Consider the following 60,948-nt stretch of genomic DNA (forward strand, 5'->3'; position numbering starts at 1 on the left):
TGCCACATTCATTTGTGGTTTTAAATAACATTTCCCCCCTCTGTATTGCACTAGCATGCATTGAATTGCAGCCAGCACTATCCACTTAAGTTTTCCATCTCTAATTTCCAAAACATTCAGGAAAAGCTTCAGCCTCAGACTTTATGAATATGCTCCAGAACAGAGCTTCTGAAGCAAAAATCACCATTCAGTCAAGAGAGAGTCTCCAGTCCCTGTTTATAACAAAACCAACTAGGTATATTCACTTTTGTCCTCTCTGCTAGAGCACAATGCTGGGTCTGTTTGGGTTCTCTTTCCAAAGTCTATCCTTTCATCTTAAGAGCTTTTAGAAATTGATTGACTCAGGAAAGGCAATATCTAAATATGATGGAGATGCTCTCTGAATAATTTCTTACTAGCCAGATTCTGGAAGAATATTGCTTCCCCTGTGGCAGCTATAATATAAAGTCCAACTGTCTTCTCCACAGTTATGTCCTCACCACTTCCATAACCCTCTTAGCAAATCTGCCTAGACCCTCTCCTTTCCATCTCCACAGCCCTGCTGAGAGGGAGTGTACCATGTGATTCCACACACTTGCCTACAACATAAGGGATTACAGTGGATAACTGGCTCAAACTCATCTAACCAGATGATTTTCCCAGGACAACAGGATAGGACTAAAAGATAGTAGTTAAAATGGCCTGAGCCAGGCACAGCAAACCTCTCAACAGCAGCAGAGCACAAAGCAGATGCTGAGAGATATGATATGGATGCAAACCATTTGGCTTCCCGAACTACAGAAAGAAATCTCGTTCCCCAGAACCATCTAGTTCCTGCTTCTAGGCCTTGGGTACATCTGACTCTTGTTCTTGCCCATGGGTTGGCTGAGATGTTGCCAAAATGAAACCATAAACTTACCTTAGTGCTTCAACCACTTTATAATCAAATGAACAGATTATTCTACATAGAATATGAGGAAGAAAATAGAATGATATTTTTATTTTCATTAATTCACTTACTGTCTTCTGGGCATATATATGTTAGCAGTAGTGAAGAATTATAAATCTAGGAGTTTCAAGAAAGTGTGATTGATGTTCCTCTTTGGCATTCTAGGATATTTAAAAGGATAAGACACACGTTAATACTGAATGAAATTCCTTGTGAATTTATCCCAGGTAATCAAAGAAATTTCTCAAAAACTGGTAGCTGAAGTACCTACTGGAGTAGCTCTAGGTTATTTTGCATGAAATAACCCTTAGATACTGAACTGTATTTGAAGGGACCCCATAGCAGGGCTTTGCAAGATGCTAAAGAATATGCTACCTGACAATTTTCTCAAGAAATCTCTATCACTTCCTTAGGGTGAGCGTCACAGCAAAAACAAACAAGCAAACAAAAACAAACTTGTAAAGCATTTCTGAGAAATGTGTGCCCATTTGAAGAAATGAGGTCAAATGCATTAGTAGATTAAGAAATATAATGGATCTGAGGGAAAGCTAAGTCACAATTAAATAAGGCTTTAGACTCTTTATGAAGCTGCATGTGTAATTCTTTATGTATGGAATTTTTCCCACTGACTGACAATGGACCACGTAATGTACAAACAGGACATGGTTCAGAGGAAAGGAAGTGGGTGGTACACTCACTAACTGCTAAGCAAGCTACTTAGCTCGTTGAGCCTGTTTCCTCATTTGTAACCCGAGGATAACAGTATTATTTACTTCAATGGGATACTTGAGGGTTTAACAATATAGTACACATAAAGCACTTGGCACATGCATTGATGTGATCAGGAAATTTCATAATACTTGTATAGTAGTTGTTATCTTCCTTATTACAACTCTATCTGGAAATTCTCCTGCAGTTTTCTTGGTATACAGACTGCCGCCCAATAGGCTGGCTAGAGACTAGCAAGCCACTTGCCTCTGTTCACCCAGACCACTCTGGTTTCTGGCTTGTACGTGTGTGTGTTTGCACACATGCTACATTGATCTTTGCTTAATCCGATAGTTTCTGCCATCAGGCTTCAGTTTCTTTGGCTTTCTTTACCTTGCTTTATTCATGGGCAAAACAGAGAAGCTGTTTTAATATTTTGCTGTCTAACCTTTAAAATTATGGTGGAGGGTTCTGACAAAACGTGATCCACTGGAAAAGGGATGGCAAACCACTTCAGTATTCTTGCCTTGAGAACCCCATGAACAGTATGAAAAGGCAAAAAGATAGGACACTGAAAGATGAACTCCCCAGGACAGTAGGTGCCCAATATGCTACTGGAGATCAGTGGAGAATTAATTCCAGAAAGAATGAAGAGATGGACCCAAAGCAAAAACAACACCCAGTTGTGGGTGTGACTGGTGATGGAAGTAAAGTCTGATGTGTAAAGAGCAATATTGCATAGGAACCTGGAATGTCAGGTCCACGAATCAAGGCAAATTGGAAATACTCAAACAGGAGATGGCAAAAGTGAACATTGATATTTTAGGAATCAGAAAACTAAAATGGACTGGAATGGGTGAATTTGACTCAGATGACCATTATATCTACTATTGTAGGCAAGAATCCCTTAGAAGAAATGGAGTAGCCATCATGGTCAACAAAAGAATCTGAAATGCAGTACTTGGATGAAGTCTCTCGACAGAATGATCTCTGTTTGTTTTGAAGGCAAATCATTGAACATCACAGTAATCCAAGTCTGTGCCCCAACAAGTAATGCTGAAGAAGCTGAAGTTGAATGGTTCTAGGAAGACCTACAAGATCTTCTAGAAATAACATCCAAAAAAGATGTTCTTTTCATTATAGGGGACTGGAATGCAAAAGTAGGAAGTCAAGAGATACCTGGAGTAACAGGCAAATTTGGCCTTGGAGTACAGAATGAAGCAGGGCAAAGGCTAACAGAGTTTTGCCAAGAGAACACACTGGTCATAGCAAACACCCTCTTCTAAGAACACAAGAGACGACTCTACACATGGACATCACCAGATGGTCAACACTGAAATCAGATTGACTATATTCTTTGCAGCCAAAGATGGAGAAGTTCTATACAGTCAGCAAAAACAAGACTGGGAGCTGACTGTGGCTCAGACCTTGAATTCCTTATTGCCAAATTCAGATTGAAATTGAATAAAGTAGGGAAAACCACTAGACCATTCAGGTATGACCTAAATCAAATCCCTTATACAGTGGAAGTGACAAATAGATTTAAGGGATAAGATCTGATAGAGTGACTGAAGAACTATGGACAGAAGTTTGTGACATTGAGCAGGAGGCAGAGATCAAGACCATCCCCGAGAAAAAGAAATGCAAAAAGGCAAAATAGTGTCTGAAGAGACCTTACAAATAGCTGAGAAAAGAAGAGAAACTAAAGGCAAAGGAGAAAAGGAAAGACACACCCATCTGAATGCAGAGTTCCAAAGAATAGCAAGGAAAGATAAGATAGCCTTCCTCAGCGATCAATACAAAGAAATAATGGAAAACAATAGAATGGGAAAGTCTAGAGATATCTTCAAGAAAATTAGAGATACCAAGGAAACATTTCATGCAAAGATGGACTCAATAAAGGACAGAAATAGTAGGGACATAACAGAAGCAGAAGATATTAAGAAGAGGTGGCAAGAATATACAGAAGATCTATACAAAAAAGATCTTCATGACCCAGATAACCACAACGGTGTGATCACTCACCTAGAGCTGCACAGCCTGGAATGCGAAGTCAAGTGGGCCTTAGGAAGCATCACTATGGACAAAGCTAGCGGAGGTGACGGAAATCCCGTTGAGCTATTTCAAATCCTGAAAGATGCTGCTGTGAAAGTGCTGCACTCAATATGCCAGCAAATTTGGAAAACTCAGCTGTGGCCACAAGACTGGAAAAGGTCAATTTTCATTCCAACCCCAAAGAAAGGCAATGCCAAAGAATGTTCATACTACTGCACAACTGCACTCATCTCACACGCTAGCATAGTAATTCTCAAAATTCTTCAAGCCAGACTTCAACAGTATGTGAACCGTGAACTTCCAGATGTTCAAGCTGGATTTAGAAAAGGCATAGGAACCACAGATCAAAGTGCCAACATCTGCTGGATCATCGAAAAAGCAAGAGAGTTCCAGAAAAGCATCTGTTTCTGCTTTATTGACTATGCCAAAGCCTTTGACTGTGTGGATCACAACAAGCTGTGTAAAATTCTTGAAGAGATTGGAATACCAGACCACCTGACTTGCCTCCTGAGAAATCTGTATGCAGGTAAAGAAGCAACAGTTAGAACCGGACATGGAACAACAGACTGGTTCCAAATAGGGAAAGGAATACGTCAAGGCTGTATATTGTCACCCTGCTTATTTAACTTATATGCAGAGTACATCATGTGAAATGCCAGGCTGGATGAAGCACAAGCTGGAATCAAGATTGCCAGGAGAAATATCAATAACCTCAGATATGCAGATAACACCACCCTTATGACAGAAAGAGAAGAAGAACTAAAGAGCCTCTTGATGAAAGTGAAAGAGGAGAATGAAAAAGTTGACTTAAAACTCAACATTCAGAAAACTAAGATCATGGCATCGGGTCCCATCCCTTCATGGCAAATAGATGGGGAAACAATGGAAACAGTGACAGACTTTATTTTCTTGGGCTCCGAAATCACTGCAGATGGTGATTGCAGCCATGAAATTAAAAGATGCTTGCTCCTTGGAAGGAAAGTTATGACCAACCTAGATAGCATATTAAAAAGCAGAGATATTACTTTGCCAACAAAGGTCCATCTAGTCAAAGCTATAGTTTGTCCAGTAGTCATGTATGGATGTGAGAGTTGGACTATAAAGAAAGCTGAGCATAGAAGAATTGATGCTTTTGAACTGTGGTGTTGGAGAAGACTCTTGAGAGTCTCTTGGACTAAGAAGATCCAACCAGTCAATCCTAAAGGAGATCAGTCCTGAGTGTTCATTGAAAGGACTGATATTGAAGCTGAAACTCCACTACTTTAGCCACCTAATGTTAAAAACTGACACATTGGAAAAGACCCTGATGCTGGGAAGGATTGAAGGTGGGAGGAGAAGGAATGAAATGGTTGGATGGCATCACCGGCTCTATGGACATGAATTTGAGTAAGGTCCAGGAGTTGCTGATGGACAGGGAAGCCTGGTGTACTTCAGTCCGTGGGTTTGCAAAGAGTCGGACATGAATGAGCGACTGAAGTGAACTGAACTGACCCTTTAAAGTTCCCAGCAAAGTAATCATATTTCTGGACCTCCCTTAATTTGTCTCAGTCATCAAACTATTTCATGTCAGACATTACACAGGGAATCAGGTGTCAGTTGGACTAGATGGAAAAAAGTGACCCAACCAGATGGCAGAATATTTTTGGAGACTTGCCATACTTTAACTATGCCCCTGAAAGTTTTGGAACTTTGACAGTCTTAAAATCACACAGCTTGCCCTCAGTATGTTTACTTTTTCTTTTTTTAGATTAGTCAGAGCAATACAATCAGCATTTGAACTTAAAAACTGAGCCCAAAACATTTTTTGTTGCTAAATACCACTAACATACGTATCTCGGTTAACATGCAACTATAGTGAAGCATCGTTGCATTTACTCCCGAGTGTCCCCACCTCTCTTACATTTCTACTGTCCCCTTTAAAGAGAAATGTGTGTGTTGACATGATATAGTATACAATTCAAATTGTACAACAGGTCATAAAATTAAAAGTGGGCTGCCCACCTCCCTCTCAGAGATAATCAGTTAGTTTCTTGTGTAAAATATACACTTAAACACACAAGATAGCATACATAAATATTCTCAGCCAAATTTCCTGGAGAGAATTAACCTCTCTAAGGCATCAGCTGTGTGTAATAAATTAACTTTTCTCCTAGGCATCAGGAAGGGTATTATGTACCATCCTTGGGAGAATTGAAGAAATAATTACAAATAATTTCTGTGTGCTGTATTTCAGATAAGGAACTCTAGCTGAGAAATGCTTTAACAATCTAGTTTGCAGATTATATACATGGATACAATAGAGCTGCTGTCTTCCTCCTACCCATTCTCATCCATTTCCACACTCTTCCTCTTGTACTTTCTTCATTTTGTACTGAGTTATAAGCTGTATACAGTGCACCTATCTTAAGTATACAGCATGAAGAGTCTTGTATTTGTGTATACCAGGTAACCACCATTCAGAGGATGATATAGAGCATTTTTATCATCTTCACACCCTCAGAGTCAGCCTCTGGCTCTGTCACTACAATTCATCCTGCCTGTTTTGAAACTTTATATAAACAAGACCATATTTATATTTTCCTTCTTTCCCTCAACATATCAGGGAGATTTTCCATGTTGCTGAGCATATCAGTGATTGTTTTTATTGCTGAGTATTATTTCATTATGTTAATGGATTCACCTGTTGATGGACATTTGGATTGTTTCCAATGTGCAGCTATTTCGAATAAAGCTGCTAGGAACAGATTTCCACGTGTCTTTTGATGGTTATGGGGGAAACACCTGGGAGCAGACTGGATCATAAATAGGCCTGTGTCTAGCATTAGTGAACTTTACCCAACAGTTTTCCTAAATGGTTGTTCCAACTTTGTTTATTCTTTTTAACAGAAGAATAGTTCTTGCCTGGAGAATCCCATGGACGGAGAAGCCTGGTAGGCTGCACTCCATGGGGTCGCACAGAGTGGGACACAAATGAAGTGACTTAGCAGCAGCAGTATTATATGATTTTTCCATGATTTCTTTAAACTACCCCACTTTTAGTAGAAATATAAGTTGTTTCCAAACATTTGCTATTACAGCATGTTTCAGATATTGTCCTTTTACATAAATCATTTTCACATATACAAGTTTAACTATAGGAAAAATTATAAGAAGAATATTTGCTGGATCCAAGGATATATGCATTTTTAATTTTAGTAAATATGAACTAATTGTCCCTAAAGTGTTTCAACTAGTCAACTGGCAATATTGCACATTGTCTCACCTCACACTCACAGATATAGTATATTATAAACTGTTTTGAACTTCTCTGTCCAATGCGTATAAATTATAAATTATTTGTGCCTTTCATTTTAGTGTTCCTTATGATAAGTGGTATTGAGTGCACTTGTATAAGTTTAGAAAGCATTAGTAGTTCCTTTTCTGTGACTTCTTTTAAAATATACTAATTATTCTTTTGAGTTGCTGGTCTTTTATTGATTTAGGGGAACTCTTTTTATACATTAAAGAGTCTTTTCTCTGTGATGTGCATTACAAACATCTCCCCTCAGGTTGTTGCTTGTCTGCCATCACGGTTAATAACTGAAAGAGCATTTGAAATAGCCTTTATATCAGTTTCCAAAGCATATTACAAAACTTAAGCCTACCCTTTCTTTCACCTCCCACAAGACGGGTCTTGATATTATTAGTGAATAAAAAGTTTATTCTCATCTATGCTTTCAGTGCATTCTATGGATTTTTAAAAATAATCATTCCCTAATGCATACTCCAGAGAACTGAAAGGAAGCCTGTATACAAAAAAGCAATTAGCAGACACATAGAACATGAGCATGGCTGCTATCTTAACAATTTTAGGACAAGTTGCAATCTAGAAAGATTCTGTGTTAGGGTTACTTGTTCAGCTTTGAAAACTGTTTATATGTGGCAATCAGATGCCTTATGCTTCCTTTGCTATGCTATGCTAAGTCGCTTCAGTCGTGTCCAACTCTGTGTGACCCCATAGACGGCAGCCCACCAGGCTCTACCGTCCCTGGGATTCTCCAGGCAAAAATACTGGAGTGGGTTGCCATTTCCTTCTCCAATGCATGAAAGAGAAAAGTGAAAGTGAAGTCGCTCAGTCGTGTCCGACTTAGCGACCCCATGGACTGCAGCCCACCAGGCTCCTCTGTCCATGGATTTTCCAGGCAAGAGTACTGGAGTGGGGTGCCATTGCCTTCTCCGTATGCTTCCTTTAGAGCAGCCCAAAGTAAGAGAGAAACTGATGGTCACAGCACACTGCTCCCAAATCCTTGGTCAATTTAGAGTATCTCATAAAATGCCCTCAAAATAAGGCATTATTCTCAATAGTTGTATCAGTGAGATGCTTCAGAACGATTAGTCTCATTCCTCAGGATGATTTCTCATCCCCCACTGACCTCTTCCATTAAAATCAAAGCATCGTAAGCTTACAGTGCACTCACTTTCTTCTCCATTAGCTTCTTTGTGGCCAAGTACCATTTATTATTTGTATCAGTTTCCTATTGCTGCCATAACAAATTGCCACAGATTTAGCAGTTAAAAAAATACCCATTTTTAAAAAAAAATCCTATAGTCCTGCAGGCTAAAAGTCCAGGTCACCATAGTTTGGCTGATTTCTCTGCTTTAAGTATTGTAAGAGAGAAATCAGGGTGCAGCAGGGCTATGATTTTTCTGGAGCCTTTGGAGGTGAATCAGTTTCCAAGCTCATTCAGGTGGCTGGCAGAATTCAGTTCCTAGAGAGTGCAGAGGTTGCTGTTTCCTCTCTGGCTATCAGTGAGGAGCTCCTCGCAATTCCTTCAGGCCACCTGCTTTCCTGTTTGATTGCCACCCCCCATCTTCAGACCCACAGCAGGGACTGACTCCTCATATTTTGAATCTCTCTGAGTTTCCCCTTCTGTGATACCTTGTTGCAGCTAAAAGAGGTTCTCTGCTTTTAAAGGCCTATGTGATTAGGTGGACACAACTGGATAATATAAAATCATCTTCCCTTTTAAAGTCTGTAACTCTAATTATGCCTGCAAAATCCCTTTTGCCATGTAAGGTCACATATTCAGAGGTTGTAGGGAGAGGACACAGACATCTTTGAGGGACCATTAATATGCTTACCTTACATATTGTGCTTTTTCCTCCTCTCTCCCTCCTCCCCTTTATTTCTCTCTTTCCTTCTCTTTATTTTCTATTCACAGCATCTAGCACAATGCTGGGTTCATAATGTAAGAAAGTGAATATTGACTAGTTGACTGATCTTTTTAGAATTCTTCATCTTGAGGCTTTAGTCTAAATTCTCAGAATATATATTGAATCCAGAATTTGTCAGCTGGTTTATAAACTGCAAGAATATCAGAGTAGAAAAAACACAAGGGGCTTCTCATTATCTTTCTCCTGCAACCAGGGATGGAGGCCTGCCTGATCCAGGAGGGTGGCTTTGTGTTTCTTGATCTAAGCAAACACTTAGGGTTGTCTGTGCTATGTGGGGTTCTGGGGACAGAATAGATAGAACTCTGCAATAACACAAGCCAAATTTGGACTCACCAGGGTTTTTAGAAAAACAGAGAAGAATATTAGGCACTCGATAGAAAGCACTTTATTTTGGAACAAAGAAATACAGTGGCAGAGGGAAAACTTTAGGTCATTGTTACCTTATCTTTGGTTATGGGGTCTTCTTGGCAGAGAGCAGAGATATCTTTGCATGAGAATTTGATCACAATCTACTCAGAGGCAACTGAGAAAGACAAATTCTCACCGTTCCCCAGCAAATTTCAGTAAAGATAAATCCTTATGGTTAAATATTCTCAGTGAAATAAATAAGCATCTCCAAATTTCTTGAGCAAAGTGATTTTGACTAATACTTTAGCTCCCACTTCTTGGTTGGTATAAAGTAAAAGCATTATATCATTATTGCTTTTTTTTTTTTTTCAATGGTAAAAGACTAATTTCAGTTCAGTTCAGTTCAGTTGCTCAGTCGTGTCCAACTCTTTGCAACCCTGTGGACTGCAGCATGCCAGGCTTCCCTGCCCATCACCGACTCCCGGAGCTTACTCAGACTCATATCCATTGAATCAGTGATGCCATCCAACCATCTCATCCTCTGTCGTCCCCTTCTCCTTCTGTCTTCAATCTTTCCCAGCAACAGGGTCTTTTCCAATGAGTCAGTTCTTCACATCAGGTAGCCAAGGTATTGGAGCTTCAGCTTCAGCATCAGTCCTTCCAATGAATATTCAGGACTGGATTGACTTGTTTGATCTCCTTGTAGCCCTTTAGTTACCTTAAAATACTATTTATATTTATTTTAGAGAATTAGATATTTACTAGAGTTTTTATGTATGTTTACAACACAGTCTTCCCCTGGGCTGCACCTTCCTTGAGCAAAGGATTCATCTTTAACCCAAGAATATAGTACAGTATTGGGCATATAATAGTTTCTTTTTTTTTTTTAAATAAAGGCTCAGAGAGTCAACTGAAAGTTATTTGCGCTGTAACTTGCACACACTACTGTCTGTTGGGTCCCATAACCAGAGACATATGGATGATGTATAAACATAAATGATAGTTGAAAGAAAATGTGCTTCTGTGTGGTAAAATTCTGGAATTATCAACACTATGTTGACTTTAGTTGAATACAGATAAACATGGAACCTAAAACAGATCATCTGAATATCATTTCTCTGCTATTGATGAGAAAATAAGCAGCAGTAACCATTAGTAACAAGGTAACATTACCTAATCCAAAACTGCTATGTAATGAAACTCAACATCATTGTGTCCTACCTCGATGATTAATATCAGGAAATGGCAACCGACTCCAGTATTCTTGCCTAGAGAATCCCAGGGATGGGGGCCTGGTGGGCTTCCGTCTGTGGGGTCGCACAGAGTCGGACACGACTGAAGCAACTTGGCAGCAGTAGCAGCAGCAAGAAAGATTCATGAAAAGGGACATTTTAGGAAAGTAACATCTTTCAAGTTCTGAGTCAAAAGTTATTCCAGTTAGGGTCTTCTTGGGAATCATAGCAACCCCCTGCTCAGAGGGTGTGATTATAATTTCCATTAAGAACCAGGGGCATCCATGTCAGTGTTTAGTGAGAAACTGTATGAGGTGACTTGGTTTTGCAGCTCTCTGTGTGGGACCAGACTAAGTATGCTCACCAAGTACATAAAGAAGTTCTCCCAAACCGAATGATGATTTGCTTATGGCCGCTGAACTTCCAGACTTTCAGAACTAAGAATATTTCTTAAGCAGAGATTGTCCTTTTAAATAAAGCTTTGCATATTAATGATGGGGCATCTCAGAATCATTTCTAAAATTCAGTGAAACAAGCACTGACAAAAATGACAAAGGAATAGTATTTGAAACTACTGAAAAATTAAAAAATAAAAAACCCTCCATCCTGTTATCTCTGGTTGCTTATCAGGAGTGCAGAAGTGAGGAAATGACCAAATAGTGTGATTGAGATAATAATTTTACAAATCATCACAGTTAGAAGGCAAAAAAAGTATTTCATTTAAACAGAAGACTCCACTTATAGATTTTCTTGTAATAATTACAGTCTAAGCTTTAAAGCCCAAGGACCTTAGAGTGTTGGAACTAGAAGGGATTTGGAGTACTTTCCAGTCCAAATCCCTTGTGTTATAGGTCATGGAATTCCTGAAGTGAAGTGAAAGTTGCTCAGTCTTCTCTGACTCTTTGTGACCCCATGGAATTCTCCAGGCCAGAATACTGGAGTGGGCAGCCTATCCCTTCTCCAGGGAATCTTCCTGACCCAGGAATCGAACCAGGGTCTCCTGCATTGCAGGCAGATTCTTTACCAACTGAGCTGTCAGGCCTCTAAAACTTTTTATAATGACAGTATTTTATAGTGGCATTTATAACAACATATAAATTAAACTATTTTAACAGCTGATAATTTATTTTTAAATTATTCTGTAATCATGATTCTTTTGCTTTAATTTTTTAGCTAAAACTGGTCATGAAGAATGTTTTTAGATATTTTGACATAATTTTGATTCATATAAGAAGGATAGGGAAATACTAAATATTGATGGCACAGTAAAATCCTGCCTCTAACATGTCCAACTGCTTTAAATATGTATGTATTACATATACACGTAAAAGAGTATGAAGCCTCCAGTCAGACAGTCCTGCTTTCAAATGCTGTCATGTAGTAACTGTGTGATCCCAGCAAATTATTTACTCAGTAATCCCACATCTGTTAAAATGAGTTAAAAATGCCTGACTCAAAGAATTTTGTGAAGTTTAAGGGGAATTATGCAGGAGAATGGACCTAGCACAGTACCTCTCAAAACACATAGCTGAATAGCTGCTTCTTTCATTCCTTCCCTCCACAATCATTTATCTGTCTTTACCTACTATTTAAGTACATTCTGCATCATTTTGTGATTTCTAAATGGATTAGTCCTATTCTCCTAATAGCTATGCCTTCTAACAGTCATGTCTGACTCTTTGCAACCCCATGGACTGTAGCCTTCCAGGCGCCTCTGTCCGTGGAATTCTCCAGGCCAGAATACTGGAGTGGGTAGCCATTCCCTTCTCCAGGGGATCTTCCCAACCCAGGGATCAAACCCAGGTATTCTGCATTGCAGGTGGATTCTTTACCATCTGAGCTGCAAGGGAAGTTCCCTAATAGCTATAGGAAACACATTTTTTTTTTTAACATTTGTCAGACTTTATTTTTTTGGGCTCCAAAATCACTGCAGATGGTGACTGCAGCCATGAAATTAAAAGACGCTTACTCCTTGGAAGGAAAGTTATGACCAACCTAGATAGCATATTCAAAAGCAGAGACATTACTTTGCCAACAAAGGTCCGTCTAGTCAAGGCTATGGCTTTTCCTGTGGTCATGTATGGATGTGAGTGTTGGACTGTGAAGAAAGCTGAGCACCAAATTGATGCTTTTGAACTGTGGTGTTGGAGAAGACTCTTGAGAGTCCCTTGGACTGCAAAGAGATCCTACCAGTCCATTCTGAAGGAGATCAGCCCTGGGATTTCTTTGGAAGGAATGATGCTAAAGCTGAAACTCCAGTACTTTGTCCACCTCATGCGAAGAGTTGACTCATTGGAAAAGACTCTGATGCTGGGAGGGATTGGGGGCAGGAGGAGAAGGGGACGACAGAGGATGAGATGGCTGGATGGCATCACTGACTCGATGGACGTGAGTCTGAGTGAACTCCAGGAGTTGGTGATGGACAGGGAGGCCTGACGTGCTGCGATTCATGGGGTCGCAAAGAGTCGGACACGACTGAGCGACTGAACTGAATTGAACTGGATAAGAAAAATAAATTTAAATACTTTTGTTCTTTAGGTGAAAACAGATTTTTCTATATTAAATATTTCTTTCCTGGCAGAAGAAAAAGTTGCCATGTATGAGTTTTGGAGAATACTTTGAAAGTAGTCATTCAAGTCACGTTATAGGACTTTTTTCTGTTGCTTTCCCAGGGAGAGGGGATAATTGCGAATAATTCATTATTTTTCCTTCCTGAAGTCTAGGCAAATTAACATCAACTTCATTTCAACTTTGGCACTAAATCAAACTTGAGCTTGCTATGGTTAAGGAGTAAGAAAAATAATTTTAACACCTCAAATGAATTATAAAGCTAACAGCTGCCTTTAGAGCCTAAAGAAAGAAACTAGTTTGCGTTTATAACTCTCCACAGGTTCTGTGCATATTTGAAGTTGAATATTGGTAATTTATTAAACATTTAGTAAAACTTCATTCTCTTGAACCAGTTGACCACTTAAAACTCTATTTTTGAAGAAAACGTGTGCTATTTTGTATTTATACATTAAGCAGATATTTTACCTTCTTTTTATGGTTTTATGTCAGACATCAGGGATCCAAAAATCAAAAGTAATAACCCTCAGTCTGGTGATAAGACAAGCAGACATGGTGGTCTTACAATACAACATAGCATGTACTAAATTAGAACAATCCTGCCGTTCTGGTCTCATCTTTATTACTCTTTCCTCTACCTCACTACCCTCTAGTTATCTCAATCACACTTTTCCTCTCCTTGAACACACCCACTGATCTATGCCTCAGTACTTTTGCACTTGCCTCCCACCCCCCATAGGGATGTGTATTCTCCATGTCTTTCACTTGCTGGCTCTATTTCATTATTCAGGTCTTAGCTCAAGTGTCAACTTTGTCCCCAATCTTTACCACATCGTTTTTTAAGTCTTTATCTAAAAATGCCTTGCTTACTAATTTTTTATTTATATCTTGAATATGTCATTGTAATTGTAGAATTAAATTCCATAAGACAGTTCCTGGTCTATCTTGTTCATGGCTCTATCTCCAGTGCCTAGCCCTCTGCCTTGCTCATAGTAAGCAGATACTCAATAAATATTTATTGAATCAAATGAAGGGTGCCATGAGGAGTAACTGGGGCCATCAGGCAAACTTCACAGAGAGGGTAATGCTTGAGGCTTGAAAGACCATATTTAAAATATGGGATTAACACCAAAATTGGGGATTGTTTAGAAGAGGGATTTCTGGAAGTGTGACCATTTGCATAAACAGAACAGAAGATGGTCCCATACTTCCAAGATAATAACTTCAGTTTTGGATAAGGTGAGTTTATGATGCCTATGAGTCATTCAGGTAGGGATGTGCCGTGGACACTTAGACAAAGGAGAAAAGATCTGTCTTGGAGACAGAGGTTTCTGCTACTTTTTTACCTTGTAAAGCTACTCAGGACAGTTGCCAGTGAACTACTCCTAAGCATAAATCTTTCAGGGACTGCTTTAATAATTTTTCTATAATTAGCAGCACATTTTGTGAAAATTACTGAAAATAGGGTGAAGCCAAACTGAAATATAAAGCTAGAGTTTTAAAAGCTTAGCTTTTGTTTATCTCATTAACTTGTCTTATAAGAATATATTCATATATTTTTAGCCTAACTAAAGTTTATTAGTATATTTTCATTTATTTTGTATTCATATATTTTAAGCCTAACTCAGGTTGAAGCATCAAAATTCCTGACTGCATTCCATTTAAACATAATCAATTTAGACTTTGTTCACGTGTGTCCTTGAATCCCTGGGGGTAGGGGAGAAGTTTAAAGTATATTGAAACTTATGAAAATTTGACAAAAAGAATTCAGGACATTTTAAACTACAAAACTATAAAAAGTAAATTTGTTGACAGAAGGAACAAAGAAGTTTCTGAACTTAGCAACCAATGAAGAATTACCATTTGTATGATTTGTGACAGAAAGAAATTTTCTTCCCTTGTCCAGCTCTTTGAAGGAAAAAGCCCTTCCCCACCCATTTTCTGGACCTTCAGCTCTTCTCTCCCACCCGGAAGGACGCCTGACTCCTTGGAGGAGAAGTCAGTAGACTGCTCATCTGAACTTGAGGTTGTGAAGAGGGAGCACCAGAACTCCAAGGGGGATGAGAGGAGGAGGAGCAAGAGAGGCCAAGAGTTTAGAGTGCCTCCTAGACGAGGGAAGCAGGGGAGACCCAAGCAGAGAGGCTTTCAGATGTCCGTCGAGGTGGATTCGTGTGTAGGAGGCAACTGAAGATACACAGCAGAGAACCACCTTGCGCAACCCTCTGCACTTGTGATCTTGATTATCTAAACCTAAGAATTCTCTCTCTGAAATTGAAAGTGAAGTCGCTCAGTTGTGTTCGACTCTTTGCGACCCCATGGGCAGTAGCCTGCACCAGGATCCTCCGTCCATGGGATTTTCTAGGCAAGAGTACTGGAGTGGGTTGCCATTTCCTTCTCCAGGGAATCTTCTCGACCCAGGAATCGAGCTGAGGTCTCCCGCATTGTAGACAGACGCTTTACCATCTGAGCCACCAGGGAAGTCCCTGGTGAGTGTTTAATTGAGTGTTTAACACTTTCAGCCCTTCAGGGCATAGTTAAGGGATTACAGCTGGATGCTTTAAGGCTCTGATCTTTTGGTGCAAAATGAGGCAAGGATGCAAATGAAGACCTGGCAGTTTTTCTTGAACTCTTCATATTTCAGCTTCCTAATATGCACATGCTCAGAAGTCTCAGGAAAGTCTCACAGGACTTCCCAATCACATAGTCAAATTTTCACTGTTTTATTATGATGCCTTCCAGAATCAGCAAAAATAAAACTTTACACTTTTAAAAAATGATTAGAACATATTTTTAAACTCTAACAAGGTGTTTAATTTAGAATGAAAGAACAAAAACACATACTGCCAAAACCAAGATGAACCCGAGGTTATGAAATCTGTGTACTTTTACAACAATAGGCATGTAAATGAGTATATGTGTGTGGTATGGGTGGAGAGCTGGGGAAGAGAACCTTAGTTTTTCAGTTCTGTTTTCTGACAATATGTTATTACCAGTATTTGGTGGAGTAACTGGTACATGATGTCATTCAAAACCATTTGCAAAATAAGTTAATCATTTCAGAGAATCTCACACTGTTTTAGGGCCAGTTTACATGTCTTTTTTACAAGTTGTTCTGCCTGTAGAACCATGTCATTTCTGTAAATTGCCAGAATTTACAGGATAGAAGAAAGAAGATGAGTTGGTGTAAAGATCAAAAGAAGCCAGAAAGTTGGGCTAAGAAATTAAGGGGAGTCAAGAAGTGAAGGACTAACCGGTGTCTGTTGAGTCTGGAAATTTCTAGGCCTCTGTGCCCAGCAGAGGAAGTACAAGAGCATGATGATTAAGAGACAGAACTCTAGAGTCAGACTTCTTGAGTTCAAATCCCAGCTCTACTCTTTACAGTACGTTAAGTAGTTGGCTGACTTTCTCTCCACCTCAGGTTTTCATCTGTGAAGTGAGGATACTGTTGCTCCAGCACTCACACAAGGTCTCTGTAAGCTGACTCCCTGCCCGTGGGGAATGCTTGCTTCCAAGTGCTGGTCTCTGAGTAATGGAGGGTTTTTGGTGAAAAGTAACGCAGTCCAGTCATGATTTAGATAGTCCAGTGCTACTAAGGGACTTCTTTCAATATTTTTGCCTTCTTTCTCATGTTAAATAGGAATAACACAATCTGTTTCTTGAACCTTATAGGATATATTTTGGAAGATTTTCACAAGATGATAAAGAACAGCAAAACATGTGACAGTGTTATTTTTAAGTTCAAACACTTTCATCATGCTCTGCCTGTGTATTCCCATGTATTCCAGGGCACCACAGCATCTGATGCCTGAAAATTGTGGCAAGAGTTTACCTTCTTGAGTATCTCCACAAGGAGAGGAAGTAAATCACTCCAATTTTTTAAAAAGAAGAACCTCATACTAAAGACAAAAAGCCTTTGGGCTTCCAGTCAGCTGTTTCTCTCTTTGGTCAGCCTCGTCCTTCCATCTCCACTCTCCGTGACTGGTCAGGTGAGAAGGGCGATGAGGCGAGGAAGGTGCCCCAAACTACAACCCTGGGCATCTCAGGTGCGGTTGAATCCTGAGGTCTGAGGGTGACCACCCACCATGAGATGACAGAGCTTGGTTTAGCTATCAAGGCATTTAATTTCAAAACTAGATTTAGTATGTATGGAATTTGGTTTTAACCATGGCACAATAGCAAGGGATATTTAAGTCTGGAGACCTTTTCTTGTTACTCCATGTCTTAAATAAGGTGAGTGCTACCTTCATATGGTAGTATATGTTCTGTCAGCTTTTTAGAGCAGATTTCTGCATTTTCCCAGTGTTAGAGAGAGTATCCATTGATAAATCAATGTTAAAATTCACAATTTCCCATGGGAAAAAAAAAAACAAAAACCATTCTTCTTTGTTAAGGTTAATTAGCTAACATACACACATGCTCACTGGGATCTTTAAAATAAATTCCCTATACTTGTTTTGGAACAGCATTTACCACTCATATTATTTTTAAGGTTTTACACCACCATTCAGATAAGTTTGAAGGCAAGCAGAAGGCTAATTTTAAAATATGTTTTATATGGGTCTGTTTTGCATAGCAGGATAATCTGAATAAATCTTCCTTTGAGACATTCCTTCCATTTATCTCTCTTGTTTCTACAACAGCCAGCTTGTTCTTCACCTACAGGAGGGATAACAGCATTTCCAGATGTTGGACAAAATACAAGATTGAGAGAACCATGGTCTTCAAAAGTTATTCATCTCTTACATTTGTCTTTTCTCTCTCAAATGCTATGTTCATCATTATGTTTGATAGAGTGATGTAAATTAGAAGTTATCCTATATCCACTTTACATTCAGATTTCACATCTTCCTAAATGTAAATCTATTTTTCTTCCTTTCATTGCCAATGTCCCCAACATCGATCGCTCGGTTCTTATCTTGTGTTCCGTCCTGAGACTTACTGAGTTCTCAAATGTGAAGGCACTTTTCTGAGCTTACTTTCAGTGTAGGTTTGTCGGTGGTGGAGTGAAGGATCCTCATCTGTGCTGCCTTCAGCAGCTGTGTAAATACAGCTGGAAACTTGCAAGTGGACAGTGTTGATTGTAAGTTGGCTTCCTTATGTGTTTTGAAATGCTGTTCTGAGAACCACGAACCCTCGATTTCAGATGAGCCTTCACGGCTGCAACTTTCATATACATATTTAGTGTAACTTTCTGAGTTTGGACAAACCCTTGCCCTTAGTAGACATGTTATTCATTAGGCCTAGGCTTCTTCTTGGATTTTCTATTGATATTTTACAATATCCTGAAACTGATAACAAATAGAAATCTTACAAATCCTTTACTATCCTGGATGCTTAGTATCATGTGGGTGTATTAATCTGTTAGGGCTGCAATAACAAAATACCACAGACGGGGTGGCTTAAACAACAGCAGTTTATTTTCTCACAAATCTGGCGATCAAGGTGTCAGCAGAGTTGGTTTCTTTCAAGATGATCTCCTTGACTCATAGATGGAGCACCTTCTCCCAGCATCTGTACACGGTCTTTATTTTGTGTGTGCACCTGGGTCTGAGGGCTTCCCTGGTGGCTCAGACAGTAAAGCATCCGCCTGTAATGCGGGAAACCTAGGTTCAATCCCTGGGTCGGGAAGATCCCCAGGAGAAGAAAATGGCAACCCATTCTAGTACTCTTGCCTGGGAAATTCCATGGACGGAAGAGCCTGATAGGCCACAGTCCATGGGGTCGCAAAGAGTCGGACATGACTGAGCTAGTTCACTGGTTCACTGGTTCACAGGTCTTAATTTCCTTCTTATAAGGACGCAAGTCACACTGGATTAGGGCCTACTCTTGTGAGAGGTATTTTATCATACATGCTCAGGCACTAAGTCATGACCGACTTTTTGCAACCCCATGGACTGTAGTCCACCAGGATCCTCTGTCCATGGGATTTCCCAGGCAAGAATACTGGAGTGGGTTGCCATTTCCTTTTCCAGGGGATCTTCCTGATCCAGGAATTGAAGCCATATCTCCTGTGTCTCATGCATTGGCAGGCAGATTCTATACCAGTGAGCCACCAGGGAAGCCCCATTTCACCTTAATCATCTCTTTAAAGACCCTGTCACCAAATATAGTACCATTATGAGACACCAGGGGTCAGGACTTCAATATCTGAATTTTGGAGGGGACACAATCATAGGACATAGCACATCATAGGAGGGATGCATGAGGGAAAGGGAGGTTGTGGTAGGAAAATTATTCAAAGCTTGCTGTTGGGCTACTGAATGTATGAGTTCTATGCTCAACAGGTACAAAGATGAGCTCATTTCACTTCCTTCTCTTCCCAGATCCACTTTTCTTGTATTTCCTATTTCAGGAGGAACCATCATCATCTAAGCAGTCATAGAGCTAGAAACCTGGAATCATCTTGGATTCTTTTCTCCAGCTAATCCCCATTACTCTGTTAAACCCCTCATGAATTGTGTGATTCTGCCTTGGAGAAGGCAATGGCACCCCACTCCAGTACTCTTGCCTGGAAAATCCCATGGATGGAGGAGCCTGGTAGGCTACAGTCCATGGGGTCGATAAGAGTCAGACACGACTGAGCGACTTCACTTTCACTTTTCACTTTCATGCATTGGAGAAGGAAATGGCAACCCACTCCAGTGTTCTTGCCTGGAGAATCCCAGGGATGGGGGAGCCTGGTGGGCTGCCGTCTAATAGGGTCGCACAGAGTCGGACACGACTGAAGTGACTTAGCAGCAGCAGCAGCCTTGGAATGTAATTTGACTTCCACCCTCAACTCCTTTCCCATGGTCTCTATCTTAATTGGGGATATTTATAATTAGTCACCTGGAATACTAAATCCCCTCATTTATCTTATTTCCCCAATCCTGCCCTTTCTCCCTACTAAAATTTATCCTCCAAACTGCTCTAATACTTTAACCAACAAAGGTCCATATAGTCAAAGCTATGGATGTGAGAGTTGGCCCATAAAGAAAGCTGAGCACTGAAAAATTGATGCTTTTGAACTGTGGAAAAGACTCTTGAGAGTCCATTGGACTACAAGGAGATCCAAGCCTAAAGGAAATCAGTCCTGAATATTCATTGGAAGGCTGATGCTGAAGCTGAAGCTCCAATACTTTGGCCACCATATGCAAGAACTGACTTATTGGAAGAGACCTTGGTGCTGGAAAAGATTGAAGACAGGAGGAGAAGGGGACAACAGAGGATGAGATGGTTGGATGGCATCACCAACTCGATGGACATGAGTCTGAGCAAACTCTGGGAGTTGGTAATGGACAGGGAAGACAGGTGTGCTGCAGTCCATGGGGTCACAAAGAGTTGGACACTTCTGAACTGAATTGAACTAAGGGAAAAAATCTGGTCATGTCAATTTTAGATTAAATTTCATCAATAGTTCTATATTGCCTTAAGCATGGAATTCAAATTTCTTAGTTCTAACATGCAATATAATTACTTCCCTTCAGTCTGTTGGTCACATGCTCACATCTGGGTGAGCATTATTATATCCAGGCAATTCAATACACCGATTGGCTAAAATAATTAGTATCTACTCTTTAGGGTCACCTTCCCTGGAATCTGAGCGACTGAACTCCCTGGAATCATGGGCTGTATGGGAGAAGAATGGGGACCATGACAAAATCAGGGTTTCATTAAGAATGTGGAAAAGGAAAGAGACAATGGTGTCAGGCAGGTAATCAAAAATGTCTTTAGTCTGTCCCTTCATAGAATTTGCAGCCTAGTGGTGAAGACAGAAAAATAAAGTAAAAGTTACAGGGCAGTATGATAAGAACATTTATAGAGTTTTGTACAGGGTGCATATTGAGCAGGAAGGTTCCTTTCTAAATTAAACCAGGGCTTCAGAGAAGATTTCCTAAAGGAGGAGATACACAACCCAAATTTGTGAAAAATGAGCAGGAGTTAACACACTAAAGAAGAGGGAAGAGGCACTGTGGCAGCAGGAGCCACAAATGAAAAGACTAGAGTCATGCAGGACTCACTGGGGAGCACCATTTGGGTGACCAGAGAGGAACTAGAGATGAGGCCAGAAGCAAAGGTGGGACAAGCCACCATATGTCATGTAAGTTTTACTCTATAAAGTTCCCTGGAGTACTTCTATTATAGCCTATGAAGCTACTGTGTATGTAATGCTAACTAAATGCTAAACATGGTATGCAGTTCTACCTAATACAGCACACTGGGTTTAGAATGTAAACCCTAACTTAAAGATGAAGAAACTCAGACTAAAGGGTTAAACAATTTATCCAGGATCATATATGCTTGGCTGGAACTGCGTTTATACACAACTTTTCACTTAGAATTCAAACTCACCTAACTTATTACATAAAGCAATGAGGGGCTTAAAAATAGTTTTCTTGCAGGAATATATATTTGAATATATGAAGATACATTCAATAACTATATATCTAAGAGAGATTGAAGGAAAACCTATATATAAAGCACATCTTCTCCTTTGACCAAGTCCTCTGATGGGCTCTTCTTTTGCATACATGTTAGAAATACAATACAGCGATCAGGTTCTTATGCACGATTCTTCTGTCAGTGACTGTCAACAGTCATTGATCAAATATTGTAGAGAGCAATATTGAACAGGAACCCGGAATGTTATGTCCATGAATCAAGGCAAACTGGAAGTGGTCAAACAGGAGGTGGCAAGTGTGAATACTGACATTTTAGGAATCAGTGAACTAAAATGGACTGGAATGGGTGAATTTAACTCAGATGACCATTATATCTACTACTGTGGGCAAGAATCCCTTAGAAGACACGGAGTAGCCATCATGGTCAACAATAGAGTCTGAAATGCAGTACTTGGATGCAATCTCAAAAACGACAGAATGATCTCTGTTCATTTCCAAGGCAAACCATTCAATATCACGGTAATCCAAGCCTATGCCCCAACAAGTAAAACTGAAGAAGCTGAAGTTGAACAGTTCTATGAAGACCTACAAGAACTTCTAGAACTAACATCCAAAAAAGATGTCCTTTACATTACAAGGGACTGGAACGCAAAAGGAGTAAGTCAAGAGATACCTGGAGTAACAGGCAAATTTGGCCTTGGAGTATGAAACAAAACAAGCCGAAGGTTAACAGAGTTTTTCCAAGAGAATGCACTGGTCATAGCAAACACCCTCTTCCAACAACACAACAGAAGACTCTACACATGGACATCACCAGATGGTCAATACCAAAATCAGATTGATTATATTCTTTGCAGCCAAAGATGGAGAAGCTCTATACAGTCAGCAAAAACAAGACTGGGAGCTGACTATGGCTCAGACCATGAACTCCTTATTGCCAAATTCAGACTTAAATTGAAGAAAGTAGGGAAAACCACTAGACCATTCAGTTATGACCTAAATCAAATCCCTTATGATTATACAGTGGAAGTGACAGATAGAGTCAAGGGATTAGATCTGATAGAGTGCCTGAAGAACTATGGATGGAGGTTTGTGACGTTATACAGGAGGCAGTGATCAAGACCATCCCCAAGAAAAAGAAATGAAAAAAGGCAAAACGGTGTCTAAGGAGGCCTTACAAATAGCTGGGAAAAGAAGAGAAACTAAGGGCAAAGGAGAAAAGAAAAGATATACCCATCTGAATGCAGAGTTCCAAAGAATAGCAAGGAGAGATAAGAAAGCCTTCCTCAGCGATCAGTGCAAAGAAATAGAGGAAAACAATAGAATGGGAAAGACTAGAGATCTCTTCAAGAAAATTAGAGATACCAAGGAAACATTTCATGCAAAGATGGGCACAATAAAGGACAGAAATGTTATGGACCTAACAGAAGCAGAAGATATTAAGAAGAGGTAGCAAGAATATACAGAAGAACTATACAAAAAAGATCTTCATGACCCAGATAACCATGATGGTGTAATCACTCACCTAGAGCCAGACCTCCTGGAATGCAAAGTCAAGTGGGTTTTAGGAAGCATCACTATGAACAGAGCTAGTGGAGGTGACGGAAATCCCATTGAGCTATTTCAAATCCTGAAAGATAATGCTGTGAAAGTGCTGCACTCAATATGCCAGCAAATTTGGAAAACTCAGCCGTGGCCACAGGACTGGAAAAGGTCAATTTTCATTCCAACCCCAAAGAAAGGCAATGCCAAAGAATGTTCAAACTACTGCACAACTGCACTCATCTCACACGCTAGCATAGTAATTCTCAAAATTCTTCAAGCCAGGCTTCCACAGTATGTGACCTGTGAACTTCCAGATTTCAAGCTGGATTTAGAAAAGGCATAGGAACCACAGATCAAAGTGCCAACATCTGCTGGATCATCGAAAAAGCAAGAGAGTTCCAGAAAAGCATCTACTTCTGCTTTATTGACTATGCCAAAGCCTTTGACTGTGTGGATCACAACAAGCTGTGTAAAATTCTTGAAGAGATTGGAATACCAGATCACTTGACCTGCCTCCTGAGAAATCTGTATGCAGGTAAAGAAGCAACAGTTAGAACCGGACATGGAACAACAGACTGGTTCCAAATAGGAAAAGGAGTACGTCAAGGCTGTATATTGTCACTCTGCTTATTTAACTTCTATGCAGAGTACATCATGCAAAATGCTGGGCTGGATGAAGCACAAGCTGGAATCAAGACTGCTGGGAGAAATATCAATAACCTCAGATACACAGATGACACCATCCTTATGGCAGAAAGCAAAGAAGAATTAAAGAACCTCTTGATGAAAGTGAAAGAGGAGAGTGAAAAAGTTGGCTTAAACCTCCACATTCAGAAAACCAAGATAATGGCATTTGGTCCAATCACTTCATGGGAAATACATGCGGAAATAATGGAAACAGTGACAGATTTTATTTTGGGGAGCTCCAAAATCACTGCAGATGGTGACTGCAGCTGTGAAATTAAAAGACACTTGCTCCTTTGAAGAAAAGCTATGACCAACCTAGACAGCATATTAAAAAGCAGAGATATTACTTTGCCTAGTCAGCCTAGTCAAAGCTATGGTTTTTCCAGTAGTCATGTGTGGATGCGAGAGTTGGACTATAAAGAAAGCTCAGCACTGAAGTATTGATTCTTTTGAACTGTGGTGTTGGAGAAGACTCATGAGAGTCCCTTGGACTTCAAAGAGATCCAACCGGTCCATCCTAAAGGAAATCAGTCCTGAATATTCATTGAAAGGACTGATGCTGAAGCTGAAACTCCAAAATTTGATGACCTAATAGGAAGAAGTGACTCATTGGAAAAGACCCTGATCCTGGGAAAGATTGAAGGCGGGAGGAAAAGGGGATGACAGAAGATAAGATGGTTGGATGGCATCACCGACTCAATGGACATGAGTTTCAGTAAGTTCCAGGAGTTGGTGAATGGACAGGGAAGCCTGGCATGCTGCAGTCCATGGGGGTACAGAGTCGGACACAACTGAGGAGCTGAACTGAACTGAACTGATAGATCAAATGTTTTAGTTCATGCTCTCTTCCCAGTGAACTGTATGGCCTGCTATATCGTCCTCATTGGTTCCCTTGGCCCCATCGAAGAGTCATCTGACCCCAGATGTCAGAATATCCCTGAAATTGAGGCATTTTGGTTTGTCAGTGTTTGTATGAGTTTGTTTCCTAACTGTTAGTGGTGGCGGGATGAATATATGCCCTAAGTAATGAACCATACAGAAGCAAAGGACATAAACCATGATTGGGAAAGAGGTGGGGTGATAAAACTAGAATGTTAGATTGCGGTCACGTTGTGGCAAGTTTTAAGTAGAAGAGTAAGTATGTATGGGCTTTGTACTATAATGGAGCAGGGATTAAAAAGTATTTCAGGAGAGCAGATCTACCATGTCACCCACAGGATAGATGGGAGCGGTACTGAGCATGATAGCCAGGAGCAAGTGAAACAGCTGTTGCTACATTTCTTGGGTGAGGTGACATGGTGGGTGCCCCTATGCACGTCCCTAGTGGCTAGTGTAGTCTCCTACACTCAGAGGACTCAAGAATGTTTCCTATAGTTGGTTTGCAATGGTTTTCTGGAGCACAGTAAGTAGATTATGATTCTGACCCATTGTTCTTATTTCTTGAAAAAATCCGTGTCACCTAGATGTCTGTGATTAGACATGAAGAAAAATTAGCATATTATAATTTCCAAGTTTCCCTGTGTTTTGAAAGAATGTCATCTTAGGTAAATTTTGCATAAACACTAAAGTCAATGTGTGTCCGAGGAAACCAGAATTGAAAGAGACACGTGTACCCCAATGTTCATTGCACCTCTGTTTACAATAGCCAGGACATGGAAGCAACTTAGATGTCCATCGGCAGACGAATGTTTAAGAAAGCTGTGGTACATATACACAATGGAATATTACTCAGCTATTAAAAAGAATGCATTTGAATCAGCTTTAATGAGGTGTATGAAACTGGAGCCTATTATACAGAGCGAAGTAAGTCAGAAAGAAAAACACCAATACAGTATATTAATGCATATATATGGAATTTAGAAAGATGGTAACAATGATCCTACATGCAAGACAGCAAGAGACACAAATGTAAAGAACAGACTTTTGGACTCTGTGGGAGAAGGCGAGGGTGGGATGATTTGAGAGAATAGCATTGAAACATGTATATTATCATATGTGAAACAGATCGCCAGTCCAGGTTCTATGCATGAGACAGGGTGCTCAGGGCTGGTGCGCTGGGATGACCCTGAGGGATGGGATGGGGAGGGAGGTGGGAGTGGGGTTCAGCATGGGGAACACATGTACCCCTTTGGCTGATTCATGTCAATGTATGGCAAAAACCACCACAATATTGTAAAGTAATTAGCCTCCAATTTAAATAAATTTAAAAAAATAAAGTCAATGTGTGTGGGGGTATGTTTGTAGAAATGCTTTCTTGTAGACATAACTTTTGAACATATTTTCCTGGGATAGATTTTTGGTCCATGTGGCAGTGCCCTCTTGGGTTTCAAATCTGATTCTGAGGTTACCTACGATCTCAGTGTTGGGGTGCCCTTTCAGACCTACAGAGGCAGCCCCCAGGCTTCTGCCCTATGCCACTGCTCCATTTACTCCCCAGACCTGCCTTCCATCATTTTCCGGGCGGGTGAACCCTGACCCTGAAGGCATTAGGGACATTCACTGAGACTTGTTTTTTCCCTTTGTTCCTAGTTAGGTTCCAAAGTAAGTTTTCTTGTTGTCCTTAGGAAAATATCTGTGATGTTTTAGATTGATTCAGGGAAGCTCCAAGTGGGCCCCTTCAACTTTACACCCGCTAGCAGTCTAATCAGTATTTGCTGCTACTTTTGTAGTGAAATGTTTAAGAACTTAGTTTTTGTAAGTCCATCCGCCCTTTCTTTTGATTGTTATAATGGAAAACATTGCTTTCAGTGATCAGAAGTAAAAATGTTGATGGCAAATTTAAAAGACATTATGATCCTTCATATCTTTTTTTCTTGGCAAAGCAATTTAATTAGGAAATAGCCCTGCCCTCTAACATCTGACAATTACCATAAAATTATATCCTGTTTGGTTGGCAACAAAATCAGCTTGTTCTAATTTGTAGCAAAATTTTGAGCTTTTAAATTACTGTAAAAAAGACAGTCGTATTTTAAGCAAGAAAGATGAGGTTTTTAAAAAATCAGAAATGCAAAGAACCTCTTTTAAAATGCAATCTCGTTTTCAAAAGTACGATTTCAGTGGGGCTGAGAGTGGGAACCTACTAAATCTTGGGGAGGTTGTCTTGTGCTGATCATACCAGATCTCAGCCTCTTGCTGTCTGTGCACGTGCGTGTGTGTGTGTGTGTGTGTGTGTGTGTGTGTGTGTGTGTGTGTGTACGCGCGCGCGCGCGCGCGCAGCCACAGGGCCCCGGGGGTGCTCGGGCTGCGGGCTTCTTCGCTGCCGGGAGCGGGGCGCGCGTACCCGGCGGGGCCGACCCGGGCCGTGTGCAAACGCGGGCAAGGCCGGCTCTTTGTGTGTCAGTGCGGCTCCGCGCCGCCGCGGGCACCATTTTCTGCTCCGCTCCGGACAGGCACATAAAAGGGAAGGCGGCTGCCGCCGGTCGCCGTCCTCTTTCCCTCAGATGCCCTCTGCTGCAGGTTTATTATTACAGTACGGGCCGCGCCGCCTCTCCCCGGGGCCCTGGCCAGCCGCCGGGCTGTGCAGCGCCCTGGCCGCCTTCACGCCTGGCGCGCCCCCAAACCGCCTCCTCCGCCTCCTTATTTGTCTGAAAAGCAACCGCACGTCGAGGCGGAGAAGCCCGCCAAGGGGGAGAGGCCGGGCCGGGTGTGTGCGCGCCGCGCTCCGGGGGCGGGGCCGGGGCGGCGCGCGGAGCCGCGGGCCCCTTTGTCCCCGGGCCCGGCAGGCGCAGGGGGGCGGCGCGGCGCTCGGGGTTCCCGGGTGCGGGGGGCCGGGGCGCGCGCGCGTTGGCCGCTCGCCGACCGGGCCCCGAGTCGCCGATTCCTGCCGAGTAAGCAGTCTGGCTCCGCCGCGGCCGCACAGTGGCAGCGAGGCTGGGGTGCTGGCGTGGCGCCAGCCCATCAGAATTAGCTCATTGTTCACTAGCACACTAGCAGCAGAGAGGGAGAGAGAGAGAAACTGACTCTTAGAGAAAGAGACACACACTCTTGGAGAGAGAGCGCGAGGCAGGGAGACCTTCCCCCTCCTTTTTCCAAGGCTGCACTTCTTGGAAGTGAAGCCGGTTTGGGTTTTGTTTCCCTTCCCCCTCCTCCCTCCTTTTCCTCCACCCCTTTTCCCTCCCCCCGCCCCCTCCCCCCACCCCCCCCCTTCCCCAGCTGTCTTTCTAGCATGATACCCTTTTTCATCCACATTTGTGTTTCAGGTGTAGAGAGGAGAGAGTGAACAGGGAACGGGGCTTTTGTCTGTAAGTATATGCCATTCCCATCCCCGGCCGGGAGTGCTGCTTTCTCTTTTGTGTCGATTTCTTGCCGTTGCTCTTTGCTGGACTCCAACCCTGCAGAGTTCATGCTTCTTCCCTCTAAATTTTAAAGAACGGAAGCCTGTACTTAGAGAAATTCTGGCATTTTGGTCCCGCTGCATTAAGGCTGGAATTTGACTTGGGTGTTTTTTTTTTCCTAATGCACAAGTTCAGAGGGAGAAATCTGTTGGGAAGGGGTGGGGTTTTTCGCTTGTTGGTGTGATTTTTGTTCTTCTTGCTAATAAAGCATTGTTAGGAACTGTTTTGTTTCTTTGCATTAAATGCACTTCGGTGCATGGACACCCCCCCCCTCCCCTTTTATAAAGTGGATTTGTGTTCCTCCATCCTTAGTCTTTATTACTCTTTCAAAGCTGCTGCGCCTCCAAGGGTCTTTTCAGGCATTCGATCTTGCAACACTTTCCCCCTGCATTTTCTTATAAAGCAGCTGAACTTTGGGGGAGGGATGGCTTAAAAATAAGTGACTGCTTTTTGCTTGATGATGATAATAATCTGATTTGCATTTCTGTGTGTCTGTAATGCCATTATAGGAAAACTCGAAGAGCTTATAATACCCTGTTAGAGAACTTTGTTTCTCCATTCATCTTAATTTTTGTCATAACTTATGTTAACAAAAGAACTGTATTCTGACACAAAGGTTGAGAGGAAAATCACCGCAGCACGTATATTAATGTTTATTTGGTTTAGGGAGAAGGGCATAATGGTGTATATTCCTGACTTTTCCCCCTTAGTGTAGTGTTTTTTTTTTTTTTTTAAACACGGAAGGTTATGTAATGCAGTGCCATTTCCAAAAATATCCACTCTGAGGCATTACACTACACGGTGCAAGGCTGATTCGTATTCTGCTGTCTTGATTGCAAATATACTGCCAGTAGTATGTCTGGGAACAAAGAGCGGCCAGAAAACAATCTATTTTTATCACTTGATTCTACTTTTAAGTTATTAAGCCTTTTAAACTCCTGCAATTTAAAGATGAACCCAACACTAAGAATAGCCCAGGACTCTGCAAAGCCAGGTACCAGGGATTCCTTTGTCCCCTATTTAAGCCTGCAGACTGTTTGAAAAGCTCTTTCAGAAGCTCCAGTGGTTACAATAATTTGCATGTAACTGAGCTTAACCACAGAAAATGATTATTTGTCTGTAACCTCTAAACAAGCATTTCTCATTTGCTGACCTATGGTGAGGCAATTTGTCTACTGTATTTAAACATATTTTGCAGGTTGGTTGGTCTCCTTGGACTGAAGAGAGGGAGGGTGCAAGGCCAAGACTGTTAAGGATTCTCAAAATGGTAAGAATTGGTCATCAGAGGAGATTCTCAATTGCTTCTTACCAGTCTTTATTCCATATAAATATCAACCACCCACCTTCATCTCCTCTGAACCCTTCATTGTTTCTACCCTATATGACCTTTCAGAGGTTCCTATCCAGCCTGGCAAGCTTCTGCAGTACAGCAATTTATATTAATTGGATGTGATGAATTAGGAATAAGATCTTTTGATTTTCAATCACTTTGAGTAGAAAACTGAAATTCCTTTCAGAAGTGAAAAATTTTTAACTTGAACAACAGAAACTGTTCTGTTCTTTAAGAAGAGTGATAAATTGTGACATGCGTGGAAGAGGTGGCAAGCAATGGGGCTCAAACAAAGCAATGGGTCTTTTAGTAGAGAGAGCCAGAACTTATCCCAAAAGTAGGAGTCTGTGTCCAGCTAATCCAACAGCTATAGTATATGCTAAAGCGGTATATATGTAGAGCATGGACTTTTATGGTAATACACTCTATTGTCTCCCAAATACTGTTTTATTGTTGTCGTTGATTTATAACTTCATTTATGAGAGACATCTGCTCAGTTTTAGAAGATAAGCGTGTTATCCTCTAAATGAAGGTGTAACTATTTCTGACAAGCATTATGATTCACAGAGGAGGCAGCTTAGTGTTCGATGATGGATTAAAGAAATAGATGAAATACACATTAAAAACAGTTGAATACATGTATTACTCTTTTTTGAAAAATTTCCTCTATGGAAATGAACTGAAAAAAAGAACAGAAATGTCATGAAACTTTTTAGTTAAGTACAGCATGTCCTACTGCAGATGTTTATGCTCTTTAAAACACCTCTTTGCCACTTAAGAGTGTGTGGTTTCCAAATTTAGTTTTCGTTTTTTCTTTTAAACGAGGGAGGAATTTAATGAATCAAAATTGAATCCGATATACTTGATGTTTTCTTTGAGAGCAATCCAAGTATAAGCTTCCAAGGAGAAAAGTGAGTCAGAAGCAGTTAAATGAATTCTGTTTGAATTCTGTTAATAAGTAAGCTGTTTATTTTTTGTGTATGCCTCACTTATCATTTCAACAGGTGGGTGTCAAAGCATCAAATAAAATAGATTTTGCTTGGGCATAGGTTGATAATGACCAAATTAAGTAACTTAAGGTAGAAGGCAAAAGGGATAAACAGGAAATTAATCAGTAGGTTTTGTGCAAATGGTTCCTAAATGGATATTAAATTCCTGACTAGCCATTGTCATAGGGTTCTAGGATGGTAATAAAATAACCTACTGCAAAGTGTTTTTGTTTATTTCGTTACCTTTTACTGTGATTGGCCACGCCACCTTGTCCTGTAGCTCTTTATCCCAGAACCTTACCCTGGAATAAAGAGGGTGTGAAGAGTCATGTGTGTTTTAATGTCAGGTGACCAGTTTGGTTAAACATCAGTCTGACCACTGATTCTGCCAAAATTAGTCCTATAGATCAAGCTCAAAGAATAAATATCGTGTTTCCATAGCAGTGAGTGGAGTAAGTTTTGTGGAAGTAAAGCATGTGTGCCAAAGCCCAGAATGAAAGTTGGAACAGTTCGAGTGCAGAAGAGCAAATTCAAATTATTGTTACATGTTGTCAATTTCTTACAGTTGTCGTCTATTTATGGTGGCAGAATGAGAAATCAGTTTGTTGCTCTTGGAAGGATTTTTAGTCATGGAAAAATTCTCACAACTTTTTGGTGATCCTTTCATCAAGATGTCAGTCCCTTTTGGCACAAGCCCATTGCCTGAAATGAAACCACCGACAGTTATTGTCTGTGGGTGATTCCAAGTAACTTTCTAGCAATTTTCTTATTCCGGGAGGTCTGAGCTCTTCAAAGTCTTTTCACATACTAATGTAAAAAAAATAAATTTTGATTGTCTTTTTTTTTTTTAACTGAAATTAGAGGTGTCTTATACCTCCTTTTCTCCTTTTTGGAAAAATGAAGTTATTTTCTTTCCTTGATTAAAACAGGAATTACTTTGCTGATCTTTAAGTCTTTACTTAAAGACTTATCTCTTATATGATAGAAACTAGCTCTGGGGAAGCAGTGCACTTAACACCTAGTCACCTTTAGAACATATATAAACTTTTATATATTTTCTGTGAGACATATCTTTCCATTTATATAGAAACATGGATTTCCATATTTCAAAACACTAAAAAGGGTCTAATTTCAGTGTTTTTGACCTGTTTAGTAAAGGGCTTATTCCAAATACAAATTTATAATCAACTCATTCCAGAGTAAGAAATTAACTAGTAGACTCTAGGATCCAAAACAGAATGGTTCAATATTTAGGCATTCGACATACCCTAAAATGATGTTTCACAATGATAACTTTTTGCATTATGAAAAAATACAACTGCGTTGTTAATCTATGAGGCGCTAATCACATTGTGTTCCATATACGGGACCCTTTGGGCACAACCCCAGGGGGCATTATTTACATAGGCTACAGTGCATCTGGGGTTGTGCATTTTAGGAGTACTGTTACAAGTTTTAATTTTGAGTGTGGTTTGCCTTTTCTTCATTTTCTAGAATGTTCTTTTTAATAACATCCCCCAGTTTTTTTGGTTTTCTAGTAAGCATAACCTTTTCCTAGCACCCCACCCCCGACATGTCTTTGCAATTAACAAGATATTGTGAGTCTGCAGAAATCCTCAGCATTTCTTTAATTTATATTTGGCTTTTTGTTAAATTTAATTTCTAAGATTATATTTAATATTGGTCCTTGGGATTTACTTAGTTGTTTTATTTTAAAGGCATTTGCTTTGGATACATCACTGAGAAGAAAATATTTCAAAAATAAGCAGATGGTCTTAGTGAATAGTTTGAAAAAATAAATTATTTCATTCAGTGTCAAAGTTAAGTCCTGATTTTCAACATGACTTCCCTTTGTGCTGTAAACTTACCTCCTGGTACGAATGTGCCATGGATTCACAGTGGAAAAGCTTGGGCTCATTATGTTTTAACAGAGACCTAGGAATTGGAACAATTTTAGATTCTCTCTAAGTCTGATGCTGAGCTTTTCAAAATGATGAGTTGACTCCATTGTACTGCTCATAGAGCTTTGCTTTCTGTACAGTCTGTGAAGTGGCATTCATGAACTTACAAGGAGACTCTTTCAATAATCTCTCCAGTAACATAAGGTTTTCTTGTTTAAAGAAAAAGAGAAAGATTGCAAAGGGATGAGGTACTGTTGGTAGCTGTGCCGTTGGGTTTTGGAATGTAAATTTACAAGTTACTCAGTGATTTTTTGATTGTGGGGATGCTGAAAAGTACCTAGGAGAGTAATTTTAGATGGTACTGTCTTCTCTTTTACCAGTGCTTCTAGCTCATTGTGAGGGGAGAATTGGGAATTGTTTGGGGAATTAGGACAGTAGGGATGGTCTATCTGGGTTTAGCCCCAGTCCCTCTTCCTCTTGAGCTAAATAGATAGGTCAGGCAGAAGAAGGTATTTGAGCAGAAATCTTGGAATAAACAGGTATTTAAAATATCATTCTATTTTTTTTATTTGTTCTGTTTTAAACTGATGCAATTCTTAAAACTGGCATGTAAATCAGGTCATCATAAATACACTGAAAGAATTCTCTTTATTTTAAACCCTAAGATGAATGGTTTTCCCGCGTGGTGCAGTGGTAAAGAATCTGCCTGCCAATGCAGGAGATGCAGGAGACACGGGTTCAATCCTTGGGTCAGGAAGATCCCCTGAAGTAGGATATGGCAACCCACTCCAGTATTCTTGCCTGGAAAATTCCATGGATAGAGGAACCTGGCTGTCTAGAGTCCATGGGATTGCAAAGAGTCAGACATGACTGAGCACACACACAGTCTAAGATGAATACTTTAAAATAGGAAAATATACTTCTGAAATGTGAACACTTTACTAATCCAAATGAATAACCTCCAGATGATGAGTTTTATACATTGTGCTCACTTACACTAGACTGACCAGGAGCCTTAGAGTGAGGTACTGTGGCTTCCCTGCTCTTGCACATATGTTTTTAAATGCTGTTTTTGGCTGGTAAGTCTTTTAGGACCTTATCCTCACAACCAAAGTGAAATGGACGGTTGAGATAATTATCTGAATAATTATGCTTAACACAAAATAACTTGATTTTGTCTGATTCATCTTGCTTTATTCAAAATGTTGCTGGAGTGAGGCAGGAGTGGAAGGGATTTGCCTGAATTATCTGAATAATTCCTTTGTTATATGGGAAAAAGACTAGCAATAAGGAAATCTTACCAGTGAATCCAATTTGAATGTACCAGAAGAAAATGTAATGGATGTAGCTGGATTGTATCATCTTAGTTGATCAAGATATATTTTAAAAATTCTGGCTTTAAACCACTCCTTTGCTTTATATTGGAAAATTAACCATAAGTCTCATTCCACATCTGTAGAAATTATGGTTCCTAAAAATCCTATTTCTTGGATCTAAATCTATCTGAAACGAGTACTTCTGGACATGTTTTGCACCTATGGACAGCTTCAAGAATCTCTCATCTCAGTAGTTTAAAAAACAGCAGTGATCCTGAAATTGATCTGTTAGTGCATGACAGTATTAGCAGCTCTAATGGTTTGGGATTTAAACATTAGCATGGCTCTCAACTAAATTCTAAATATCAATTCAGTTATTAGTAGCAATGACATGGTATTAACCTGGTGTAACACTAGATTATACTCTCCTGCATTATTTCTTAGTTGGATCACATGCATTTCTTTCACTGACCAGCTAGATTATAGACTTCCAGAAAGTTTAAAAACTTCATATGCAGTGTTTAATGAAATATTAAATATATGTTAGAAGCTCAGTAAATATTTGGTGCATACATGCTAATACCTGTTAAGTTGGACTTTTAAAAATTCATCCTTAGTGACTTAATCTTGTTTAGTTTTCATGGACTAGAAGTAATTTTTATCCTTCCATTCTTCTAAAGAGCTAGGAAGTTGAAGTGAATGTAATGTTGGCTTCCACAGCAAATTATTTTCCATTATTTATTAGCAGAAGAAAAAAATTATGATTAAGCCATAAAGCCACTTGTCAAACAAGTGTCTTGCAGTTGCTCACCTTTATCAACATTTAGAGCCATCCTCTGAACAACCTGATGTGATTCTAGCCCTCTAGGTTTGATCCAGCTGTGGTACTCAAAACTGACAGCAACTTTTCACTATAGTCCTAAAAATCCCCTCTGGGATCCAGGAGAAACTTTGCTCCCAGTACTGGAACTTTAAAGCCTTTACTTATTTCCAGTATGATCTCATTCTGTGATACCATGTAAATGATCCCAAGAAAACAAAGTTGCCATGTATGGAAGCACTGAAGAAAATGAGAAGAGTTAGCAGTAGGATTGTGCATCTATTCCTATGTCAGCTGAACAAGCCTTTTTTTCTTTTTTAGTATTTTCTTTGTGCTAAGTTTGTTGCATTATGGAATGTAGATTTATATTTTACTTGTGGCAGGAAGACTAATATGCGTGATGAACTTAATGTCTTACAATATAATCTAGTGCTAAATTGTAAGATGCAGAGGAGTGGTATCACTAGAGACTGGGAATTGGAGGTGAATTCTTTCTTTTAAGGAGGTTAAGCCATACCCAGAGATGACAGATACATGGTTTGTGTGCCATCTCTGCCTCCTCCTCCACTTGTGGCAGACATTGCGAATCAGTGTCTTAACACACGTTATTATTATTATTCATCCTGAATATGATTTCCAAATCTTCACTCTCTTGTTACTTTAACAACTGATTGGAGTCGGCACAAAATTTGAAACCTAGAAGGTCCTTGAGAGCAGGTACTGTGCCTTCTTGATGTTTTCAGGGCTTAGCATCTATCCTTAGTAAATATTGAGTGAGTGAAGAATGGGTAGATTTAGATGAGAGAAAAGCATATTTCTGATAAATACATTTATTGGAAAGGTATGCTTACAGGAGAGAGCATAATACATGTTTACCGCATTAGTGAATGTCCTCTCCCTATTTCAGGCCTCTCTGCTCTCAAAGGCGGACCTCACACACTAGACCTAGAAGGCAAGGACTCCACTTGCTGAGCTAGAGGCAGCCACTGCGCAGGCATCTTGGAGATGGCCCCAGGCTCCCACTCAGGTTCCAGCCTGTCTCAGGCTCTTTGCATTTTGACTGTGCCCAACAGAAAAAGCACACATGTTCATTCACATACACCTTATTTATTGCTGCCTCTTACTGTCCTTGGGCCATGATAGAGTGATAAGAAGGAAGGTCCCTAGTTGGAAGGAATAGGGAAGGGAGCACACTTAACCTCTTTCTTGGGAGAAAGTGGCTGCACTTCCCCTGATAAATGCCAGAGGATTCCTTAGTTCCACTTGGCCAGAGAGGGTGTTGTTGCTGTGCCAGCTGTGAAAGCAGACCCCATTCTTCCCTTCTTTGCGGCTAGCCATGTGCTAATCAGTCGCAACCACACAAACCCAGCTGGTTCTCTCTACTTCTTCCTGATTAGCCAGACGTACATATTCAGAATTCAAGCCAACGCTTACATCATCATAATAAAATTGTTTACAATTTGAGGCCTATGGACCGTTAATAATTTAGACAATAGTCTAGTGACCATCATAAGGGAATCTCATCACATGTTACCCAAAAGTTGGGGAAAGCCAAGACCAAGAAGGATTTTTCTGGAATCTCTTCTGGAAACAGGGCAGACTCAGAAGGCAGCAGCTGCAAGATTTTCAATATGAAATGAGTTTACCAGTTCTTCTGGACCCTTCAGGTGTGGTTGGACTCATCCCCTAGACAGTAAGTGACATACATAAGCGCTGTTTCCTTAAATTCCTTATGCCTACTCCCACATCATACTTTTAAATATTTTTTTCAACTTCTGTGTTTTAAACCTTCATAAACTGAATCTCTGTGGCTGAGCAGCCATTCCAGTAACTATGTGAACTCGTGTTTTATTTCTAGCTACTATAGCATTTATTTTCTTAGAAGGACCAGGCTACTTGTTATTCTGAACATGCCCCAGGAGGCCCTCCCCTCTGTGCCTTTGCTTACTCAGTCCTAGAAAGAATGCTCCTCTGGACAAATAAAGCTCTTCTTCCAGACTGAATTTAAATGACAACACCTCCATGAAACTCTCCCCAGGACATCTAGCAGGAATGATCTGCTCCCTTGTATACTAAACGCACACACAATATTCTACTTGTGGCTGGCTTCTTTCTGCATGCCTTTCTACCCTCCAAGAATAAACCTGAAGCACACTGACCACTAGTAAGTGAACATCGGACCTCTTCTTATGGTGCAGTTGAAGCTGTGATGCCTCTTTTTCCCCTTTTCCTGTATCAGGATGGTGAGTTCAGTTGTAGAACAGTTGAGAGGGAACTCTAGAACAACTAGTGAAATTGACTGGCATTCTTTTCCTACAAAGTGAAAGGAACCCCTAACCTTCATGGACCTTGAAATAGATTACACCTCCATGAGCCAGTCTAACCACTGCTCCAATACCTGTGTGGGAACTGGCACATCCTTAGTTTGTTTAGTTGCTCAGTCGTGTCTGACTGTTTGCGACCCCATGGACTGTAGCCCACCAGGCTCCTCCGTCCATGGGATTTTCCAGGCAAGAAAATCCTGGAGTGGGTTGCCATTTCCTCCTCTGGAGGATCTTCCCAACTCAGGGACCGAACCTGGGTCTCCCACGTTGTAGGCTAGACGCTTTACCGCCTGAGCCACCAGGGAAGTCTAGTAACACATAATCTTTCTAAAAATCCTTCAGTCTTAATGTATTTGCCTAGAATTGCACAAGTGCAATTTAACATTGATATCAAAAACACTTGCAGTGAATTCCTAAGCAGAAGCAATTCCTCTTATTGGTTACTAAGGCACATCCTTAGTAACCAATAAATGTCTGTGGAATAAATGAATGAGTGAGAGCTCAGGAATACATGGAGATCTGTTATTTCTGGGCAGAGCCAGGTGGCTCACCTTGAGATTTACAACTCGTAGTAGCCCAACACTTCGCTGGGGCGTGACAGTTCTGATTATAAAATGTAGGACCCAGGAAATTAAGTCTACACACAGGTGATGAATTTGTTGCTGAAAACCATCTCTCACTGAATAAAGAAGGCTCAGTGTTAGGGAGGTAAGAGCGGAGAGTTAAGTGAAATGTAAACACGATACAAAACCAGCTCCTCAGTTCTGCGCTGCCTTCTGCACTCTTTAGACAGAAGAAGCCCTCAGAGTGTCCAGAAATTTAGTTTGATGTGGTCTGCTGGAAGAGGACTGTCAGCTTTAGGGAGGAGTCACATGTCCATCCGGCTGGGAGATGTCACTGTGCTTCAGGTCATCAATGTTGTATTGCCAGCTGTCCACAGTGCCTCTCAGCAATCTGACTGAGTCAGTCATGACAGTAGAGCATCATCTGCTCTGGTTTCACAAGGTAATGAATTCTTTACAAATAAAATAATTGCCTGTTGTTACCTCGGAATAGTTTCCGATCTAAGCCTTGTGCCTAAGAAGTCGCTCAGTTCATGTCCAGCTCTTTGCCACCCCATGGACTGTAACCTGTCAGGCTTCCCTGTCCACGGAATTCTCCAGGCGAGAATAGTGGAGTGGGTTGCCATGCCTTTCTCTGGGAGATCTTCCCAACCCAGGGATCAAACCCAGGTCTCCTGCATTGCAGGCAGATTGTTTACTGTCTGAGCCACCAGGGAAGCCCTAGATTTATGTAGCTGGAGGTATTTTTAAGCCCTGGATTTTAACTGTGCTTGTTCAGTATTCATCCTAACTCTCATAGACTAAAATACAAGCATCACGCCTGTTTGAAAAGAAGGGAAAGATATTTAAGAGAATGCGGTCAGTGAAAGGAAGGTCTGTTTGCCCCTTTTATGCTGAAATTGGGAATCAGAGCCATTGATTGGAAAGAAAGGGAGAATAGCTGAATAGTTGTTGCCAGTGAAAATATGAGCCAGAGACCTGTACCAATACGTAATTAAAACAAGAGGGAGGTTGATACTGTGCACAAAGTTTTGGTGTGGTTGCCCAGTTCTAGCTCTTGTCCCTTCTCCACTCCAGCCCGTACTCAGATCACCATCACACACCGCCGTCCTTTGATTACTAGGGCAGGTAGCAGCCTTCCTGTCTGAATTGTGTTTGATACAATTCCAGCTGGGAAAAGTACTGCAGGCCACTGACCAAACAGGGGGAATTTACAAAAGTTGTGTTTAAAATGGATCCAGGCATTTTGTGGTCTCTTTGAATAAAGCCATTGTCAGATATAGCAGAAATTAGGAGAAGATACTGTGTGTTTGGCAGCCAACATTCGAAACTGTCAAGGAAAAACTGGATTCTGTGGTTAGATGAATAAAACTTATTGACTAAGATACTTAAAAACATGACCTAAGTAAGGGATTGTTATTAAGTACTTTTCCAAGAAGGACTATTTCTTGCCCTTCATTTAAGGCATCATAGTGAAAGTTACCAAAAGGCTTATTGAGACCATGCTGGGAAAGCCTGCCGTTGTGCACGTTTGCCAGGCAGTTGCCGAGCCTCTGCCGTGGTGCCATGTGGGTTTGGCAGCACGTGTTTGAACGTTTAGCCTAGTGCCTGCTGCGTTGTGGGGACTCAGTTAACACTGGCTGAAAGAAGGAATACTGGGCAGAGAATGGACCTACTATTCGAAACATGCAATCTCATGGACTTTCTGAGGTAGCATGGTTATGAGAATTAGAAATTGAAAAGATGAAGTTGTTAATTAACCCTCACCTTTCCTGAATAGATATCCCAAGATTTGGTGGCTTAGCTCTAAAGAAACCTTTTTTTTTTTTTTTTTTTAATGTGTTTTCTTTGCTAGTTTAGCACTTGCAACCCAAACTAATGGGGACTTGTCTTTCCTAAGATGTTCATTCTCTGGAGTTGAAAGCTACCTACCAAAATTCAATACTTCATAGAAAATAAGTATTTAGTAAATATTTCTTGACTTATTGATTGGATAATTAATATATATATACTCAACCAATTTAGGTAATACAGCATCAAAAATTCTGCCCACATCTTGGAGCCCTTCTCATCTTTGTAATTTTGATCTTTTATTACCTGGATTTGATTGTTTCCAAAGCCTGGATGCTCTGGACCCTATAAAAAAGCTGTATAACTGAAGCTCCATTTCACGGTGCCCTGTGGAAACTTGGGTCTAATTCTACATCGTGGAATGCCTCTGGCCCTTGCATGTTTTGCTCGCTTCTTGATAATAGAATCTTAAATTATTCTGATCTTGTTATCAAGGTCTGGGAGTCAAATCTCTACATCTTTTCATTTCATCTTCATTAAGCCTATTCCTTTTTCTTTTTTTTTTTCATGAGGACTGCTTTTTAAACTTTAATTTTATTATACAGGATTAACTGTCTACACTGTCACAATCAATTCAATCAGAAATTCCATTAAATTTGGTTTTTGGCATCATAGAAACCATTCATCTGATAATTAATGTGAATTTTTCCCCAATTGATCAATGTTCTTATGTTGTTTAGACAAAACCAGAGGTTCGTCATGTCTTTGACTGAATGAATACAGTACTCTACATGTGGTTTGAGGATCACAGACCACTTTTCTTGTTACATGCTATTTGTTACCTTCATGATAGTAATAACTAATGGTTGGCTTGTTCCCTCGTCTCTGTGTTTCCATTTTTGTCATTAGAACTAATTGCATTTCTTAGACTATATTAATTAAAAGTTCCCAACTGGAATCAGGTTAGATTTGTTTTTCTTTCTGAATTACCATTCTTAATTGTTTATACATGCCTCTCTATCCTAATAAGTATTTATTTTCTTCCCCTTCAACTAGGATCACTTTATACTTATATGTTGTGTATGGTTTGCATAGCTGTGTATTATTGATCAAGAGTTTAATTCTCCTTTGACTAAACAGTTTGTTTTGAAATTGAAATTTTGAAAAGTAAAGTTAGAGTGAACATGAGTTCTAATGGTATTTGTTGAAAGATATTCTGAATTAGATTGTCCATTGCCTGGTCATCAAAGAAGTTGTTTGAGAGTTTATTTAGGGGTCATATTAAAACAATTTGGCTTCTCAGCAAATACCCTTCGTAATTAGCTGCAGTGTTTGCTAGATATTTGTATTGTGCTGAACATTTCCTTCCAGGGAAAACTGAAAAAAGACAAAACCGTGGTGATCAGTGTTGCTTGGCTTTAATTAGACCCACAGTCTTAAGGTAGCCAAGTGAGAGCTGCCGCTCTAAATGTTGTCCTTCCCCAGTGACTGTAGCGACAAATGGACACTGGTGAGCACGCCCTGTGTGCCCTCCAACAGTGCTGAGTGTTTTAGGCAAGTTATTTTTTAAAATTATTTTAATTGAAGGCTAATTACTTTACACTATTATGGTGGCTTTTGCCACACATTCACATGAATCAGCCACGGGTGTACATGTGTCCCCATCCTGAGCCCCCTCCCACCTCCCTCCCCATCCCATCCCTCAGGGTCATCCCAGTGCACCAGCCCTGAGCACCCTGCCTCATGCATCGGACCTGGACTGGCGATCTGTTTCACATATGATAATATACATGTTTCAGTGCTATTCTCTCAAATCATCCCACCCTCGCCCTCTCCCACAGAGTCCAAAAGACTGTTCTATACCTCTGTGTCTCTTTTGCTGTCTCGCATATAGGGTCATCGTTACCATCTTTCTAAATTCCATATTTATGCCCAGGTATACTGTACTGGTGTTTTTCTTTCTGGCTTACTTCACTCTGTTATTTTTGAAGGGGAGCTATTTATCAGAAAACACACACACACACACACACACACGCAAAAGAAAATACAGCTAGCAGAGAAACAAATATTTCTGAGAAAACTACTCTTGATGGTAGGTGTCAACAATCCACTGAGTAGAGACGCTCAGCACCTACCGAGGGATTGAAAGCAAGCCCACTCTCAGGGCCTCGTGGCGCCACTGCAGCTGGCTCCGGGGAAACAGCAGACAAGACTGCTATGGACAGGCCGTGTTCTCTGAGAAGAGAGGCTGGGTGTGCATCCCGTCTTCTCCATTTCTCAGCTATGTGACCTTGGGCACGCTCCCTGACTGCGGAGCGTCCTCCTCTGTCAGACGGTGAGGCTGATGGTGTGACAGCTGACCCCGGCCCACTTGGTCCATCTGTGCTGACCCTGTTGGGTGGCCTTACAGGTACTGATGCATTCAGCGGCACCCTGAGGATTAAAGGGGTGTGCCTAGAAAATGTGCCTAAAATTTAAAAACAAAAAATTAGAATGAACTCCAGTGTGCAATTCCCACAGAAAACTGTGGCTCTCCAAACTTAAATATTCTGCCAGTGTGGGTTCCAACCACTCTCATGTCTTGCTCACAGTTCTCTTCCTTTGGAGAAGTATAGTTTTGCTGATTGGTTTACCATGGAAGAAGAACCAAAGGGAAAAGCCCCAAAGATGTCAATATCAGTGTCTTGTCTCAGAATGCGGTCAGGATTTAGAATGAAGTTCTGAGTTTCCAATGCTGTCTTTTTCATGCCAATTAGAATATAACTGATCCCTTTCCCAGAGAATTTAGCCTCCTAATTTGGCATTCCTTTTGCTGTCATCTTCATGACTCTCCAGGTATGATGACTCCTGGTCCCGAAACACCGCGTCCATTTGGGTCGATGGCCACTGCCTTTGGTCGTCTCTGCTTCCTGTGGCACTGCCGGACTGGCCTTTATCAGGGAGAAGCTGCCTTCTGAGTCAGACCCCACTCAGTGGGCCTGAGAGTCCAGGGGGTGCACAGGGGCACATCTGTCCTGACCTGCTCCTCTGTGCTCTCAGTTTTTTGCAGTTTCCATATAGGACAGTTCCCCAGAAGCCGCGCAGTGCCCCAGCACTTAGGACGTGCAGATACAGGTCTGGCTGTGTTCCCCTCTTTAAAGCCAAACTTCTTAAAAGATAATCAACTAGCGTCTGATTTAAACCAAGTTTAATTACATCCTCTCCATAATAGAAACCACTTTCCCTCCAAATTTGGTGATCTGTTGCAATGCTGTTTGCTGTTGAAGAGTTATCTAGACTTCAAATGACCAAAACAGTACACGACAAGCTCTGAACTGTGAGATGACTTTTGCTAAATGCTGATCAGTTTGCACCTGCCAGCAGAAGAGGGTGCATTGATGGAAAGAGTGAATAAATTCTTTTGGAATGATCACTTTGGGCGAAAATGCAAACTTTCTGGAAAAGTCAGTCTTGCATATGTCAGCAATAGGAATGCTTTGAAATTGTTCATAAGCTCATCAAAAGCAACTGGCTATCTCATTATTCACCCAGATCAAGAAAAACCCCAAATCCATATGTCCAGATAAATATTTATTTCACTAGCTTTTAATTTAGGGCTTTAGGAAAAAAGACCCTGAGTTTCAAGGACTTTTTCTTTCATGTTGTTGGTGAAAACTTTCATAGATTTTAGTGAATAGCACAGTAACTTTAGAACAAGAAAGAAAAATTAGCATTCTTGGTGAGTAGAAATCAGACTTCTTATAGTTACATGAAGGTGAAATTCAGTATACCTAAAATTACTCAAACTGGCTAATAAAAGCAAGTCTAGATGTTTCCTATTAACCTTGGAATGTGCTTGGAAAAGGTCCTGCTAATTCCAGATGTCTAGTATTGGAAAGGGTATCAGCAGCATGACTCATTTGTGGCAGAGAATACCGTTCAAAAATTCGCAAGTGCAGTTTGGTGCACTCAGGCCCAATATGGTTTTCTTTTCTTCCTTAGGGTGTTCATTCTGTCCTTCAGTCTTTTGCTCTCTTTCTTTCTGCCTCCCTCTTTCTTTCTTCCTCTCTTCCCTCCCTTCCTTCCCTTTCATCCTTCCTTCCTTCTCCTACCATAAGTGTAGGAGAAACATTGCAAAATGTGGTGTTTCTAATTTCTTGGTTGCAAATGAAAACCAATTTATATAAGGGAATAAGGTGGTCCAGACTTAGAACTCAGATGTGTTAAGTAAATATTTACTCTGGTTCCACTCCAGGGAGGTAAAAGATTTTATTAACATATTTGTTGAGGTCATGGGGCAAGGAAAAGCTTATGCTGTGCTTAAATGCCTGAGGGGCCTTTTCTTTTTTTTTTTTTTTCCTTGCGAGTTAACAAAGGCCAGTGTTTTTTATCCTGCTGGAAAGAGCAAATGTCTTATTTTTGTGGCCTGTACTTTCTTATTGTTCACTCACAAACTGCTTAATCTCAAACCAGAGTTTTAAAAAGCTGCTTTATTTTTTCCCTTTGTTCAGAAAATCTCTTCTTAGATATCCTTTATGAAATTTGTTTCCAAGCTTTCTTCTTGTGCTTTTTCTCCTGGTTTACTTTGGGCTGTTATCAGCTGTTTGTACTTTGTTTTGTCTTCATCACTGAAAAGAAAAATCGCCCATTAAAAGTCTAGATTTGAAGTGTTGAACTTAATTCCTTGAGTCCAGTCCACAATTTGGCTCTGCTTAGCATACCAGGCTGACCTCCAGCACAGGGGAGGGTGCCTTGGCAGAAATCTGAGAATTCCTCGATCAGTAACTCCCTTTTTTGGATTTATGGAGCCTTTAGGTGGATTGCTTTGTGCTAAGCATTTTCCTATTGGAAAGGAATGAGGCTGGGATGAGAGGGGTTTGCACAGCACAAAATGTTTGCAACTGACCTCCGGTTCAGCGTGATGGGTTCACCAGCTGCTGCTGCACCCTGCCTTGAAGCACACGCCATCCAAAGCCCCAAACTCACATCATGAATGGTTTCAAAGAGCAGTGACAAAGCAAAGTTGGGTAATGGTAACCTTTTGTGGCTTGCTTCTGACTTGATTCCTTGCTCCTCTTTAAGTCTTTGTTTTTATTCTTAGAAATCAAATTTTAAAAGACTCAGCAGCCAAACAGGCAGAATATTATACTGTGGTACAGAGTGACTGTGAAAGCTCTTTGTGCTGACGATTAATTTCACTTGTAAACACTTTCATTTTGTTGCCAGCGAGGAGACTTCCTTTTCCTTTCTCTGCCTAGTTGAAATCTAGAAATGAAATTCCACAGCTGTCAGGCTCCCACATATTCATCAGCGGCCTCTCAAGATGGCTTCACAACAGGCAGAGTGAATCTAGAGGATTCTACTGTTAAACTCTGAACACCGCTTGTTTCAAACACCCCAGCTCACAAAGGAAAGAAATGAATCCTTTGCCTGCCTGACATGTCATCATGGGCAGTAACATAATCTGCTGCATAATATGAGTAAAATGTGGACATTTTCTGAGCCCATAGTAAACATCTGCACCCAAAGCAAAGTTAATTCAATGGGCTTAATCAGCTTGTGTGCTGGGAACCACATTTGTCTCCCCCACCCCCATTTCTACAGGTTAAGAACTTCAGTTCAGTTTAGTCACTCAGTTGTGTCTGACTCTTTGCGACCCCGTGAATTGCTCTGGAGTTATTTCTCCACTGATCTCCAGTAGCATATTGGGCACCTACTGACCTGTGGAGTTCCTCTTTCAGTATCTTATCATTTTGCCTCTTCATACTGTTCATGACTTATCAGGCCATAAAAAACCAAGAGTGTCAGTAGGTATTGTAGTGCAGCAGTGTCCCAAAAGACCATCCCTTCCTTTCTAGCAGGAGGGCATTTGTGGTTGAGTGCAATAGTCAAGTGTTTGTAATGCTTTCTCTGCGATTATCCATTGGTTACCACAGCCAGCTTGTGTGTGTGTGTGTGTGTGTGCATGCATGGACGCACACTTAAATTAGATCCCTGCACGTTTCACTTAGTTCTCAAACCAGAATGTTTGCCAACTTAGGGACCAACTAGCACATTTATTTTACTTTCTAGAATGTGCAGAGATGACGTCCGGTATGGGAATGACCCGACGTTTTTCTTTTTGCCTTCTAGTTGCAGTACCTTTGCCGCACTGTGTACGCCATCTCCAAGCAGCATTCTCAGGGTTAGGCAGAGCTCTAAGACTTGGTCTCTAGAGAGACAGCTCAGCGCATCATCTTTTGGCACCATCTAATCCTTGATGTAATACTGTTCAGAGAAAATGATCCTTGTAACTCATTTATAGTTTCACTTTACATTCTGCCCTCTCACATGACCAGTCACACCTGGGAGCAGACCAGCTTTTGAGGGAGATTCTTAATAGGGCCACTTCAAAGGGTATTTGCAGAAATGAAGTGCATGTGCGTGCACATAAATTCTGTCTTACAGTACTGGGTTTCATAACCTCCCAGCCAATTAGGCAGAATAGAAGATGTACACACACATGCACGTACACACACACACACACACACACACACACACACACTCACACACAGAGTAATTGGCAGAGAGATTATAAAATATACTCCTTTGCTGCTCAAAGAATTAATTATGTAGGTTGGACATCTGCTGCTCTGGTTCACTCTTCTAATTACAGGGGGTGGGCACCTATCTTTGATAAATCATAAAAGGGCCATGTTTAAGCACACAGAACCCCACAAAGGCTAGAAAATAATGTTATAATTATGGTTGTTAACAACCAAGCCATGCAGCATCTTCATCAGTTTTCTGAGAATGTACGTTCACTGGTAAAGTAAGCAACATATATATATATATACATTTAGGCTCCAAATAAAGCCATGGTCCTGCCTTTGAAGATTGTTCTCATCTAACAGTCTCCCCAAAGAAATACTGATAAAGATGGTAAGTGAGTAAAGGGAAATATGGATTTAGAAACAGGTAATAAATAGATGTAATTCAAAATTTTCATGCAGTATGGTAGAAGTGATAGGAATCATGCCAATTAGATTGATTCTGAATATGGACTATGTTGTTATTCTTTAGTTGCTAAGTTGTCTCTAACTCTTTTCTACCCCATGGACTGTAGCTCACCAAGCTCCTCTGTCCATGGGATTTCTGAGACAAGAATCCTGGAGTGGGTTTCCATTTCCTTCTCCAGGGGATCTTCCTGACCCAGGAATTGAACCCACATCTCCTGCATTGGCAGGTGGATTCTTTACCACTGAGCCACCAGGGAAGCCCTAAACTTTGGTTTATTTCTTACAAGATATCCCCATGTGCTTGCATTTCTGAGATGCTCACACCACCACCACCAAGAGAGAATTTGGTGAAGCTTAAAAAAGGAAGTTGGTTTAATAAGTGTTTATGAAGAACACAAACTTGAATCCAGAAAACTGAATATATGGGAAACAATTTAAGCCATGTGTCCACTTACAGAGCATCATTTGACATATGCCAAGAAGAACGAGCAGCTTTGGCGTCCAGCAAGAACAGGTGACCTCCAAAAAGATAGATCAGCTTATCCTTTTTTCTGACCTACTTGTTATCAGCACTTGAAAGCCCCTCAACCTTCTATCTTCCTTGGCTTGCATCTGGCAGCCTTTACATACCCTTGCAGATCTGCTCCCTGCCACCCTCATTTCCTCTGTTGACAGCACTACTGGATGTCTTGCTAATTGTTGGTTTTGTTTGTTTTTTAAATCTATTGATAGATATTCTGAGAACTATTACATTTGACATAACCTATACTTAAAAAAAAATTGCACCTAAAGCACACTATTCATTTCTAGTCAAAGCTGTGGTTTTTCCAGTAGTTGAGTATGGATGTGAGAGTTGGACCATTAAGAGAGCTGAGTGCTGAAGAATTGATGCTGTTGAACTGTGGTGTTGGAGAAGACTCTTGAAAGTCCCTTGCACTGTAAGGAGATCAGGCCAGTCAGTCCTAAAGGAAATCAGCCTGGAATATTCATTGGAAGGACTGATGCTGAAGCTGAAGCTCCAATACTTTGGCCACCTAATGCAAAGAACTGACTCACTGGAAGAGAGTCAGTCTTTCTGCTGGGAAAGATTGAAGGCAGAAGGAGAAGGGGACGGCAGAGGATGAGATGGTTGGATGGCATCACCGACTTGATGGACTTGAGTTTGAGCAATCTCCGGGAGTTGGTGATGGACAGGGAGGCCTGGCGTGCTGCAGTCCATGGGGTCACAAAGAGTCGGACACCACTGAGCGACTGAACTGAACTGACTCATTTCCTAGGGCTGTCAAAACAGAGTACCAGAGACTAGATGGCTTAAACAACAGAAGTTTATCTTCCACAGTTCTGGAATCTTGAAGTCTGCAGTCCGCCTTGGTTTCTCCTGAGTCCTCTCTCCTTGGCTTGTAGATGGCCACCTATCTCCCAGTGTCCTCGTGCGTCTTCTGTGTGCGCATGTGTGTACAATTTCCTCTGCTTATAACTAACCAGTCATATGGATTAGGGTCCACCCATATGACCTTAGTTTAACTTAATTACCTCTTTATATACCCTATCTCTATACACAAGGATTGGGGTAAGGATTTCACATATGGGCATTAGGGGGAGCACAACTCAGCCCATACCACATTTAAATGATCTTTTAGATCTTTAAGTGATCTTTAAAATGATCTTTTAGAGGATCTGTCACCCCACTGTCTCCCTCCCCTGCCACTTGATTTGAGCCCCTAGGTGACAGGAGCTCTGTCTCTCTTCTGGTGGTATCCAGAGTCTAACTGTCCAGCACACTGCAAGTATTTCAAAAACTCTTGGTGAATGCCGGCATGGACAGAGGTATTCTGAGTTATTTGATAGTAAAGATAATGATTATCATTGATATTTTTTCCCTTAAGTCATTCATATTCAGCTCAGTTCAGTTGAGTCCTTAGTCGTGTCCGACTCTTTGCGACCCCATGGACTGCAGCACCCCAGGCCTCCCCGTACATCACCAACTTCCAGAGTTTTCCCAAATGTCCATTGAGTCAGTGATGCCATCCAACCATCTCATCCTCTGTCGTCCCCTTCTCCTCCTGCCCTCAATCTTTCCCAGCATCAGGGTCTTTTCAAAAGAGTCAGCTCTTTGCATTAGGTGGCCAAAGTATTGGAGTTTCAGCTTCAGCATCAGTCCTTCCAATGAACATCCAGGACTGATCTCCTTTAGAATGGACTGGTTGGATCTCCTTGTAGTTCAAGGGACTCTCGAGAGTCTTCTCCAACACAACTCAAAAGCATCAGTTCTTCAGTGCTCGGCTTTCTTTATAGTCCAACTCTCACATCCATACATAACTATTGGAAAAACCATAGCCTTGACTAGACGGACCTTTGTTGACAAAGTAATGTCTCTGCTTTTTAATATGCTGTCTAGGTTGGTCATAACTTTCCTTCCAAGAAGTAAGCGTCTTTTAATTTCACGGCTACAGTCACCATCTGCAGTGATTTTGGAGCCCCCCCCCCCAATAAACTCTGTCACTGTTTCCACTGTTTCCCCATCTATTTGCCATGAAGTGATGGGACCAGATGCCATGATCTTCGTTTTCTGAATGTTGAGCTTTAAGCCAACTTTTTCACTCTCCTCTTTCACTTTCATCAAGAGGCTCTTTCTTCTTCACTTTCTGCCATAAGGGTGGTGTCATCTGCATATCTGAGGTTATTGATATTTCTCCTGGCAATGATTCCAGCTTGTGCTTCATCCAGTCCAGCATTTCTCATGATGTACTCTGCATATAAGTTAAATAAGTAGGGTGACAATATACAGCCTTGACATACTCCTTTTCTGATTTGGAACCAGTCTGTTGTTCCATGTCCAGTTCTAACTGTTGCTTCCTGACCTGCATACAGGTTTCTCAAGAGGCAGGTCAGGTGGTCTGGTATTCCCATCTCTTGAAGAGTTTTCCATGGTTTATTGTGATCCACACAGTCAAAGGCTTTGGCATAGTCAATAAAGCAGAAATAGATGTTTTTCTGGAACTCTTGCTTTTTTGATGATCCACCGGATGTTGGCAATTTGATCTCTGGTTCCTCTGCCTTTTCTAAAACCAGCTTGAACATCTGGAAGTTCACAGTTCACATATTTCTGAAGCCTGGTTTGGAGAATTTTGAGCATTACCTTACTAGCATGTGAGATGAGTACAATTGTGCGATAGTTTGAGCATTCTTTGGCATTTCCGTTCTTTGGGATTGGAATGATATTGGCGATAGAATATTGGAATAATTGGAATTATTGGTGATAGAGGCAAGGTCCAATGCTGTAAAGAGCAATATTGCATAGGAACCTGAATGTTAGGTCCATGAATCAAGGCAAATTGGAAGTGGTCAAACAGGAGATGGCAAGAGTGAATGTCGACATTCTAGGAATCAGTGAACTAAAATGGACTGTAATGGGTGAATTTAATTCAGATGACCATTATATCTACTACTGTGGGCAGAAATCCTTTAGAAGAAATGCAGTAGCCATCATAGTCAACAAAAGAGTTCGAAATGCAGTACTTAGATACAATCTCAAAAATGACAGAATGATCTCTGTTTGTTTCCAAGGCAAACCATTGAATATCACAGTAATCTAAGTCTATGCCCCGACCAGTAATGCTGAAGAAACTGAAGTTGAATGGTTCTATGAAGACCTACAAGACCTTCTAGAACTAACACCCCCCAAAGATGTCCTTTTCATTATAGGGGACTGAAATGCAAAAGTAGAAGTCTAGAAACACCTGGAGTAACAGGCAAATTTGGCTTTGGAGTACAGAATGAAGCAGGGCAAAGGCTAATAAGAGTTCTGCCAAGAGAATGCACTGGTCATAGCAAACACCCTCTTCCAACAACACAAGAGAAGACTCTACACATGGACATCACCAGATGGTCAACACCGAAATCAGATTGATTATATTCTTTGCAGCCAAAGATGGAGAAGCTCTATATAGTCAGCAAAAATAAGACCAGGAGTGGACTGTGGCTCAGATCATGAACTCCTTATTGCCAAATTCAGACTTAAGTTGAAGAAAGTGGGGAAAACCATTAAACCATTCAGGTATGACCTAAATCAAATCCCTTATAATTATACAATGGAAGTGGGAAATAGATTTAAGGGGCTAGATCTGATAGACAGAGTGCCTGATGAACTATGGACGGAGGTTCGTGACATTGTACATGAGACAGGGATCAAGACCATCCCCAAGAAAAAGAAATGCAAAAAAGCAAAATGGCTGTCTGAGGAGGCCTTATAAATAGCTGTGAAAAGAAGAGAAGCGAAGAGCAAAGGAGAAAAGGAAAGATATATGCATTTGAATGCAGAGGTCCATAGAATAGCAAGAAGAGATAAGAAAGCCTTCCTCAGTGATTAATGCAAATAAATAAAGCGAAATAAAAGAATGGGAAAGACTAGAGATCTCTAAGAAAATTAGAGATACCAAGGGAACATTTCATGCAAAGATGGGCTCAATAATGAACAAAAATTGTATGGAGCTGACAGAAGCAGAAGATATTACGAAGAGGTGGCAAGAATAAACAGAAGAACTATACAAAAAAGATCTCGACCCAGATAATCACGATGGTATGATCACTCACCTAGAGCCAGACATCCTGGAATGTGAAGTCAAGTGGGCCTTAGGAAGAATCACTATGAACAAAGCTAGTTGAGGTGATGGAATACCAGTTGAGCTATTTCAAATCCTGAAAGATGATGCTGTGAAAGTGCTGCATTCAATATGTCAGCAAATTTGGAAAACTCAGCAGTAGCCACAGGACTGGATAAGGTCAGGTTTCATTGCAATCCCAGAAAGGAAATGCCAAAGAATGCTCAAAAAAGTCATTCATATTAGAGTCTTCAAAATACCCCAGGTATAGGAAAGAATGAAGCTGTTATGTAGGTAGCATGGATTTCCAATAATCTACCACCCTTTCCCAAAACCAAAAAATAAAAGTTTATTCCCCTTTAGGTTTCTGTGTCCAGGAATTTGCTGAGTTCTTTAGAGACCAGCCAGGCAGGTGTTAATAATGTAAATGAGATTCTTCTGTCTCTGCCATTTTGGGGTTAAAATTCTGACTCTGAAGAAGACTATATGAATTTATCACAAAGCCAAAATTACATTTGTCTTTCCTAACACCTACGATGATTACTTTATGATTCACGCACTAAAAAAAAAGCCTAATTAGAAATGCCTTTGGTCACTTTATAGCTAAATTGATATGTTGCACAAGAGCAAATTTGAGGTATGGAAGGAAGTTTGCTTACTCATGAGTTGCTAACAGATACTCATGTTCCTGAGTTCATTGGCAAATATCATTGGCTGTTTTGCTTTTAAAAAAGAAAGTTCTTAGAAAAAATTATAATAAGTATTGTGACTAAGTATAAGAATTTCTGAGAGGCAAGCTATTTTTCCCTATAGATCCAGCCTGGGTTGCTTTAGTATTGATGCTTTAGACCTAGAAGTTAAATGCTAATGTAGTGTCATTTTGTTAAAATAGTATATCACAGAAAAGCAGAAGAACACATATATAACATTTAATTGATTTTGCTTTTCATTGCATCCATATGCCTACTGAGCTTATATATATATATATTTCTATCAATATTTTTGGTTTACAGTGAAATACTTTTTCTTGCTAATACCAATCATGTTTTTAATTATACTTAAAGCATGCCTTTAAAAGCAGTAATATAGAGATGTCATCATCTTTTATCTGTTTATATTAAGTGAACTTACAGTGGATCCCAACCTGAGATCTCCTAAAATTTCCTAGAGTGGGATTTTGTGTACTGTGACTTTCTTTTAAGACTCAAAGCAAAGCGTGTGTATCGAAGATTGCGGTTTTGTTTTCTTCACCCATTCCTGGTTAAAGAGAATGTCGTGGTGGCTGTTTGTCCCAAATGAGGCAGATGGTGGAATTTTACTAGAAGAAGCTGAGCAAGAGGAAGGAGTTTGAGATTGGCGGAACCACATGGCCCAGAAAGCAGGCCCAGTCCAAAGTCAGCAAACAAGCCCAGTTCTTGCAGGAGGAGCTTTCCAATATTTAAGACCTAAATGTGTATGGTGGCTGTGGGCTGGTGTAATTTTGAAAGAGAGGTTGTAGGCAGTTTGCATTCTGGAATAATTTGAGGGCATCCAATAACTGAAATCCCGCTTTAGAACTGGGAATCTGGCTTGAGTTTGAGCCTTATCCTGTACACTGTGTGACCGTTCTGAGTTGCAGTTTCCTTTTCTCTGTAATGATAAGACCTATTCACAACTTAAAATCAGGATAAATTAGGTAATGTACACAAAATTGCTTTGTTCAGTGGCATGTGCCGTAAATGCTACTGGAGTTGAGCAAAGATAGTTTCTGTTAGACTGTCCCACAGAACCTGCACAGCCATTCACATTTCATGCCTCAGACCAGATGGACTGACATTGGGACATTGATATCGTTGCAGTGAGCCCAATGATTAGGCTACCACATCTAATGCTTTCAAAAACAAACCAAAAAAAGATGCATAAGTATTTGATAACTGATTAATGAAGTGAGATTCTTAATGTCATTTATTAAATGTAAAGCTTATTTACAGCATTTGTAGAATCAGATCTGCAGGGGATCTCATCTAATTTTCTCCCTCCCTTCAAGAAGGGCTGTATCAAATGTAAATTGGGCCTGGCAGATGGTGATTGGATTCAGTTTCTAAATTTCTTAAGGAAGATTTCACAGTTTTCCTCTCTAAATTCTTTCAGTAATTTAACAATTCTTACGCCAAGTTCTTCCTTACAGCTGACCTAAATCTGTACTTGTAAAAGTCCTTTCTTATCCCCCTCCTCCTGTTTTTACCAGAGATAGAGAACAGCTGGCCAGCAGCCTTCTTATGATAATAACCCTTTTCAGTATTGAAAAAAGAGTTACTCAGTTGGACTCAGTCGTTCCATCTCGTCCACCCCTGCACCACCACCCCATTCATCGTCTATTCTCTGAATCATTCATGATGATGACGCCGTCCCTCACCCTGTCCCTGTCTCAGACCCTTGATACTTTCAAGCAGCTGGGCAGACCTGTGACTCTGGGGAGGAGGCAGGCTGCTGCTTCCTCTCCTCCCTATGCTTTATGCATCATTGAGCCTTCTAACAAATGAATCAGGATAACCCTTAACAGTGTTGGGCGAGTACATGACACATTTATCTCATAAACATGGAGTTCTGCAAGGATACTAATCACAGGTTGCTTTGAAAATTGGGCCTCCCCAGTGCCTTAGTTTGCTTAGCCAGTCAGGCCATGACGCTACCGCTTTGCGTGCTAAAGATAACACTGATTGATATCTCTGCTGTCTTGAACTTAGTCTTGGAAGACACTGAGCTAAAACTCTCCTGAGTGTAGAATATGCACACTGACTGAAAGAGAGAATGGGCTTCCCCAGCTTTCTAAGTTACAATTTGAAAATAAGCGACCATTGAGGACAATTGAGCTCATTAAGCTGATCCCAAGAGGTTTCAGAGTGGCTCCTCTTTTTAATCTGAATGTGTATGCTTTTATGTCTCTCTAGGTTTATTACCCAGAGCTTTCTGTCTGGGTCTGTCAAGAACCATTTCCAGACAAGGAAATGGAGGGAAGGCTTCCTAAGGTAAGATCTCCAGCTGACATTTTGTTATGGTGTTTGTTTTTTTTTAAATATAGAAACAAACAACAACACCTATTCCTCATTTTAATACTCATTACTATCTACTATAATAATCCATTAACCTGATACCATAATCCATAACCTATTATCATCTTGGAAATAACATGTAGTACAAAAAAGAAAAAGAATATCCTGATATCCCGTGATTCTTACAGTTCATATTATCTTTCTTTCTTGATGCCCGAAGTCCAAAGCAAATTTTCATTTAAGAACAGTGGAACCCATTTGTCATATATACATTTTACAGGTTTTTTAATTTGTTTGTTCCATTCTGATGTAGATAAAGCCAAATATGAATATATCTAACTAAAAGTTCTCTTAAAAGTATATAGATGATGATAATTTTTTCGGTAATAACACCTGACTATCTGATAAAATTACCCATGAAACAAAACAGAAAGATATTAAAAAGCTGCTAAAAAAAAAAAAAAGCTGCTGTATTTTTTCTTCTAAGTTTTAGGCCCAAACATATTTTCTATAAACATGCTTTCATTGCTCAGACATTTTCAGAGTGACAGTTCTCTGCCATAAGAAAATTTGTAAAATTTACATTTTAGATTTCAGCAGCATTTCAAAACAACAACAGCAAAAACATTTACCAGTTTTTACTGTAGATACCTTTGAACTTTGCTTGTTAGGGTAAATTTGAATTTGACCTTAAGCAAGGAGGATTGTATTTTTTACCACTGACCTGTTGATTCTGCAATTAAAAAAATAGAGACCATTGAAAATACAATTTCCGTTTAAAAATTTCTTAAGTGTAATTGACCAATGGAGAGGACTCCCCAACTATTACTGTCATTTCAACTCTGGTAAACTATCTTACTTGTCCTTAGTGGTTTCAGCAATTCCCCACCTTTTACTGACAGGCAGACATTAGTTAAAGAGATTATGTTGACTGGCAGTTTGCACTGAAAGAAAACAGTCCTAAATCACTTTTAATCTTTCAGAGAATTTCTGAAGGTCAAGGTCGAAATCATTGGCAAGAAAGCACGTGAACTAAATGATTTGGTCCCTGCCTGAGCTAGACTTTTTCTGATTGGAGTGGAAGTGAGCAAAAATACAGCTTTATTTAAAACACACTCACACCCAAGCACTGCACCACCAGGGTTGCAGTGGTCTAAACATTCTTTGCTGGGCCACCTCAGGGCATAATTCCCCTGAGTAGCTGAGGTCAAGATGTGATCATGGAAGGGAAGAGGAGGAGTATAGCTTCTTCATTAGTTCCTACCCCATTCAGGAGTCCAGAGTTCTTGTCTTTGATACTGGTAGCATCAACCAGACAAGCAAGACTGGACAAATTCCTCAGTGAGGTCAACATGCCTCCTTTTCCTCTTGAAAGGCCATCTGAGTCTTAGGCCTTGTCTGCATTGAGGTATGCTCCAGGGGGCTGGTGGATCCTGGAATTCAGGTCTTCTGTTATTTTGAGTTCTTTCCTCTCTAAATATATGAATAGTATTTTAAGCATAATATATTTGTCCTTTTTCTAGCTGTTGCCTTCTGGAAAAGTACATCTTTGCATAATCATAAGAAAAACAATCCTGGCTTACTTGGCCCAAAACACATTCTTGAGTAACTGGGGGCCTCGTGTACTAACAGTCGTCGGCAGGGAGAGCCACCCAGGAGCACAGTCTCGGGGGCCCCCAGACACGTATCTGTATCTCCTCCTCCAGCCTTTTGGTTTATTCAAGTTCCTCAGTCCTATAGGGACCATTATATGAGGATGATGGAGGAAAATAGGACAATTTTTGCATAAAATTCTTCCAAGGTCTAACCTGTGGAAATAAGACATCTTCCTGTCTCCTCTTTGAAATACCTCCTTCTCTTGTTGCAGAAGCTTAAAATTCCTTCAATGGGGGCAAAGATATCTTTTTTTCTTTCTTTCTCTCTCTTTTTTTAATGAATAGGAGGTAGGGATTGAAATCTAGTGAATCCCAGCCTCCCAAGGAAGGGCGCACAGAACATTAGCTCCCAGAAGCTCCCAGGGTGTCTGATATCAGAACTCCCTGCAAGGCTTGTCACCACCGCTCTGCTGTCCTCCAGTTACTTGGGTGGCTCCCATATAGCATGTTAATTGTGGGGCAGGCTGGAGGGACTGCTTTTGTCTTTCTTGCCTTAAAATCTAATAGACTGTTCAGTCCAAAGTAGGCATGCAGAATGTGAATAGTGAAGGAAGGACACATCTGAATATTTGGGGGTCTTGAAAGAGAGAAAAAAAATAGTAAAAATGGTAAATTCAAATCTGAAATAATCTCCTTCGAATTTTGTTTTCCTGGAAGAACTTCTTTCTGAATTACCCATATCCCACCCAGCTCCCACCCATCTCCCATACATTTTTTTTTTTCATGGACATATGAGGGTAGTGAGACTGACACATATAAAGACTAACTGATGTTCTGTACATTCACTTAGGAGTAGGTCTGAAGTAGGCAGATTTAAGGCCAGCCATGATGGTAAGTGAAGTGTGTTATGAACTTATGATTTCCTTTTCTAAGCCTATGACAGTTAGCATTGAATTCTTCATCTGCCTAAAACTTGTTTGTCATACCCTGAACCGTGACGCTAACTGGTTGATACAAGAAGAGAAACAAACATTATTTTAAAAACATCGGGTTTCAATGGATTTCTTTTTTAAATACTGGGATTGCATGCCAAATTTCAAAATTGAAATTATTTTCACAAAAGAAAGGAATTGTTCGATATAATGCTTTTGGATATTTTTCTGGATCCCTTAGGGCATGTAAATGATGAATAAAATTTTAATTTTCTGGTTTGGCCGTTTTGGCATTTAATGATACCAAAACAACCTCTAAATCACAGACTAAGACTGGAGCATTAAAGTACATACTGAGGGGATTTTATATACATTCTGAAAATGTTACATGCTCTAAAAGTCTGAGATTTTTTTTAAAAAATTTAGATAAAACAGATGTTTAATATGAGAACTCTGTATGGTAAATAAAACTTCTTAAAGCTGAATTCTCTGTTACATTTAGTTCACTCTGGGGTTGCTGAGTGAACTGAACAATTTGGTTTCAAGTTGTTTGGATGTCTCTGATTTCTGAATTCTTCAGTTCATTTCAGTCGCTCAGTCATGTCCAACTCTTTGCAACCGCAGGCATTGTACCTTGCCAGGCTTCCCTGTTCATCACCAACTCCTGGAGCTTTCTCAGACTCATTGAGTTGGTGATACCATCCAACCGTCTCATCCTCTGTCGTCGCCTTCTTCTCTTGCCTTCAGTCTTTCTCAGCATCAGGGTCTTTTCCAATGAGTCAGTTCTTCACTTCAGGTGGCCAAAGTATTGGAGCTTCAGCTTCAGAATCAGTCCTTCCAATGAATATTCAGTACTGATATCCTTTAGGATTGACTGGTTTGATCTCCTTGCAGTCCAAAGGACTCTCAAGAGTCTTTTCCAACACCACAGTTCAAAGGCATCAATTCTTTGGCGCTCAGCTTTCTTTATGGTCCAACTCTCACATCCATACATGACTACTGAAAAAACCATAGCTTTGATTAGATGGACTTTTGTTGGCAAAGTAATGTCTCTGCTTTTTAATATGCTGTCTAGATTGGTCATAGCTTTTCTTCCAAAGAGCAAGTGTCTTTTAATGTCATGGCTGCAGTCACCATCTGCAGTGATTTTGGAGCCCAAGAAAATAAATTCTGTCACTGTTTCTGTTGTTTCCCCATCTATTTGCCATGAAGGGATGGGACCGAATGCCATGGTCTTAGTTTTTTGAATGTTGAGTTTCTTAAAAAGATTAAAATATGATAATTTGTAGATTACAAAGCATGATTATCACTTTAACCCAAGTACCTATGTCCAGTCAAATTGGCTTATTATAACTATCGTTTTAGAACATGTGGCCTTAAGAAAAAGAGAACAACAACAACAACAAATCCCAACAGATCTTTTAAAACCATAATGGATTTTTTTTTCCCCTAGAAAATTCCTGTACTTAATGGTTAGGCTAAAAGAGACTCTTGTCATATGTTCACTGTTTTCATTCCTGAGTGGGGCATAACATCTGGTTTTGATAAGACCTTTATTTTGTGGCATCGCTTGGGCAGATGGGCCTCCTTGTCCTGTCCTCCTGCTGTTTGGCTGTGGTGGGGATCTCCTCCCTATGGGCGCTCAGTGGGTCCTCAGTCACAGTGTATTTGGATTCTCCTAGTCAGATACACAAATCCTCACTCATCAGGGTTGTGAGGATAGACTGGAAGACTGCAGTCAGTCCCAACTAGCTGAGTCTCCCGCTCTCTGGGCCTGGTTTCCCTCTCGTCGCCTCTTCTGCAGCTGCTGCCTCCCCAGCCCCGGCCCACGTGATTTACCCCCCAAACACTCCCCTGTCTTTAGTGCCCACTTTTGGTCCTCACTGTAAGGCCTGTAGGGCCTGGGCCACTTGCTTCTAGAATAAAGTGTTGATAAATTATATTTGTCACAGTTGTGATATGCTTTAAATATTTTTACTATGTATTATAAAACAATTATCCCTTTCCACCACAGCCATTCAACTCTTAAAAAAAAAAACCCAAAGCGTTAACAGTCTAGGAACTCCTTTCACCCAGCCTTCTGTCAGGCCATATTTGATCCCAGAAACTGTCTTTAGAAACCTGACTGTGGGGAATGCTGCCTCCCACATGGCTGGGCTCAGCCCTTAGAGAAGCCCTTGATTCTACTGCAGCCAAGGCAGCTAGTGTTTAATTACTTCATGCCCTCACAGACCTAATATTTACATTCAGGTGAACTGTGTTTAATATGTAAACTCTGCAAAATGTTGGGAGTTCAAGGATAAAAGTTGGGAGGAAGAAGCAAAAATGTTCAAATGGTTTTCAAAGCATGACTCAGTGTGATTCTTTCTGTGTGTGTCTGTCTGTGTGCTCTTCAGGGAAGACTTCCTGTCCCCAAGGAAGTGAACCGCAAGAAGGATGGCGGGATCGGGGCTGCCTCCCTGACTCCACTTGGCAGCAATGAACTCCACTCCCCAGGAACCAGTTACCTCCACTCTTTTTAATCACCTCCATTTGTATTCCATATGGTGTATGGGTATTGATGAGGTCATGGTATCATATATGGGATTTTTTTCTGTGTAAATCATCAAGTATAAGAAGAAACTATGGGACTCTGAGCCTTGCTTTAGAGATGTACAGTGGACAAATAGGTATCATCAAACCAGTTTTTAATCATTCTGACTCAAGTGAAAACGCTCAGAATTTCACACTGTGAATCCACGTTTACAACCCTTACAGGTGGGCCTTCAGGCCTGGTTTGCTACGACGATGTCTTCCACAACTCAAACCCCCTCTGCTCTCACACAACCGGTCCACTTCTGCCTTTTCACTCACACAGCTCCTGACTGCTTCTTGCAGAGGCTGAGAGTCCCCTTTTTTTTTTTTTTTTTTTCATTTAGATGTAACAAGCTTAGTAGTTTATGTTCATCAATTGTCTGTATATCTCTATATTTTATCCATGTACTCTTTTGATGTATAGAAGTAGTTTGAAACTCATTGTTTCCTTGTGGTAAGTGACCGAGATGCTGCCACAGGACCTGAGACACTGATGAATGGTGCTATTTTGGACTTTCAACATGCTCCTTGGCGAGGTAGCTCTGATGGAGTTATTTTTTATTTTCATGTTCTAAGAAGGTGTTGGTACTCTGTTTCCCTGAATGTCGTTCTCTAGACTGGATTGACTTGTTCTCCTTGTGTCTTCAGTGTGGCTTTCTTCTTCAGCATTGTAGGTTGAGCGAGTGCCACCGCAGAGCAGGAGACTCCCGTCCCACGGGCTGGCACTCCTGGACACGCAGTCACTGTAGCGGGAGCAATCACAAAACTGTAATTTCCTTACCAAATCTCTTCCTTTCAGTAGCCTCGCCTGCCTAACTTAGTGAACGAAAAGCAATAATTTGACAGGCGTTTTTAGGTGTCTCTTTTGGTTCTTTCATTTGAAAAAATATTCAGGGGGAAAGGGGCAAACTTTTATTTTTTTTCTTTTTATAAATGCCCTCTGGGGGGAAAAAATTAGCATCTCAGTAGGAACATGAAAGTTACACCTTTCCCAAAAATTAGGTTGAAGAAACTGTCTTTACCCCCCCCCCCAAATTTTTTTTAAAAGGCAGAGCACTCTTTCAACAGTCCTGATAAGCAAGGTGTAGATTTTACATTTTTGTCCTTGCTCCCAATGAAATGGATAAACAAAAATACAATCAGACAATACCATCTACTCATGGAATGTTGTTGTGTTAGCCAGTCTGAAAGCCCACCTTGATTTTTATATAACTGTCTTTTAGCTCTTCCTTTGACAGGGCAGGCTTTGTTCTGAACTGTTCCGCTTCTGACTGTTACACATCGACTGACGCATGCGCTGCACTTCTTCGTTCTCTTCTCGCTCCCCATTGGCCTGAGTTTCCTGTGCATTTCCCCCCACCTCCTTTGTTAGAGTAGGTATATCCGCTGTGTAAATAGAGCAAGAAAACAGTATTCTGCATCTGTGGCATTTATGTAGAGTTGCAGTTGTGTACTGCTGAATATGCAGGCTTTTGTAACAATGTGATCTTTACTGATGCACTCACGACAAGTACCCAATGTATTTTAGCTATTTTAGTAGTATTTGTTCAATAAATATGCAAGCTGTATGGTAACTGGCTTGGCTCATCATTGGAAAGGCCTACTTTTGAATACTTACACTGTCTCGTGTTAATTCATATGCTCTCAGAGACCCAAAAGTAGATCCAAGGGCAAATATCAATAGAGATAGAATCAGCTCTGCCTTTCAGCATTTTCCCTTCTGAGGGTTTTATGAGATAAGGGCCTAGGCAAGGGCTCATTGGGATGGTATTTGTAGAGCTGCCTATGGCTACAAAGGAGAATTAAACCAAGCCCGTTTTATTTCTGTACTTTTGTTTTTCTCTTTCCATGCACTCCTTCACACCTCAAAACATTCTTTTTTGCCCTTGCCATAAAGACTTACTCTGTGGTGTTTTTTACCTGTACCAAAAGATACTTGCTTCTTCATGGAATATTTGCACATACACACAAAAATGTATAAATGTATAAAAAAAGTCTTGTAAGTGGGTAGAATTTTGAGATAGAATTTTAAGTCGTGAATTCACATGTACCCAGCTACCTGTTACCTAGATCTTATCTAGATCTAGATAAGCATCACCAGAACCTTCTGGAGGTGTCCTGGAATGCTGAAACCCAACGATTCAGGGAATTTATTCTCTCCCTGTGTATGAGAAATGCCAGCTGGTCTCTCCTCATCTATTAT

General features: G+C 40.6%; 1 protein-coding gene across 1 annotated transcript; it reads left to right on the top strand.

Annotated features, from left to right (window-relative positions):
- Positions 1 to 27,353: 27,353 nt before the first annotated feature.
- On the top strand, positions 27,354 to 60,319 carry NREP (neuronal regeneration related protein). Its single transcript, XM_027552611.1, has 5 exons — positions 27,354 to 27,493; positions 27,866 to 27,907; positions 29,199 to 29,267; positions 53,543 to 53,620; positions 58,568 to 60,319. Exons 3-5 carry the CDS (start codon positions 29,265 to 29,267, stop codon positions 58,691 to 58,693), a joined length of 207 nt encoding a protein of 68 aa, XP_027408412.1. The 5' UTR covers positions 27,354 to 27,493; positions 27,866 to 27,907; positions 29,199 to 29,264; the 3' UTR covers positions 58,694 to 60,319.
- The last annotated feature ends 629 nt before the right edge of the window (positions 60,320 to 60,948 follow it).

This window comes from Bos indicus x Bos taurus, chromosome 10 (assembly GCF_003369695.1).
Source record: "Bos indicus x Bos taurus breed Angus x Brahman F1 hybrid chromosome 10, Bos_hybrid_MaternalHap_v2.0, whole genome shotgun sequence".
Classification (NCBI taxonomy): Eukaryota; Metazoa; Chordata; class Mammalia; order Artiodactyla; family Bovidae; genus Bos; species Bos indicus x Bos taurus.

What these genes read in the sequence shown, in the direction of transcription:
- NREP (XM_027552611.1), top strand. An exon ending in TGGAGGGAAGGCTTCCTAAG is followed by an intron (nt 53,621 to 58,567) that starts GTAAGATCTCCA and finishes TGTGCTCTTCAG; the next exon opens with GGAAGACTTCCTGTCCCCAA.